We start from the raw sequence: 72,089 nt of genomic DNA, 5'->3' as shown, positions 1-72,089 counted from the left end.
AAAAGTTGGATAGGATAAGAAAGCGGTTTAACTAAAAAGGGGTTCTTTATATAATCTCAATTGAACTCATGAAAGTGGAATTTTTATGTTATCGAAATTGAGAAATGTGTATGGATATAAAGGAGTTATATAAATGACTACAGCTAATTAGAGATTGACGTGTAATCGATTGATTGATCATATCTGTGAAATGGCAATGGGGATTGAGGAGCATTGGAGATTAAAGTTACTGCCTTTTAGCAATTAAACGGGTTCTTCATAGAATCTCAGTTGAACTCATGAAAGTGGAATTTTTACGTTATCGAAATTGAGAAATGTATGGATATGGATGACTCATATAAATGACCCTAGCTAATTAGAGATTGACATGTGATTGATTGATTGATCATAAATGTAAAAGCGCAATAAGGGGAGCGTTGGAGATTAAAGTTGCAGTCTTTTAACTGCTTGATTATGACTGCATCTCCTCCTTTTAGCAATTAAATGGGTTCTTGGTAGAATCTCAGTTGAACTCACGAAAGTGGAATTTTTATGTAATCGGAATGTATGGATATAGATGACTCATATAAATGACCCTAGCTAATTAGAGATTGACATGTGATTGATTGATTGATCATAAATGTAAAAGCGCAATAAGGGGAGCGTTGGAGATTAAAGTTGCAGTCTTTTAACTGCTTGATTATGACTGCATCTCCTCCTTTTAGCAATTAAATGGGTTCTTGGTAGAATCTCAGTTGAACTCACGAAAGTGGAATTTTTATGTAATCGGAATGTATGGATATAGATGATTCATATAAATGACCCCAGCTAATTCGAGATTGACGTGTAGTTGATTGATTGATATATTGATGGATCATACTGTAAAATGGCAATGGGAGTGTTGGAGATTAAAGTTACAGCCTTTTAACTGCTTGATTATGATCATTTCCTCCTTTTAGCAATTAAACGGGTTCTTCATAGAATCTCAGTTGAAATCAGGGAAGTGGAATCTTTATGTTATCGAAATTGAGTAATGTATGGATATAGCGATTCATATAAATGACCCCAGCTAATTAGAGATTCATATATTGATTGATCATAACTGTAAAATCGCAATAAGGGGAGTGTTGTAGATTAAGGTTGCCGTCTTTTAACTGCTTGATTATGATTGCATTTCCTCCTTTAGCAATTGACGGTGTGATCAGACATGAATTCAACAGGTTTTCCATTAAATCTCGACTTCATAAAAGGGCAGTCGGTGCTGCTGCTTCAGCTGCTGGAAGTTCTAGTTCCAGCGACGACTCAAATCCTTATGAGGTAACTTAAGAGTTATCTCATTTAGACACCAGAAATGTTTTAAAAGTTCAGCTCCTAGTGAGGTGTTGTTCCATCGTTGTTGTACAGGTTCTCGGTGTAAGCCCTATTGAGGGCTTTGACATGGTTAAGTCAGCATATGCAAGAAGACGGAAGGATGCTGAGCGGAGGGGTGATGAAGCAGCTCTTGCTCAGGTAATTTATGCTTGGAAATCTCTGTCTAACTCACTTTACTTCTGCTTGCGTATGATTGTTGTTGGGAGTGAATATCCAAGTAAGCTTTGTAAAATTGATTTTTTCAGTTGGAGAAGGCTTATGACAAGATCATGATGTCACAGTTAACGAAAAGGAAGAAGGGTGTGACATTTGGCTCGTTTAAGGTACTTTTTTGTTTTAATGCAAGCTGAAATTTTAGAAGTATGTGGTTCTGGCAATGTTTGGTCACTCTGGCGGTTTGTAAATATTTTGAACTCTCTGTTTATGTAATATAATTTGTGGGGGTAGGGAGATAATGTTTTCTCAGAATTCATGCTTGATTAAAATTCTTAAAGTCATTTCTTCATTTTTCTTTTCTTTTGTCACAACTTCCCCCCACCTTTGACTATATGAAAATAGAATTGCTCTTCTATACCTGGAATAACTGCAAGAGATATTATACAGTTTCATTATGATGTTTTATTTGTCTTAAGATTTAGCTGTTTAGCTTCGTTTAGGTGCAGATACTGATTTCTCTTATAAGTTTGTTATTTTTAATTCAGGTATCTAAAGAGATACGATATGCTGATAAGCAGCCTATTGTGCCGTGGGGTCCACGGTACGGATTTTGCCAATAATGCTTTAATGATAATAGCTCTTCGAAATTAGATATATTTCTCTTGCTTGCAACTATATGTAATTGACATTTTTAAATGATTTAGCAATTAATATAGATTCCACCTGCTGAAGTTGGTTGGCTGTTGTAAAATTAACACATACATGCATTAGTATCTTTATCACACAAATAAGTAAATGGCTTACTGACTCAACTAAAGATATTTGTATGCAAACGTTTCAGAACGTTATTAGTTTCTCTTCTCCTTCCCGTCCTTGTCCCTTGAAACATACATTGCTTCGCATTTACTGGTAGGAGGATATCTTATGCAGCAGATTATGTGATTTATTTACCCTTTTCAGGTATAAACTTTAATTGTTTTGTTTAACTTTTTAATTGTTTTGTTTAACTTTATCATCGCTATGCTTTCAGGTTCACCAAATCTGATGACAAAGATATGAAAATCAACTTGGCAATTTCAGCTGTATTTGTAAGTAGTAAAATATTCCCGCCTCCATTCCAATGTGGTTATCATGTTTGGCTTTGGCTGCTTTTAGGATGCTAGTTTACAAATTGTTATAGTAAAAACGTGGATAAATTCGGTTTACCCTGTGCGGGTTACCTCTCCTGTGTGGTTTGCGAGCTATTGCACAGGAGCTGGGTTTACCCTGTGCACACCCAAAGGGTAGCGGCTGCGGGTTCCCATGTCATCAAAAAAAAAAAAAAAAAGTGGATAAATTCGTATAGAAGTGTACTTTAGAAAATTCAGAAAATTAAGTGAAGAATTCTGAAATTGGAAGTTGTTTCCTTTCAGGATAGAAAAATAGATATGGTTGACTTGAAAGTCTCGATCTTTTGAGACAAGGAGTAGTTAGTTCCATCTTCTACTAGGGCCTTCTTTCGATTTTTTCTACGTTAACGTATCTATGGATCTGTTCTTTATTGGTTTTCTAGGCTCTGTTTCTAAATACGTAATACCACAAAAAGATAGTCTGTATTGCAACGAGTAATGCTTCATAAGTGCTAGATAACAGAAGTAATCTGCCTTGCCAGAAAGAAAAAAAAAAGATAACAAAAATAAGCTGTTAACCACTTTCAGCACACTCTGTTAAATGCAGTTTTTCATTCTTGATTTAATGAAATATTGATCTCCATGCTATGTTTTTCTTATGTATTAACTTTTGCAGATAGCTTGGGTTTTTATAAAGCGTAGTGCTGAGTGGAAGCCTTTACAGTTTTTGGCCTTCGTCTTTGTATATAGGATATTTGAGAAATTAAAAGCATTTGAGCCTCCAACTGCCTCGTTTACAGTAAGTATACATAAATTAGCATTGTTGTCTTTTTCTCTTCTACTACTGATTGCAATTGTATCTCCTAACATCTCCATCATTAATGTGAAGTTAACATGAAAATCAACATTTCTTTCTCATATTTTGCCATATATAACAGAGGCATATTTATTTTTATGGGACTGTACATATTGCTTTTCAAGTGCATTCATCTTTTAGCTGGGTTTCTTCAGGAGGAAGGCGAAGATGAAGGACGGATGATGAGGATGGGAAAAAGGCTGCTTCGTTCTCTTGCATTGGTTTTTGGTTGTATAGCTATTGCATCCTTGGTATGTTTTCTCTCAGAGTAGTACAACCTGACTGTTTAATTATGAATTTCAAAGTTATATTCTTTATAGATGAACTGCTGATAATAGATATTCGCCCTCAGCATATGTATGAAGATGACAGTTCAAATTCAGCTCCACGTTCAGTCTTTTTCCTTGCATGTTTTTTATGGCATCGATATTTTTTTCTTAATGAATTCTTTATGGCATTGATATCATCTTCTATTGGTGTTGTATCTTGTGGAAAAGTTCAGTATTAGGACCTATTTTGACACATCGATTTCCAAGATATCCTAGTGCATGTGACCTTATGTAGCTCACAAACAAACCTTCCTTGTGTGTCCACCCTTATTGTCCCAAGTTATTTTTGCTTTTATATTGCTCCAGACTGCTTTTTTGTTAATCAAGGCTCAGATATATGCAAATAACATTGTTCTTGCTAGTTTCTATAAAATTTCAGTGTGCATACAAATCTCCGTGTTTTTCTAAAACCAAGGAGCTGTTAAACATAATACAGTTTTGTTGCTCCTCTGACTATATCATTTCTTTTCTGATATTAGAAACATTAGATGATTCTTTTTCTTTAATAAAGGAAATCATAAATGATTTTGTGCGCTAAAGAAGTACACAATTTTTTAACACGCCTCAATGTTGAGCTTGTTTCCACTCCAGCGATTTTAGTTCTTCTGAATATTGACAAGCTTAACTTCCACACAATAGATTAGGTCCTAGCTTTTGCATCTTCTAAACTATTAGGTAACGGAGTTGCTATGAGAAGTTTGTCATGGAATGCTCAAAAGGTGTTAGAGAACTAACTAGTAAGTTGCTGAAATAGGAAGTGCAAAACAAAAAAAATTCACGAATGAACATTTTGGTGATAGCTTTGTGGCTAAACCTTCTTCAGTGTGTCCAAGATCCCTGCTCAACTTGTAAATCATGCTTATTAGCAAACACTTTAACTGATTTACGAATGGAAAAATACTGGTGTTGGGTAATATTATGAGTGTCTGTGTGTTGGTCCATCCAAAAAGTCATTTGAAAGAATCTATTTTTTTGCTTTCTGAATCATGTCTCATCTTGGAATGTATCACATATTTGTTGCGTTTTATCAATTTTTCGTCATTCATCTGTACAGGGATATACTGGTCTCCTCAATTTTATCGAGTATGCTGGTGGTTTCATACCTGTCTTTCTGTACAACAATCAGGTAAGAAATATCTTCCCACTGCAACCTTTACAGCTTTACCACCTCTGCACAAATAAAAGGCTTCACAAATGATAGATTTTTATCCATTTTTAGAATCATCTTTTTTCGGCATTAATGAGAGATATATCTCTGATTAGTTATGACTTCTCTTCATCCTATGAATAGCTAAAGAAAGATTGCTTTCAGTTAAGTTACTTTGTCTAAACAAATTCAGGCTAGGTTAAGGGGGAAAAATCAGTTTTCAAATCTCAATGTGGTCAGAGGAGGTTATTTCTTGTGTATCTTGGCGCATGCTTCTATATATGTACTTGTTCTAGTGTTGTAATGTTAAGGGAGGCTTGACCTCCAGGGAGAGGGACCTTTCTTTCTGAGTTGTTCATATAGTTCATAAGGTCCTCTTTTATCTCCACTCTACATTGCTAGGAAAACAAAAAGACAAGCATGCATACATACATACCATGATTATAATCTCAGCTTTATACATTATTTACCACGGTATTGAATTTTCACGCGTGCAGGAATTGCTTGTAACCGGATTCACAGCCGTCATGCTTCACATCATGGCATCTTATTACAGATAGTCTAATTTCTACACTGGTTGAAGAGGAAATGCAGTTGCCTTGAGTTAGCTGTCAAATTTTGTAGTTCTGTTGGTTCCAGAAATTTGCCTTGTTTTGTCTATAGGAGTTTTAATATTTTACATTTGGCACTCATCATTCAAGGGAATCGACCTGTAGTTGTAAGGATACACCTACTGTTTGAGGATGTTGAGACTAAACAAGACCACATTCTTTTCAAAATTGATGGATTTTAAGATGGAAATATAAATGATAATGAGGAAATATGGCTTTTAAACTGGAAACTCCATTCTGTTTATGTGATATCCGTGTGCCGGGCCAGAAACGGATTCAACTTTTGAACTCGTTATATTTTTTAAGTTATGGATTCATAACTACTACTTATTGCAATTTCAGTAAAAAAAAAAATCACGTAAATCTATACTTTGCACCAAAAGTTCTAGATTCTTACGAATGCGGAACCAACAAGCGGCACCCGCACTTGTGACGTACAATTCATGCCATTAATCATAATGGCTGCGATTGATGCCCATAAATCATAGAGTATTCATGTTATTTTTTGTCGGCCAAATACATAGAACAGCCCCCTAAACTTGACAATATTTTCCGTTTGAACCTTTCAATACGCTTTTGATCCTATAAGACACTCCAACATGTACTAAAATGTGCCAAAATGAGCACCTCATGTTGACATGGCACAAAAGGTGACTCACTTCGAGTTAGGCGCGCGAGAAGCTGGAGTTTGATTTTCTCTTTCCTATTTCTTCTTCACTTCGCTCCTGAACGGCGTGAGAGCTCTTGTCCTCATCCCCATCCTCTATAGTATATGTCAAGACAAAATCTGCCTAAAGAACTTCATTATGGAGTGATCTGAGCTGTCTAGAAGGGAAACAAATATCTTGGTGTGTGACAGGGAATTTCAACTGTATTATAGAAGCACAAGAAAAAGGATGAGGTGCCCAAACACGAGCATCAAAAGGCCGCTCTATCTTTCATTAATTGCCCGGTGGACTGTGACCGGATGGATCTAAGACAAATTTACATGGTGTAATGGATAGGGGTCCTGATAGAAGAATTGATAAGAGTTTTGGTGAATCATTTACGGGCCAATAAATACTCTACTTCCTCAGTCACTCATGGGCTGATCAAGAAAGCTTCAAGGAGTTAATTAAGGAGGTCTAGAAGATTAAAGTTAACGCCTATCGGATATTTCATCAGAAAATGAAAAACACGCTGTCAATATGGTCTAGACAGGTTCTAGGAGACATTTTTGCTAATAGAAAAAGGCTGAAACAAGAAGTTGATCAGCTAGAAGAGAATTATATACAGTGAGCAACTATCCCGAACAAAAAGAAGTGTGGACTTACAAGTCTTATAAAGTTCAGTGCCTAGTGGCGGCAAAAGGCTAATCTTCAGTAGGCTAAAGAGGGAGATATGAACACCAACTTCCTCCATGCCTCTGTTACAAGGAAAAGAAGAAGACTGGCCATTCAGAGAAAAAATAAGAATGATCATAATAGTTGGAATAGGAGGATTAGATAGCTAACGAAGCCATCAGAAATTTTGAACACCTATTCAAGTAACCCCTGTACGTAGAACAGAGACTTTAGTAACTTGGACTGCAACAAATTAGTTATAACTTGGATACGACAAAGTTTGAGTCTACATGCATACGACCAAAATAATAAGATTAACTCTTTATATTAACTATATAGTATATACTACCAAAACAGTCACGAAGTTAACAAAATTGGTACAAAGGAGCTTTGATAATATTCACTTTCAGCAATATCACGTAAGACTGTGACTTCCTCTATTGAAGGTTGGTTTTGATTGAGTTAGTTTTGGTTCTATTTTTTTCATTTTTTGTGTATGTGAATTATGAGAGTATTCACTACACTAGGAAGACTCTCATGCTTTCTCTGTTGAATGTGGATTTAAGTATATTAAGTGATATGGACATAAATATGTATGTAATATATTGCTTTGTATAATTTTTACGTGCAGGATTTTAGAAAAAATAAAAATTTGTTGAAAGATAACATGCGGACAAATCAGTATGAGAAAAGCTTGCTCTTTATCTACGGAGATGCAATTTTTTTTTTTTTGTTGTTGTTGTTGTTCTTGTCTTTGATTAGCACTTGGATGGCGAAAAACATAGATACTTTTATGGTATGAAGTTTATCACAATTTTTATGGATGCTTTTTAAATTTTCTGAATATATTGTATTGATATTAAAATGCAAGGATATCCTTTTTTAAATAACTTTTATTTATCTAAAGTGTTGTACATTTTTGTTTCAATAATTTATTGTTGTTGAAAGTGCGAGAGGGGGGGCGTTGGGGGAGGGGGTGAATTGTAATTTTTCACTTAGGCAGTCGACTATCTGAACAAGCTAGTCGAATCTAAAGTAATGCAGAAATTAACTTGTAGTAATTAAATGACACACAATATTTATACTAGTTCAGATTCAATGTGAATCCTAGTCCAGTCCTCTTGGGTTGCAGGGGTGATCTCTGCAGCTCTTTAAAAGTAAGTTTGGTACAATGGTTTGTTTGAATGGAGTTCCTATGTCTACACTTAAACACTCTTTTTCTTTTGATACAGTGTCTCACCAACTATACTATATCTCTTTCTCTCTTTTTTGTTTACACTATAAAACACTCAAAATTACAATGCTTATGAAAAGTAGAGCAGAGAACTTTGAGAAGTTGAGACGAAAGTATGTCTTTCTTCGTCTGTAGAGTCTTGTATTTATATTCCTCAATTTTGTAGCCGTTTGACTCTTCCAGCAGAGAAAGCAAGCCAAGAGAATTGATCCTTGAAAATTAGGAATATTGAGGATACTAATTTCCAAGAATAAAGGAAGAGCTATTAATGTGGTACGACTTCTTTCCTTGTTCTTCATACGGTCAGTATTTGCCTTGTTGGAATGGCTCAACCTTGGTACTTGTTTCCTTGTTGATCCTGATTTGATTGAGCTGGAAATCTTCTTGATTGATACTGATTGATCTCTTGACTGATTCCATTTCCTTTGACATAGCGTAAGATTCTTTACTCTTACTTGCTCCCATAAATAAGTTGATTTGGTACTTGCTCCCATAAATAAGCATGGGCCTATTTTCTTTGCACTTCGTGGTTGTTTCCCTTCATGTAGTCTACTGGGCTTTACCTATCCAATGGGCTTTGTATGTCCAATGGACTTCTTTGGCATCTTCGGGTTCCTTTGAGTATTGTACCTACATAAAAATAGTTTGTCATCATTAAAATCATAGTACTAACAATCTCCCGTTTTTTGATGATGACAACAAAAAAACAATTACCCAAAGCAATGTAGTCAACTTCCCTGTAATTGTACTCCCCCTGAACAGTTGAATGTAGTTCAGTAGTTGACTTTAGTCAGTGATAGCACTCCCCCTTGAATAGTTGACTGCTGTCCAGTAGTTGAGTGATCTCATTTCCGCCTTTGGCATCAATCAAAAAGAAAACAAAGAAAACAAACAACAACAAATAACACATCAGACTAATAGAAATTCCAGGGCTGAAGAAGCAACCACACACAAGTCATAAGGCTGAATAAACAACCACAAAACAAGTCAAGAAGGCTGAATACACAGCCACAAAACAAGTCAATATGGACTTAGATCCAAACAAACACATTGTCTAAAACAACACAGAAAACCAAAGCATTTAATCCTCCTCCCCCTCACGGTGCTGCTCCTGCTGTTCTTGCTACTACTACTGGGAAAATGGTCGAAGAAAGTAGGCTAAGGTGTTAACCATAGCATCCTTCATAGCATCTAAAGTCGCAGTCATTTTTGCAGGAAGACCATTGACACTCCCTTGAAGCTTAGTAGCCAACTTACCTGCTTCTTTTAACCCATTGTCAATTTTAACACTCATGCGAGCAACATCAACACTAGCTTCTTTGGTGATATCTCTTACCTTCTCCATTTGAAAATGAGTAGATACAAGAAGGTCTTTGAAGGTGTTGAGCTTTTCATCAATAGCAGACAGTTTAGCAAGAATGTCACTAAAGTTGTCAAAAGAAGAGGGGTTCGAAGAAGATGGCTTAGATTTATGCGAAGCAGGAGGACGGGGGATTTCAGGATCTTGGTCCACATCTTTCTTGAGAACCCAAACATCATCAGAGGCAAATTCTAGCATATGATTCATGACAAGGGAGGACAAATGGAGCTTGCATTTTTTAACTAAGCAGTAGGTAAGTGGAGTATCTCACTGAGTAAGGGTTGACAGAGAACCTATACGGGGCATAATGGTGGTGGCAATGATATGGGCGAGCACACGAGTTTCAAATGATAGGTTTTTATGTCCTAAATGGGTTGGAAGATTACTAGGAGTGTCAGGGGAGATAAACCATTTTGGTTGTTCGTAGGAAACTTCAAAATCAGGGGGCCAGGAGTTGTGGGGTAAATCAGAAAAACCAGAACTTTGGATATTAAATATTTTGTCAAAACCAGAGCAGTCAAAGAGAATACGAGTTCCAAATACAAGGGTTTCTACCTCATCATCCTTGGTAGCTCTAAGGTTGGCATAAAACATGCGAATGTGGTATTCATAGGCTCGAGTAGGGGGGTAAGAAAAGATATTGACCCAACCTTGAAAGTCAAAGAAGTGTTAGATATGACAGTGCAACGAGGAGATAAATCAAAATCCACAATTCGATCATGGGCAAAATATTTACCTTTAAGAGAATGAAAGAGGTCCAAATTAGGGGTAGTCCAAAAGTTTCGGCGGTCAAGGAAGGCATTCTCATAGTCAAATTTGAACTTCTTAGAGTATTTGCCACAATGTTCATCAACATTGCCTCATTTACTAGAGGATCGAAAGGATAAGGAGTTGATAGATTTTTTAGGAGAGGAATCGACAGAGACATCAGAATCTATCCTAACAGGACATGTAGCTTTTCCTTTGCTCTTGTTTCTAGAGCTTTTGCGGGTAGAGATGGGGGAGGTTTTCTGAGTTTAGGCCATGGCCGAGAAGGAGAGGAGTTTGAGAGGGATTAGAGGAGAATGGTGGAGTTAAGTAGGTGGAAGAGGTCAAGGAAGGTGGAAGGGTTTTATAGGGAAGTGGAGAGGCGTGGTGAGGGAAACGAGAGGATGGTGAAAAGACGTGGGAAAAGTAATTATGACATTTGTGAGAAGTCGTGTAAAGAAGGAAAAATGGAGGTTGGTAATTAAAGAAAACTGAACCAAATCAAAAAGATTTTCTACAAGTTACCGGAAAAAATTATGCAGCTATATAGGTCTAGCAATAATTCCTAAAGATTCTCTGAGCATGCAAAATCTTTCTTCTAGCAAGGGTTTAGTGAAAATATCAGCAAGTTGATTTTCAGTAGAGACAAATTGTAATTCAATAGCTCCCCTAAGAACATGATCTCTAATGAAATGATATTTAATATCTATATGTTTCTCCCTAGAATGATGCACAGAATTTTTAGACAGACATATAACACTAGAATTATCACAGAAAATTTTAACAGGTTTAAACAACAAATCATAATCTCACTTAATTGATGAACCATCCATAGTTGAGCACAGCATTTCCCAATAGCAATATATTCAGCTTCAGTGGTAGAGAGAGATACACATCCTTGTTTTTTCCTATTCTAGGAAATTAACGATTTTCCAAGTAGTTGACAAGAACCACTAGTGCTCTTACGATCATCTTTATCACCTACAAAATCAGCATAGGAAAATCCTTCTAATTTGAAGGTATTAGTTTTGGGATACCATAATCCATAGGAAATTATGCCATGTATATATCTAATTATTTGTTTGACAACACTAAGATGAGATTCTTTAAGAGTTGAGTGAAAACGAGCACATCTGCAAACACTAAACATAATATCCGGTCGACTAGCAGGAAGATAAAGTAAAGAACCAATCATCCGTCTATAAAGTAAAGAACCAATCATCCCTCTATATTTGGTTTCATCAACAGTTTTACCTTCATCATCTTTGTCAATGGAACATGTCGGACTCATCGGAGTTATCATAGCTTTGGCAATCACTTAATCCAAACTTGTGAATGAGTTCTTTTGTATACTTACTTTGACAAATGAAGATTCCATTGTCGGATTGATGAATTTGAAGTCCCAACAAAAAAGTTAATTCTCCCATCATACTCATTTCGAATTCACTTTGCATGAGATAAGAGAATTCCTTACACAAAGAAGAGTTAGAACTTCCAAAAATAATATCATAATTCACTTTGCATGAGATCAGAGAATTCCTTACACAAAGAAGAGTTAGAACTTCCAAAAATAATATTATCTACATAAATTTGTATAATAAGATTTCCAGAGGAAGCTCTTTTGATGAAAAGGGTTGTATCAATTCTTCCTCTAGAAAATCCATGTTCAACCAAGAAAGTGCTTAATCGATCATACCGAGCTCTAGGAGATTGCTTAAGACCATAAAAAACCTTAGTTAGTTTGAACACGTGATAAGGGTATTTGGGATTTTCAAATCCTGGTGGTTGTTTTACAAATACCTCTTCATCAACGAATTCATTTAGAAAAACACTTTTAATATCCATTTGAAATAATTTAAAACCTTTAAAAGCAGCATAAGCAAGTAAAATTCGAATTGATTCTAACCGAGCAACAGGGGCAAATGTTTCATCATAGTCGACTCCTTCCTGTTGCGAGTATCCTTGAGCAACCAGTCGTGCTTTGTTTCTCACAACTTCGCCTGCTTCATTTAGCTTGTTTCTAAAAACACATGTTGTTCCTATCATTGATGCTTTTTCAGGCTTGGGAACTAGATTCCATACTTTGTTTTGTCGAACTGATCTAGTTCTTCTTTCATTGCCTTAATCCAATGATCATCTTTTAGAAATTCATCTACTTTTTTTTTGGCTCAAGTTGAGATATAAGAGCCAAATTTGCATTATTCTTGCAGGATGCTCGTGTCTTCATTCCTTCATTTATTTCTCCAATAACAAATTTCTTGGGATAGTCTGGCTCACTCCTCCATTCATTTAGAATGGGCCCAACTGTAAGATTGGTAGACTCATAAGTTGAAGTAGTCTCTTTTGGAGAGCTGTTTGATCAGTTGAAGGAGTAATCATGGTGACTGGAGGTTGACAGTCTTCTTCATCTGCAATTTTTTCTTTCTCGACCAAGCAAATAGTATTAGAAAAAATAACATGAATTGATTCTTCAATTGACAAAGTATGTTTATTGAAAACTCTATAAGATCTGCTAGTATTTGAATATTCAACAAAAATACCTTCATCGCTTCTAGGGTCGAACTTACCGATTTTGTCTTTTTCATTGTTTTGCACAAAACATTTGCATCCAAATGGATGAAAGTAACCAATATTAGGTCTTTTACCACTCCATAGTTCATAAGGAGTTTTCTTTAGAATAGGTTGAATCGAACACCTGTTTAACAAATGGCATGCTGTGCTTACAACTTCTGTCCAAAAGTGATGTGGTAGGTTGTACTCTACAATCATGGTTCTTGCCATGTCTTGTAGGGTTCTATTCTTTTGTTCAACAACACCATTTTTCTGAGGAGATCTTAGTGAGGAGAAGTTATGTGTATAGCCCTGTTCATTGCAAAAGTCCTCAAATGCTTTATTTACAAACTTTCCTCCATGATCACTTCTTATTGAAGTAATGCAGTATCCTTTATCGCGCTGAACTTTCTCACAAAAAAACTTAAAGTTCTTTAGAGTATCATCTTTATGTGCAAGAAATATAACCCAAGTGAAACGAGAGAAATCATCAACAATGACAAAAGCATGCCTTTTTTCTCCAATGCTAGCAGTTCTAGTAGGACCAACAAGGTCCATGTGTAAAAGCTGCAGGGGTTTAGAAGTAGATACAATATCTTTGGAATTAAAGTAATTTCTAGTTTGCTTACCTCTTTGACATGCATCGCATATATGATCTTTTGTGTAATTTAATTTAGGCAAACCTAAGACCAGATCATGTATAGCCAATTTATCAATTAGTCGCATACTGGCATGCCCAAGTTTCTTGTGCCATATCCAAGGATCTTCTCCCATTGAAACCAAACATATGTGTCAAGCTGGACTCTTGACTGAGTATAGCACATACACATTCTTTTTTCTACTTCCAGGAAGAACTTCCTTTCCAGTTGTATCTTCTATAATGCAACCTGTCTTTCTAAATCTTACCTCAAGATCAGAGTTACATAGTTGACTGATGCTTAGGAGATTGTACTTGAGTCCTTTAACAAGATAAACATTAGTGATATCACAAGAATTGTTGAACTAAATAGTTCCTATACCAATTCTTTGTTCCTGTGGAATTGTCACCAAAGGTTACTAGTTCTCCGTCAAAGTCTGCGACTGATTTGAACAAGCTTTTGTCGCCTGTCATGTGACTGGAACAGACACTATCTAGATACCATTTACCTTTTGATTTCTTCTTGTGGTGTTCCGCAAAAACAAAGTAGTTACTTCTTTTTTACCCAAGCTTCCTTGGGTCCTTGAGGGTTAGCCTTTTGATTATCAATTTTAGGTTTCCATATCCATCCCGGAGAAGATGTGTGACGAAATCGACATTGAAAAAAATTGTGGCCCGTTTTTCCACAACAAAGCATTTTTGGGGAAAGTGTTCTTCGGTGGTTGACTGGTTAGTTGACTTATTAATGGAATAGTTTCTTCTTTGAGACATCCTTTCAGTTGACTTAAATTTTGAATCGACTGATTTGTCTTTACACAATAGGTCGACTTATCCTTAGATTGACCAAAAGCATTTTCATCACTAATATGCTTTTTCCCAATTGACTTGTTGCTACGAGTCGACTGGTTAGACCTAACTGAACTATGACTGGTAGTTTTGCGCAACCCATTTGGTTGCATAATTTGTAAATTTGTTTGAATAATTCATGCAATGCAACAGGAGAAAAAAAGTAATAAAATAGAGTAATCAGCATTAAAGAACTAATCATATCTAAGGAGAATTTTAGGAGAATGAAAGTTGATAGGTGTATAATTTTAAAAGATCATATTTTGAGTCAACGAGTCCGTGTTAAGTACTATTATTATTGGCATAAATAAATTATAAATTGGAATATTTTTCACTCCAAATGAGTGGAAGATAATCAAGGCTGTGCGCTCTTTAAGACTCGGTAAAAGACTTTGAAATAGAAAAGTTTTAATATAATGGATTTTGCCAAAGATAAAGTTATTAAACTTGTTTTTTTCATTGAATATAGAGAAAAAATTGGATCATTTCTCGTTTTGTGTATCCTTATGTATGAGTTATGTTAATCATGTCCGCATCTTTTCAATTTTAACAAATTTCTTCTTAGGGATGTTAAACTTTTTTGTTTTTTTTTTTGTTTTTGTTTTTCATCGGATCTATGGTATCTGCTTTGGAGTCCGGCCAAATCTGGATCGTGCGCACACTGCAGGGCTCATTTCTGGAGGCAGCACTCCCAACAAATTTTTTTCATTCCCAAGGGCCCAAACCCTAGATTTCTGCTTAAGGATGGAGGGGACGTTAAACATGTTACGAATTAAAGAGAACGAATAAAATTTCAACAGAACGTTCTACTTGGTATGGGATCACCCTTTCGTGCCCTTTATGTTTTTGTTTTTAGTAAAACTAAATGATTATCATTTACGCGATCAAATTTTGAAAACATAAGTTATTCCCCCTTCTTCCCCCCCCCCCCCCCCCCCCCCCTCTCCTCCTCTTAATTTGGTTAAGTTTTCGCTAATTTCTTACATTATAGCAGTACAAAGTATTTTATTTGAAGATATTTTGGGTTCTTTTCATCTGATTCATAGTCCGTTTATATATCAAACAAGCAAATTATATCTGAAATTAAAAAAAAACATGAAATTAGGTATGATTCGGTTCTGCAGTTCCACTATTGTTTTTCGACCTTTTTTGTTTTTTTGTTTTTTTGTCTTTTGTAAGTTGGTTGCACTTTGATATGCGACAGCCAAATTGCTGCAATGAGTAAATTGGATAAAGACATATTCCATAAAAGTACAAATAATCTTAAAACTAAGTTCGAGATAGCACTAACTGAATTCTTTTTAAGATTAATGCAACATGGGATTTCACAATTTCTCACTTTCAATCTTGAAAGACATGGGTGAAGATATTTTCTTCCCATAACGCCCAAAATGGAAAGAGATCACAAATTTGACGACAATATAGAATAACAACAACATCTCGATTCCGAGTAAGTTTAGTCGGTTACACGAGTTATCACTATTCATGTCGTTCTATTTAAACCCGTCCAATTCAATTTAATAATTTAACAGATTAATTGCAGGTTATAACACTCTAAAATCCCTTAGCTACTGCCGTTAAGTATACTTTTCGTTAATTAACTAATTAGAAGCTTCAAGAAATAATTTATTTCTTTTTTTATGCAATGAGGAGCTTACTTATTATTAAAATCTATTTTGTCATGCATGTTGTCATCTTTTTTTGTGAAGCAAGAAAAATGCATACCTTTCCTATAGTAAAACAATTTTTTTTTAATATACCCGAAGGGAAGTAAGACTATTAATCATAGTATAGGCGGATTTAAAATTTAAATTAATATAATGCAAGTGTTGTGACATTATATGTGTTTGTGTTTGTGCGCGTGAGTGCACATGGACCCATGTGCTATATATAATATTTTATTATATGTATACATAGTTCAAGTAGAAATAAGATCGTGTTTATTGCACTCACACTAGGTAAGTACCATTATAATATCTTTGTTAATTTTCGTAGTATTTGAGCCAAAGGCACGTAACATGCTATGTTCTTCACTTGTGTCTGGTGGATGCCGTTTTTCAAAGCACATTCACATTGCTATTGGTTTTCTTGTTGTCGAGCTTAAGCGTTTCTTGAATTACGTTAACGTAAATTCCCTTTGGCTTTTGATATTTTTCAATTAATGGTTAAAAAGTTGTTGTTGTGATATTCTTCAATTAACGTCTTGTGTTTTTGTCTTATATATAGCAAATAATGAGATTTCTTTTTCATATATTTCTTGCAAGGCATTCCATTCTAACCAAATCTTGTTATGCGTACCTTTATTCCTTGAAAAAACCAAAAAGAACAAGGAAAATTAATAGAGCAGAAAAGTGTATATTTTTATTGGATTAGCTTACGTAGGAACAACAAAATCAACATGAGTAATGCAATTTCATTTGAGTAAGAAAAACACAAGTACTGCAATTTTATTGGAGTAATTAGAAAGAAATAGCAATGTTACGCACCCATGCATTGAAGAATTAATAAGATTCTCTCTTATTTTTCATGTGATGCCCACGACGGAGTGGGTTACATTAAAAAAAGTTGACAAACTTCTGAAGAAGGGGTGTACATGATGTCTTAGACGAATCCCACGTCATCGGAATGCATGAAAGAGGAATATAAAGAGCTTTATAAGATATAAACACAAGTTACATGATACACATACTTTGGGCTCTATGATAGCATAACTTGGGAACAAATCCGTGAAATTTGTTGAATTATAGTGAACAATATGTGACTTGATCAGCTTGAGCTGCGACAATTTTCTCACAAATGAGAATAATATGAAGGAACATTAAGTGATTTTCTAAGAAAAAAAGTAATTCTTTTTGTTGTGAGGAATGGGTTGTCAAGTAAAGGGAATTATGAATTTTAGCTATCAAGATCATGACCCTCTCAAAATGGAAAACCAACTACTCCAACATATACTATTATTATCAGACAAATATTCTCTTCTCATTTACAAATCCAAATGGAAATGTCACCATCTCCTTTTTGTAACGCCACATTCAAAAAAGAAGACTATATTTTCAATTATTTTCATTCTACTTTTTACCCATTCGAAAATATCCTCTTAATAGTAACTTATTATTTGCCCAATTGCCCCATTGGAGACTGAGTAGACCATGGAGAGCCTTCTTTTTTTCTTTCTATCTTGCTACTAGTTGTTCATTTGTTGGTCGGCCACCGCCTAGACTTATTATAACTATAGAGAGGTAAGAAATTCCGCTAAAATTAATACTTTATATTTCGAACGAAGGTTATTTAACTGATCACCTTTCGTTGATTGTCGCCCTGTCCTCGACTATGAAGTCTAGACACTAACTATGTTTAAAATATTTACAAATTCAAGTTATGACTTAACATATAATTGCATGTAATTGGCATGTAACTTTATTTAATAGTAATATTGATCGATAACTTAGAATAAATGATAAGTAACATGCTACAACAGATGAAATTACATTGATAGCGTAAAAACTTAATTGTTATTTAAGTGTGTATAACTTATCTATTTATAGGTGGAGTGTCATTATTAGTAATCATTACGAAGCTTCGTGGGCTGACTCAACATATATTTCTCATATTTGTACTAACTCAATTCTTAGATATGTTTAATTTAATGCATTGTATGAATAAAAGTGGCTAATTAACCCCTATAGGGTGTGCTCAAATTTCCGTTCATATATAAAATACGGAAACTTTTAGAAGTTAAATGGTAAAATTAGCTCATGAAGATATGATTCGCCTAAGCTTGACTATAATTATAATAGACGAACAGTAATTCTTGACATTCTTGACCAATCTTATCTTGGAAACAAGCTAAGCTTTTTCCAAAACAATAACTAGGAAATTAAAACGGAGGTAAGAGATGGACAAGACAGACTATAATTCATTATTTAGTCATCATACCCAAACCCAACTCAGCCCCAGCAACTTTTGGTCAGGTTGGGGTCATTTGCACGATTGTCCTTCAAAGGCACTGGTCTTTAATTTTTTCCCCTCAAATTGGTGGTCTTTAATTTTTGTCCTTCGCCTAATACCATGAGGTTTGGGGTTCGAATCCTAGCTCAGTAAAAAAAAAAAAATCGCAAGGTAGAGTTTCGTAGCAAAGTTAGGCCTATTCGAGCCAAAGTTAGGCCTTAAGGAAGAGTTTTGCAAAAATTCAACTGAATAAAAAAAAAATTGGCGTTAATGCAAACCTCTACATTAAGATAGAGTTTTGCCTTCAAGTATAGAGTTTTGCCATGCCTGAAGGCAAAACTCCACTTTAAGGCAGAGTTTCAAACTTTGCTTTAAGGCATAATTTGCCTCAAACTCTGCCTGAAGATAGCAAAGCTCTGCATGATTAGGTAGAGTTTGAGGCAAAATTTTGTCTTGCGAATCCATATTCTGCCTTGCGATTTTTTTTTTCTTTTCAATTTTTGATTAAGCGGGGTTTCGAACCCCTACCCAAGGGATTTTTAGCGAGGGATAAAAATTAAAGACCACCAATTTGAGGGACAAAAATTTAAGACTAGTGCCTTTGAAGGGCATTCCGCACAAAAAAATGGTCTGGTTGCTAACCTGTCCATTTATTAATCCGACCCATTTGACCTACCTAAATTTAACCCAATCTCCCTATTTGGTACTCAATTAAACCATATTTGTGACTACAGTATCATGATTGTTGGGAATTATACATATATAGTCAAACTTCTCTGTAACAGTCACCCTCTATAACAACATTTCGCTATAAAAATTATGTATTTTGTAGAATCAATACATTTTCTATAACATCAGCTCATTATAACAGTAAAAAAAAAAAATTTAAAAAATAAACGACGTTGTTACGCAGAAGTTTGACCGTACTATGCACTAGTAATTGTTGAATCCATTGATTTTTCTTCACACTGACCAAGATTAGCTTATTGGTAAAAATATGGAGAGTGGTCAAGGAAAAGAGAAATCCACTAATTAAAGTTCAGAGCTTTCATTTGCGATTTTGCCATCATCAAAATGCTATTACAAGGAAAGCCATCGTATAGCTTTCACTGTATCTAATCGTGTCTCAGTGAGGAACAGGATTTTCTGTTGGCTAAGGTTCCCATAAATGACTTCCAGTTTCTTTTTTTATCACAATATAACTTATTCCTTTCACATCTTCATATATTCATTATTTATATTACCTGATATGGAAATACAGATCATAACGACAAAGTTTATAGGAAATAATTGATTTTTCGGATGGTAACTCTAATTTTTATTTTATTGTAATAAAGTTACCAAGCTATTTTTGTAATGAAAAAGTAATTCAATTTGGGTTTGTTTTCGGTATTAGGGAAATACTTTTCAGAAAAATAAGTGAGTTTCTTATTTATTTTCTTGTGTTTGCGTTGTACGTAAGCAAAATTATATATAATCTAGACAAATATTATGGGAAGTGGGATGGTGGGTAGGGGTGTGAGGTGGTGGGAATGGGGTGAAGATGAGGTATGTTGGAGGTTGGAGATTGGGAAGGACATAATCAATGTGTAACTTGTTTTCCCTAAATCCACTAGGGAAGTCATCTTCCTCATTTTTAAGGAACTTATTTTCAAAATGTTTTCCAAAAATTTAGACCAACCGACCATGAGAAAATTAGAATAACATTTTTCAGAAGATATTTTCCTCCGTACCGAACACACCCTTTATCGAAGTATCACGAGACTCATAATTAAACTATCATTTTAAACCTAAAAGTCACTCAACTTTATCTAATTATCATAGATAATATCTCATTACCTTCTTCATAATGACTTTATGTGATACTTAATAAGTAAATTAAAGCTGAATGACTTTTTTTATGTTAGAAATAGTTTAGTAACTTTCGTTATACTTTATAAGATAAATTAGTTGGATGAATTTTTCGTTGAAAAACTAATTTAGTGACTTAGATATTAAAAAATTTGAGCAATCATTCATGAAATTAGCATATGAGTTTACCTTACAGTTGTGACAATGAAATTCTGATCTATAAGCTTTTACAACATGCATAGAGAAGAAGAACGACCAATATCTACTACTTGTAATAAAAACCATAGCCGTTTTGTTTCTTGCTATAGTTTACTAGCTGGTTACGTACATATACAATCTTTTTGCTTTGTTGGTACCAAAATATAATACTCCCTCCATTCCATCTTTTGTGACCTGATTAGGATTACAAGGGTCATATTAACTAATTTTTGGTGAATTTGGATATAGAATGTTTGATTTTTTGAAATAAAATTTATATATTTAGTATCTACATAAAAAATATGATAAGTCACAATAGTTAATAATTTAAAATTTAAGAAATATTTGAAAAAATCATGATTATAGAAATTAACCTTTGACTCTCCAAATTAAATAATAACTAGGACAGATAAAGTGGAACATAAAAAATATATTATATTCATATTTATGTATCATACCATAGTACAAGATTATCATGGACATGATGTGCCCTCACAAACTAGGGCCATCTGATAACAGTCTAACAAAAGTAGTTCCCAATTTGTCTGCTCTAATAGCTTCTTATTAAGCAAACAAAGGAGGAACTACTAAGTAGTTAAAACAACAAAATTTCTTCTTCCTTGTCGCATCGTTAGCTTGCTAAATCTGCTATTCTATTCTGCTCCCTGCCATTATGTTTGAGCAATGGGCCCCCCTAATTGGTGCATGTATACTCCTACATACAATCTTACATTATGGGAAGTTGGAAACTAGCTAGAAAAGTAGAAAGCTGGTATATGCTAGTGGAGTTCAAGCCTCGGTAGCATTATCTGATGTTTATACTGATACGGACGATAATAAGTACTCGATAGAGTAATCCAAGTATGCACAAACTGACCCGTACACTACTGTTATGCTAGTTAAGTTCAGGTATAATATCAAGGACAGGCTTCCATTCTATACCATTATTTGTACTATCATCAGCAATAGTAGTATTCTTGATATCATCAACTTTGATTAATCCATCTTCACTATTCAACAAAGCTTGCAACTCTTTCTTGGTGATGACAATTTTAATCCTAACAACCTCTGTCTTTTGCTTAACTTCTTCTTCAACTAATTGATCATTTGCAAACTTGACCTTCTTTTTGACTTGATCACTTACAAACTTGACCTTCTTTTTGGCTGATTTTGGAGGAGGCTGCACTGGTAATTGAGGCAAAAGATAATAAATTTGGCCACCTTGCAAGTCATCATCTGGCTGAAGATGTTGATTATCAATGAATTGAAAGGAATTAGATACTACATGGCCAGAAAATTGTGATAACACTTGATGGACTTTGATGGGAGCTTTGTATTCAAGAATTTTCCCATCTTTTTTAATCACTTTTACAATTTTTTCTTGAAGAACTATACAATTCCCCATTTGTTGAGTGCAAAAAAGAAAAGAAGTTGGCCTATTGTGTTTGTTATTTTGGAGCATATAGTTGTGTTGCTTTTATAGGGAAATGAGGTTTGGAAATGCCCCTTGAAATATGGAATATTACAAGGAAAGCCATAGCACTTTTGGATCCCACCTTGTTGATTTTTTTGTTGATGTGTAACTGAGTGATTTTCGTTGATGTGTAATTGGGTACATATAATAGGAATCTTGATCTCTTCATTGAGATGATCATGCTTTATTTGGAACTCTCATCTTTCTCAGTTTTAATTTAGAGTCGAATTCAAAATTTTAATTAATCCGGTATATATATATATATATACTTTATGTTAAAAATATTGAATTCACTGGAATCCGTTGTTTACGTGCTCGTTACAAATTACTCGTGTAAAGATAATAAACATCTTGTCTAGATCAATTCTAATAACATACTCATGAAGTGAGAATTGCTCAAAATCATATAAGGGGACAACAATTCATTCCTCAAGCAATATAAAAGACTCTACGGAAAAGGGCCAAAAATGCCCTTAAATGTATTAAAGATGGCTCAAAAATGTCTTTCTTTCACCTATTGGATCAAAAATGCCTTTCCATCCACCTATTTGGATAAAAAATGCCCTTAACGTTAAATTTAAGTCTCAAATTGCCCCTCCTTTTAACAGAAGATGACGTGGAATATATGAATTTCTTATTAAATATGTGGCATTATTTTTATTGGTCCACAGGTAATTAGACTCAAATTCATTCACAATTCAACTCATTAACCCAAACTCATTTTTAAAAGACCCAACACTTTTTGTCCCTATAATTGTTGTTAAAATTAAACCACTGCAAAATAATCTTATTTGTCTTTCTTGATTTATCGCGTTTTAGTTAGAAGTCATCCCTGTAATTGTTGCCATAAAAAACTTATGCAAAAACGTTGTTGTCTCTGTCCCTTGGGGATAAATTATGTACGACACTTTCCATACAGTGGTTTAATATGTTGGAGGAAGAGGATGAAGTGTTGGGAATTTTAAAAATGGGTTTGGGTTAATGGGTTGGATTGTGAATGAATTTGGGTCTAATGCATGTGGACCAATAGAAATATGCCACATATTTAATTTAAAAATTCATATATTCCACGTCATCTTCTGTTAAAAGGAGGGGCAATTTTAGATTTAAATTTAATGTTAAGGCCCTTTTTTTATCCAAAAATAGATGGATGGAAGGACATTTTTTATCCAATAGGTGGAATGAGGGCTTTTTTGAGCCATTTCTAATAAGTTAAGGGCATTTTTAGCCCTTTTCCGAAGACTCCAATACATCTCTCGCATACCTATGAGTCTATGACTGTATATAGAACGTTGAGAACATTACATGAGGGAATTCAATATTGATAAAACCAAGAATAAACCATGGGTCTACTTAAATTCGAAAATTTAGCTCATGAGGTGAGGACTTGGTACCGCATCTCATTTCCTCAATATACTAACATTTCTCTAACAACTTGTACATGATAAATCATATTTATCATCAAAAACAAAAATAGGATGAATTACATACTTCGACATTGATTTGACCAAGCAAAACTTACTTCCTCGAATGGTCTAAAATAGGAACGCAACACAAGTAGGACCACCAAAATTAACAATCGTAAGTGGTTGACTACAATATGCACCATAAATTGATATAATTGTACTTCATTGACGCCTCCTTCTAGTGGACAACTAACTTTTGGCATAATGTAACTGTTTTTTTCTGCAAAAAGTCTTTGGGCATCCAAAACTATCATTGCTTTAATTTCCTCATTTCATTGGTGACGATCTTGTGCTCTTTAATTTGTTACTCCCTCCGGATAAAAAAAACTGTCCACTTAGCTTTTTTTTTTGGGTAAAAAAAAGTGTCCACTTATTAAATCAAGAAACAATTAACCTTATCTTTTCAGATTTGCCCCTATTAAGTGTTATGTGATCAAATCCCAATGCCTATTTAATTATGAGTAGTTTAGTTAATTTACATATTTTTTTTTCTTGGAGTGAATAGTTTCTTAAAGGGTGTGCAAATGGCTAAGTGAGCTCTTTTTTTGATTCGGAGGGAGTAGTATTTTAGAAATAGTTTATCTTAATTTTTTGTACTTTGGTCTAATATAGGTACATCGTCCCCTGAAATCTTAAGTCACCTAATTCACACGTTGGAGAGAATCATAGATCTCACTGTGGTTAGAATGTTGGCAAAGGAAAAAAAAAAATTCCGATAACACGATTTGGTCTAATGGTAAGAGTGTAGCACCTAATGTGTGAGTTTAACGCATGTTACAAGTTCGAAGTTTGCGGCAAATAGAAATATGATATTTAAGTGAAAAAGAATAAAGGGACGAACCTATTATTCATTGAATTTCAATTCATACGCTTGGAAATTTCTCGATGCATGACCGTTGACTTGAGTTAATCAAGCCTCAAGTTGTGTGGTCCACCTAACTATTCACTATGAACTACTGGCTAAGCCACCTCAACTATTTGCTAGGTTTAACTTATCAACCAGTTAATTACCTCAAACTAAGTGTTAACGAGAAGATTGTAAGGGGCAAAACCATTAATTTAAAGACACTTTTTCAAGCTTGATCCACACGCCCGAAAATGTCACTACAAGAAAGTACATAAATGACAACAACTCTTTGGCAACAAAAAGTAATATTGTTAGTAAAAGTCAATATTTGGCTACAACTTGATTTTATTATTGGCATATATGATGAAACTTTTAAAAATGAACTTTTTTTTGTTGCGATAGTATTGACTATTGTTGCAAAAAGTACTTTTGGCAGTAACAAAAAAGTTGTTACACGTCGTTGCAATAACAGCCGATGAGAAAAGTTTATTAAAAAAAAAAAAAAAATTGTTGCCAAAAGTATTTTTTGCAACAATAATCAATACTATGACAACAAAAATTTTTTTGTTGGCAAATGTCTTCTTTCTTGTAGTGTGTATTTGATGATATGTAAGATGCTACTACATCTCTGTTCATATTATATAGTATCTTTAAGAATTTTGATATATTTCTTAAGAATTTCATAACTCTAATCATAAGAATATTTGTTTAAATTTCTGGAAAATGAAAGTCAGTTTGTCAGTTTAATTAGAAATTTCAGATTGAAGCTCTATTATGAAGGCCTCTTTGGTAGGGAGCATTTACCTCCTAAAGTTGAATTTTCGAGCACAAATTCGTATTAGTGAAGCTTCAAAATGAATACTGAATATTGAATGATTAAAAAAAAGGGAAAAGAACATATATGGCCGGTCGGCCATAAATAATCCCACCTTCTAGCCCAATTTTTCCCAAACCTAAAATGTAGCAATTAAACTAATCCCATCCATTAGCCAAAACTTAAATAAGACAATTTTTAAATAAAAACCCAAACACAAAAATGTTTGAGGCGATTTTTATATATAATATGTGTCATTTTTTGTATAAAATATATATCAGTACCTATTTGTAATGTATAGAAACTGTATAAAATATGAATCACTAAGGTATGTATCGTTTTTGTATATAATATGTATCATTTGTGTATATAATGTGTATCAAGACAACAAGAATCGCTTCGTATAGAATAGAAAATTGTAGTATCATTTTTGTATATAGTATGTATCATTTTTTGTATAGAAAGTGTATATATAATTTCAGCATGTGTATATAAACTGTATCAGTCTTGTATAGAAAGTGTACCATACGTATAAAAAATGTATTATAGGAAATTGTATCATTTTTGTATATAATATGTATTATTTTTTGTATAGAAAGTGTATATATAATTCCAGCATGTGTATATAAACTGTATCAGTATTGTATAGAAAGTGTACCATATGTATAAAAAATATATTATAGAAATCGTATCATTGTGGTATATAATATGTATCACTATTGTATATGTTAAAAATAAATATCATAGCATTGTTGTATAATATGTGTATAATAAATGTATAATTAACGAATAATTTATGTATAATAAATGTATGATTAAGTCCAGCATATGTATATAAACTGTATAAATCTTGTATATAAAGTGTATATATAATTCCAACATATGTTTATATCGTAGAATGTTCTTTTAAGCGACGTAAGTCGCCAAAAAAGTCTTTTTTTAAGCGCACAGGTTGTTGGGCCGGCGACCTTGGCATTATTTTTTGGGCCGACCGGCCATTTTTTGGCATTAATTTGGGCCGGCCGACACTCAGTGGGATTAAGCCTCCAAACAATGGTTAAATGTGGGATTAGTTTGGTACAGGTGGACACGATGTCCTTTTCCCTAAAAAAAAAAAAATGAAAAAAAATATATGAATGAGGTTGAGGCCCACTTGAACATTAAAGAGATAGGCAAATACAAAAAGTAAATGCATAGTAGAGGGTTGTAGAAAATATGTAAACTAGTGCTTGATGATGTTATCAACACGCAAAATGCCTACAATGTAGCTTCCCCCAAACCCCACTTAAAGAGAGAAGCTTTTAGGGGAGGCTGAGTCTAAGAAAAATAAGAAGAAATTTCTACATATATGTATAGCCAAGTGATTGGTCAAATAGTCATTATGTATATGAGGAGTTAACACACATATTTTTCTTGCTGGAGGTAGAAATTGCCTTATAAATCGCATTTACTTAGAAAAAGAAAATCATATTACACACATGCGACTTATGAATTGACTTACAAATCGTATTTCAAACGCGATTTACAAATCACATTTCATAAATGCACTTAGAAAACGTTAATGGCCCGAATGGTCACTCAAATTATAGTAACTGGCCATCAAAGTGACTTATCTTTTTTTTTTTTTTTTTAAAGTCATCTAACTTTGCCTAGTTAATCTCCATGATCATTTTAGCTGGATATAGAACTTCTGATGTTTTTTTAATCATGTGGCAACTTTAAATTTTTAGAAAAATATTTAAAATTAGTACTTGAATTTATTTAGGACTCAACTCACTCTAAACCCGACCTAATCCCTGACCCGGCCCACTTCATATATTTGCTCCTACAGTTGCAAGCCATTCCATTCTATCCATAACACAATCTTGCTTCAGATTATTTTTTTCTTCCTTCAGAAATCAAAAATGAAAAACAAAGAAAGTAGAAAAGTGCAATTTGGTTTGGCATAAGTAGGGAAGAATCAACTCAATGCTCACTTTCATTTGAAACTTTAGTAAAAATGTCTCATGTTGTTTCCTTGTCCCTAATGATGATAATGCTCAAATCAAATTATTCAAATCTAACAAAATCTTGATTTTTTTAATTAGTTAAGTGTTCATTGCACATTGCACGCGCAATGACTTCAATTTATGTAATCTTTTTAATTTTTAAAAAATTTATCAACCCCACACGCCACCCAAGAAATGAAAATCACTTTTAATTGGAAACTAGTATACGTGTGACAACCAATTCAGATAGAATAACATGAGGTCCATCAAGTTGTTAATCAATTTTAATTGTTAATCAATTTTAAATCTAACTCCTTGAAACTGATAAAATATCAATTTTAAATCTAACTTCTTGAAACTGATAAAATATCAATGCACTCAAAACACCTGCTGCTAAACACACATCAAGTTGTTAATCAATTTTAAATCTACCTCCTTAAAACTGATAAAATATCAATGCACTCAAAGTACCTGCTGCTAAACACACATCAAGTCTATCAGACTTTCCTAAAACAGAAACATTCTTTTTTTGTCGTGAAGAATTGGATTGTCCAAGTACATAGCATATACAGATTCAAGACTCTTTCAAAAATGGAAAACAAATTTTGAAGAGATATTTTCAGTATGAATCACACAAACTTTCTGTTCTAATTCCCAAAACCAAAAGGTTATTATTGTCTAATCCTTTTTTCCCCACCCACTCCCTCCACCCCCTCCCCCAACCCCCAATTATAAAAAAGACAGCCATTCCAATTCGTTTGTTTGTAATACCTTTTTAATCTAGCTTTGGACTGAGGGAAGAGTGTATCCGTTAGATCCAATTTGCTCCAATAGACATTTATTTTATATAAGTCAAAGCAATTTCGTCATTTTGGTATACTCATCGGATGGCATCCCTTTTAGGGGTTCCTTAGGAACTAATTCACTTCTTAGGCGTTTGGACATGCGATTTCATTTTATGACTTTATCTCATGAGATGAAGTCAGTGTTTGGATATGCGATTTTGTCTCATGAGATAAAATCCCAAATCATCCAAAAAGGCATGATTTGGGATTCCAAATCATGATTTCAAACTTGTTAAATGTAAAAGTTGACACATAAGTTTATATTTTGTAAAAATAGATCCATAAGTTGGTAGATATATTTACTAATCATGTTTACCAACTATTTATATCAAATATTAAAAGATCTACAAGTTGATAGTGTATTTATCACAAATTTAATCTTACCAACCATATGGGAGGATTATATTAAAGAGTGTTACACTACAACTCATGTTTAATTTTTCATTTTATTGAACCAAAGTTTGATCAATTGATGTTACAATTTTTAGAAAGGCCTTCTAGTAGCGTATTAATTTTGTTATGAACTATGACTTGCTCATTTAGTAAGATTGTATAAGAATTGGGAAAGTTTTGATGGTTTTCACAACTCGTAAGATTGTATAAGAATTGGGAAAGTTTTGATGGTTTCCCTTTCTTGATCTGATATGGCTAACAGGTGATAAAAGGATGACAAATGTTTATTAGGAACGTTTATTAGGAACGTAGCTTAGAAAGAATTCTTCCGCAGCAAAGAAAATTAAATGAGCTATTCAATTATACTTCTACCTATTATCCAAGTTTTATATTGACACGCGTCGTTTAGTTATTGGGTGGACCGCATATAAATGCTTGTAACTATAATGGTCGGCCATCAAAGTGATTATATAGGCTGATTTTTATTTCTTTAAATACGTATTTTAGCTCTTGCTGCATATGTAATTTTTTTTGGGCAGGGAAAGAAAAAATGGGGAGGAGATTACAAGGTGTTGGGCTCAATCAATTGGCAGATATTTTTAACACGCCGTGATATTTTATTTCTTTAAATATGTATTTTAGCTCTTGCTGCATATGTAATTTTTTTTGGGCAGGGAAAGGAAAAATGGGGAGGAGATTACAAGGTGTTGGGCTCAATCAATTGGCAGATATTTTTAACACGCCGTGATATTATTCATTTTGGGCCAAGCCCCCGCTGATTTTCCCAAAAAGCCCACACTAAGGGTGGGCGTAGGGCTGCGTATCGGGTGGTTCGGTTCGGACTTGAAAGTTATCGGTTAAATTTATCGGTTATAGGTTTGTAGAAATGTTAAACCGTTAAAGAACCATTAAGATATCGGTTAATGAGTTATTGGTTAATCGATTTTTGATTGTTATCGGTTCGGTTATCGGTTTAACCGTTAAGATATCACACGAAATTTTTTCAAGAACAAAGAACCCATCTTCAAAGCAGAATCAGAAACGAATTAACGAGATGCAAAATGAATAAAGTAGCTACAAAAGAAAGTGCCTGCAACAATTAGCTATAAATGGAGTTTGAAGCGGAAGTCGGGCTGGCATCTCCAAGACGTTAAAAACTTGAAACCTTTTCTTCATATTTACATGAATCCTAGTTCCCAGACCACTGCTGCCAGCTTTCCAATTTGACAATATTGTCTTTTTTATGCTTCATCCGAGTCCTCAACAACTCTCCTCATTTTTGCTCTCTTTACCCGTTGCATCAGTGGCACAAAATTGTAGAGAGGAGTTGTTAGCTGCCTGCATGTTATTTCCACAAGCATTTGGTACTTGATGCTTGGTAAAGTTTGTTTCACACCTTTGGAAGCAATTAGAAGCTTTGGCATTCGGGCTAAGTTCTTGTAAAACCTTGCCTAACTTCACCGTTGAGAGAAATAAATTGACTTAGACTTTACTAAGTAATTATATATGGAAGGGTAATAATGGAATGAATTCACTGGGCTGGACTCCACAAATTATATATGAAAGGGTATAATTGTAATTAAATAAATGATTATCGGGTTATCGGTTCATCCATTAACAAAAGTGGTGAACCCGAGACTCGAACCGATACCCCAATAACCATAGAACACCACCCGATACTCGAACCATTAACCCACTAACCCAAACCATTAACCCAATGACCCAATTATCGATTCGGGTTATTGATTTAACCGTTAACATGCACAGCCCTAGGTGGGCGTTCGGGCTGTCGGATTGGATATGAAAATTTCGGTTTGAATTTTCGATTTTCAGATTGACCAAATTACAATCCAGATCCAATCCAAATAAGCTCGGATCGGATTGAACTTTTTAAGTTTAGTTTCGGATTAATCGACTTGGATATTTCGATTTTCCGGTTTTGACTTTTGGGCCTTTAAGACATGCTTCTTAGGAACAAAACTCATGTGCCGCAATTACCAAGTTACATATCGTAGCATAATGTGAAATCAAATATGTGGATTCAGCAAAGAGTTGTTCCCACTAAACCAAAAATGTATCAAGTCACATAATTCAGTTCTACATTATTCCCTCTATTTCATTGGAAACTGCATTATTCTTCAAGTAGTGAAGTAAACTCCAGCATTGCAAACTATACTATATTTAATTAAGTAGAAAATTCTATATTGGACTTAATACATAATGGTAGGGTCGTAGGGTACTAATCTGTTAGACTAATTAATATTGGGCACCTATAATATAGATCCAAAACCAAATATCAAAAAATTTGGATTTCGGGTTGGCCCAAACTATACCACCCCTACCTCACACCATTAAGAGAATCATACACCTTATATGTTGGCTCCCAATCTTTTCAGCAACTGATGTAGGACTTTGTTCGCACACCTACCAATCTCCCCCTCGAACTAAGTTTCATGTGGCTTATTACCACAATCCACGAGTCAATTTCCGAGATTCACTGTGTCACCCATATTGTACTCGTCTCACTGAACTTGGGGTCTGATACCATTTGTTGGGCTCAACTAGCTCGTAGATACTCTTAACATGATGTGATATTTCTGTTTTGGGTCAGGCCCGTATGGTTTTCTCTAAAAGGTCTCATACTATTAAGAGATTCCTATATCTTATATGCTGGCTCCCAATCTTTTCAGCTACCGATGTGGTAGATTTAATTAAGTATGAAGTCTTTTTCATTTTAATCCACAATATACCTTAAATTAACAATTTGATAAACAAGGAAGCGTGTGTAAGCATTCCTTTTATAATTTGAAGTTTGATTAGATAAGAAAATAAACTTCTAGTAAAATGTTAAGAGGAAAACGAACAAGAACTTTCGACTAATGATGATTAAATTACTTGCATAAGTTGATCAACATATAGAAAAAGAAAGATACAAATAAAGAAACAACAAATACATAAAAGCCAGCAGATTGTGATTTTCATGAAGAATAACGCAAATCCTTTCTTTCTTAAAAACACATTTTTTATATGCATGTCACGACCCAATTTCACTAAGTTGTGTGGGCACCTACCTTTCCCACCTCGGTAGGCGAACCCTTATCCCAACATTCACAAAAGATAGAAAAATAGCGGAAGAAAGTAAAGTAACGTAAGTCTGACAGATATAATATAAATAAGTGCGGAAGTAAATGAAATCCATTCCAGCATCTGGTCTGGTCATACAAGAGCATCTAACTAAATACTACAAATCTGAATAATAATAATAATACATCAATAGTCTCAAAATCATGTCTTAGAACGGAAAGCAAGACATAATAATAGAAAGAGTCTTCGGACAGCGAACGTCCTCATGCTCACCCTGAAGAGACTCGAATCAGCAATCCTCGAATATCAGCCATGAGGGTTAGAAGTAGATTCATCCAGGTACTCTGCATTCATAAAAGAATGCAGCAAGTGTAGGTCAGTACAAACAACAAGTACTGGAAGGTATCATAGGCCGTCCTCAGTTAGCTGACATATATACAGAAAGTAAATGAAAGATATGCATGCTCACAATCAAGGACAAGTATAATACAGTCTCATCAGTACATGTCGAGTCCTCAAGTATCAACAATTCACATTCGTATTCAAATCATCAGTTATCAACAAGGTTCCATAACCGATCAAGCCTATAGTGAAGTATCTAGACCCGAGTATTAACGCATCTGATCCCAAGTGTTCCAAGTACTCATCATAACCGGTAAAATATTCACTCAAGTATCTGATCAAGTATCCAGAACACAAATACAGTCCAATCACAACGATGACAACAAGTGCAATGCAATGCAATGATATGAATGATACGAATGCAATGGCGATATATCCGTACCATGTACACACATGCCTCGAGCGGAACATCATGCGCACAATCACAATATAGGCCACATCGTCACCCCTTGTCAAATGTGCCTTACATACATATATGCTATCACACATAGGCTACATCGTCACTTCCAGTCAAATGTGCCTTACATACATATAAGCTATCACACATAGGCTACATTGTCACCCCCCACGTGCCTTATATATATATATATATATATATATATATATATATATATATATATATATATATACAAATATATATACACACACATATATATATATGTTATATATATATGTTCAATATATGATGCAAGCATGAAGATGACAATGACAACATCTCAAATCAACTATCAATATGCCGCACATGAACACCTCACAATATCAATCTCATCTCATTCATTCCCAGCAAGAGACCTCGGGCAACGCTCACTCATTTCGCTCCGGTAAATGACCTCGGATCACGGACTCTCGTCTCTCTCTTACGCTCTCCGGCAAAGACCTCGGAGGCTACACTCTCTTACTTATCATCATCAGTACCGTATCCATGCAATATCAATGCTATCATGGAACTGGGTATGAATACGATGCAATGTAATATCAATAAACAATTTAATCCCAAACAGTACCACACATGGCATACAAGTAAAATCAATAATAAGGCTACACAATAAGCCACAATGGAATCATAATTCTCATCTCAAAATCAATCAGGTAAAGTATCATAAAATCATAGCCATGATATATCACTAATCACCAATATCCGATGTCTCAACGTGGCGACGAGCCAATAGATGAATAGAATAAGATAAGCCAACAACGCAACGAGGTGGCTAGCCCCCAAACCACACAACAAGGCCCAACCTAAGACAATATACATCCCAACTTCATACCCGAAGGTTCACATGCTTTCTCCAACACACTAACTATACATATGCTTCGCTAATTGAAGTCTAACCAGGAGGTAAGCCGTAACCTACCTGGAAAGCCGAACAGCAAACTCGAAGTGCCAATCGTGCGCCTTGCCCTTTCGTTGCGCCTCAAGGTAATAAAAGTCTATCCATATCCAAATATGAAGTTAGAATCAAGAAGAATCATCATTCAAACCTTACTTCTATTCAAGACCTAAATTCCCAACCTATGGAATAGGGTTTATGAACTAGAAAGGTGAAATTAGGAATCTAAAGATCTCAATCATGAAATTAAAGCTCTAGGTGATTAGTTCCCATCAATAAAAAGCTAGAAGAACCAACAAATCACTTAAATTTGGGTTCTAGGCAAACTTCCAAATTTGGGTATGAACCCTAACTTCCAATTCCATAATTTAGCTACTATTTAGGAAGGAATCATGCAATGATAGATTCTAATCATCCATTCCATGCTTAATGAAGCTAACCAAATCAACAAATCAAGATTTACTAGCCTAGAATGAAGAACCCACAAAAGCCTCTCTTATTCTTCCAAGTTCTAAAGAATTCTAGCATTTAATGGAGATTAGCTAGGGTAGATCATGAGAATTAAATGAAGTAAAAGGGTGGAATAACTTATCAATGAGAAGAATCTGCCAAGAACCTTGAAAAGCCCTCAAAATATCCTTAGAACTGAGTATGAGGTTATAAGGCAAATAAGGGTTTTAACTTAAAACTTTATACTCAACTCAGCCCGACACCCGCTTCTGCGCCCAAATTTACCGCTTCAGCGGCAGCACTTCTGAGGTCCCGTGACCGCTTCGGCGGTCCTGCCCAATTCCACATGGCCGCTTCAGCGGCAGGGCTACCGGTGGAGCGGTAACGTTGCCGCGGTCCTGGTGCCGCCTTAACGAGTACCAGACACCTGAATCCTCCAAGTTCCACAATCTCAACCCGAAATCCTGACTATCACCAGAGGCCATCTGCTCACATACCATATATGTAGACATGCATAAAAACATGCTACGAACACACTCGTGGCCTCAGAAATCCCAGCGAAGGTCTTGTTGATCGAGTCAACCCCCAATACCACAAAACTAACTTCCTAGCTCAAGTCCCAAAATGCACCCGAGTGCATTGGGAACCATACCGAATACACATACAAATTCTAAATGATCATCCGGACCTCTCGAAATTGACGGATTTTCGATAAAGGTCCGTTTACCCAAAAGTCAAGTTTGAGTCCACCATTTTTCGCTTTTAACCCAAATTTCCCAAAATTTACCCAAATCAACTCCGATGACCTCGGAAAAAGTGCCAACGGTCCCCGTAGGTCAAATATGAGCTAATAAAGCTCGAAAAGGGATCAAAAGGGTCAGAAACGCAATAACGACCAAATGGGTCATTACAATGCATTTATTAAAAAAAAAATTGGCACTATCAGTGTAACTAATTAATAATCCCTCTGTTTCAATTTAAGTGAACATATTTACTTTTTATTAAGTTTAAAAAAAGATTGATCAATCTTTAAATTTGAAAAACAATTTTACTTGTGTGATAATTGACGCACACAAATATTTATGGCTTGTTATAAATCACAAGTTTAAAAATTCTCCATTTATTTTTTAAACTTCGTATCTAATCACATAAATAGAAATTGGAGGAAGTACGTTATAACAAGTTGCAGCCTTGCAGGTCTTATTTTACCGGATAATCACTAATTATGCAGTTTTAGACAACTGCCTTCAATTATACCCCTATGTTTTAGTGAACCTTATAGTATAGGAAATTTTACATGGTTATCATAAAGGAAACTATACTCATAAAACTGATGACCTCGTACATTTGGGACAAGGGGAAATTTAGTCATTTGATTTATTTTCGGAGATAGTAAAACCGACCACCATCTTCTTCTTTTTTCAAAGAGATAACAGAAACTTCAAATAATAACAATAACTTAGAGTAATAAGAATACATGTAATTAGTTGGATTTTTGTGATGACCACGAAGAAACAAAGTTAAAGTAGTTGAAAAATAGCAAACTTCATTTTCAAAAGAAAGTTGTAATCAATACATCAACCTACTGAATATAGACCAATTCTAATTATAACTACCAATAAAATCATTGACTACAAAATTGACCAAGCAAAAAACATAGAAAAAACCTAATACTCCTCAACATCATCATCTTCCCCTCACCAAATTCCCAACCAACTTCCTCATAATCCTTCTCAAGAGCAGCCAAATCTTCCCTAGCTTCAAAAAACCCACCTTCTTCCATACCGGTACACAAAAACTATCTTTGTAGAGGTTGGTTTAAGGAAGAAAAAAAAGTATTACACCACAACCGTGAAAAGTTGGAACAATCATAGGAAAGTGAGAAATTGGAATTGCAGTATCCCTATAAATTGAAGTTGATCTCAGCATTGCTTGGATATACACGCAAAAGTACTCAATTGTTTATCATAGAAATCAAATAGTCCATACTTGAATTGAAAAAGAATGACATTCTCTTTGTCATTTCTAAAATGTTTTCCAAGTTTCATCTATATCCAAGATTTTTGAACGATAATGGTGTCTGTAACATGCATCTTTCCTCATTAAAAGAAAAGAAATGCTCTAAATCCTCAAAGGAAGCAGCTATTGTGGTTCTCTAGTTGGCCTCATGTTGCTGCAACATTCAGTCAGTCAACAAATTTTCCTTAAAGTTGAGACTTGAAGGTGACAAGAAATTAAAAATAACAGTAGAGACTTGAAGTTGGGGTTATCGGTCCAGACTGAGTTTTAGTTAAGGGGCCGAACCGGGTTTTACTTAAGGGGCCTGACCGGGTTATAAATATTTTTTTTAAAAAAAAACTAATACTAAAATTTATTAAATTTGAACTTAAAACATAACTTTTGGTCTTTTTTATAAATAAAGTTTCTAGCATACTAATTTAAAATTTAATATCTCTATGATTTAGGGATCTAGCTGTCTGTAGCCTGATATTTATCTATTTCATTTATTTTCCAAGAAACATTCCATCTCTTTGTTCTCTCTCCTCTTACCATTACGAAAATTTTTGCCATCTTTCATGCTTCTTCCTATTATTTGAGAATGTTTATGAATATAAAAAAGATTAAATAAATTCTATTTTATGTAGCAAAAAAGTAAACTATAAAAATTTTAATATATTTATTACTACTTAATAGAAGGGAGGATAAAAAAAAAAAATTGTCGTCCTCACGGGGTTAAGGTTGGAATTTCATTTTTTTGATTCTTTAGAAGTTGATACACGTTTGACTCACTGTACTTTGTCCTTGCTCTACCCTTTGGACTACTTTTGAAAGACACTTGTGCTTTTTATCTTGTCCTTTGATCTCCATCCCTTGTTGATCTTATCTTTTTACTGAATAATAAGTACTTTAGAAAACAATGAGTCAGTAAAGCGCCACAATGTTCCATTTTTCTCATCAGTTGCAGCTACTTTCATATCTAGCCAAGGTAAATATATTTCTGTGTCCTTTGCTCTTCTATTATTCTTTTTATGGATTTACAAAAGAACCTATGTCATTGGTCTAACTACTGACTTGGGCTGTAATTTCTTATATGTTCTTCATCATTCTCATGAATTAACTTTTGAGTTGAGTTGTGTCCAATTTTTATCTCTTTTATGGTGAAGAAAGATTATTAGAGGATCTAAGATTATAGTTGATGGAAATTATAATCTTGAATCTGAAGAGGAAATTATGTTTTATAGTATGTAGTAATGATGTGATGCTCTCTGGAAAGTGGAAAAAAGTAGTGGCTCTTTTTAAAGATGTTTGCCCAAGTTAAAGTTCTCCTTTAACAATTGAACACTGAATAAAAAAGATTGAAAAGTAGTGTAAAAAATTTCCATAAGAAGCTTTTTGTAATAACTTATTTGGTTCTTTCAGGAAAATATTCTTTTGAAATTTTTTGGGAGCAACTATCAAAGATTTTAAAAATTATAACTTTATAAACATGTTTATTTTGGGTACACTTTTTCTGAAAATACTATTCCAAGAGCTTTTCCAAAATGTTCCCATAAAATATTCATCGGTGGCAGCGTAACTAGAAAATAGGCCTTTTGAAATCTTTTTTCCGTATATGATGGCTCTTCTTATCATTCGCATTAGTTATCAAAACACATTCATAGTTACACCAGTTAGTTAGCCTTCATTCATTTATAATATTTGAATTAAGTAGTTGTGCTATCGACACTGGAAGGAATAAATAAAACTGCGTCCAGCACAACCACCCTTCGAACTAAATGAACCATACTTTGGAGAAGCACCATTTTAGATTAAGTTAGTACTCATTAGCATAAACTTAGAAATTTATACTAAACAAAGCACAAGCATACTTTGAATTGTCTAAACACATGCTTCTTCTTCTTCTATTCCCCCTGTTTCAATGAGATCCCTAAGTATTACACTAGAGTAGTTTGGACGAAAAAGACGAGCTGAGTCTTCTGCCAGTGAAGCAGCTTATAACTGCTTATGATTCGACTCAGCTCAGCTAGCATGCCAAATGTTGCCAACTTGGCAGCAATCGATATAGCCATCACTCATCACAACATAACTTTCCTAGCCCAAGAGTACGAAGGCCATTGAGTTGGCCCTTCAGCTTAATTGAATTAAAGTATTAGCCAGTTTCTTCATTGGAAGATTCATCAGTAGCGGTAACTAGAAAGTAGGCTTTCTGAAATATGTCTTCTGTATATGATGGCTCTTCTTATATTATACTATTTAAAGCTTTAGAAAAGAAAATTGGTAGAAAACAATTTCAACAGAAAGTATATTTGAATCGAGGAGACACTAACAAAAAATGTACAACACAAAAACAGTTTCTGGTAATGATCATTAAATTCCAAGATCATTTTGAGCTAGCCAAACGTAGACAACACAACACATGTTCCTATTATGTATCTTATTCATCTGATTCTGATTACGAAGGGAAGTGGCGTAGAACTGGACACGTTTTTCCTCAAACGCAGATGATTGAATTCTCCCATATATCACTGCTAAGGTGGCTACCAATCCTCCTTGAGATTTCACGTAACCATACCCTTCATTTTTCATGAAATTCCATAAGCTAATACTTTTTAACTTCAGATAATGGCAGGTAAATTGAAACCCAACCACTGTAAGGATCCAAAATCGCTTACAGTGGTCCTTTGCTCGCTTAACCCTATGCTTTTCATTTTCATAATGACAATTGAGTATACTGGAATTTTTTCCTATCTCATTTGTTTTCAAGAGATGCGTTAATATTGAGCGAGCACCATAAATGGTCTGTTAGCTATAAGAGTAGGTTTAAAATAATCCCTTAACTATGCACTTAACGGTTTTGGTCCTTTAAGTTTGCCATAAGTTAACAAAAATGGTCCCTTAAGTACGAGAGCTGGTTAAAAATAGTCCCTTAAGTATGCACTTAACAGTTTTGGTCCTTTAAGTTAGCCAAAAGTTAACACTTTTAGTCTCCGACAAAATATTCATTGACCTCTGTTTGTTAGACTTGACGAGAACTATGAAAAAAAAGGTTAGCGAGAACTCACATTTAGAGATACACATTACTAAAGAAAAAACCAAATACCTCGAGACAAAACCAGTCCGTTATAGGAAAAAAACCAATAGACTTGATAATATCAGAAAATAATGCCTCGGAACAAAAAGACTAACGGACTCTGTCGATTAAAATTGAGGGAGTCCATCGGCTAAGTAAAATACACCAGGCTTTAGAAATAAATTAGAAATAGCAGAAACTACTTTTCACTACTAAAAACAAGCAAAAAAACGATGGACGGAAACCAATGGATAAAATCGGAGACACTATTTTTTTTTATATTTTTTTTATATTGTTTTTTATGAAAACCGATGGACATCCGTCAGTTATTTTCGAGGAAAAATGCGCGGAAACTATTTTTTTTTTTTAAAAAAAGATCACTACAATGGAAGTATTTATTTTTATACCGAATTTTCAGCAAAAACGAGTCTAGTGTATTTTACTTAGCCAATGGACTCCCTCGGTTTTAATCGACAGAGTCCGTGTGTCTTTGTGTTCCGAGACACTATTTTCTGACTTTATCAAGTCTGTGGGTTTTTCCTCGGTTTTTCCCTATTAACCGACTGACGTCCGTCGGTTTTGTATCGAGGTATTTGACATTTCCTTTAATTATGTGTACCTCTAAATGTGAGCTCTTGCTAAATTTTTCCTTTTTTTTCATAGTTCTCGTCAAATCTAACAAACAGAGTTCGATGAATATTTTATCAGAGACTAAAAGTGTTAATTTTTTATGAACTTAACGGACCAAAACTATTAAGTGCATACTTAAGGGACTATTTTTAACCAACCCTCATAGTTAAGGGACCATTTTTATTAAGTCGTGGCAAACTTAAAGGATCAAAACCGTTAAGTGCATAGTTAAGGGACTATTTTGAATCATTGCTAATGCAGAAGAGCAAGGCCACATGGATAAAGCTTGGTGATGACAACACTCAGTATTTCTTCTCAGTAATAAAACATAGGAAATTGATCCAATCAGTCACTCAAATTAATGATGAACACAACCAAACTCAGCATGATCCAAAAAGAATAGCAGATGTGTTTGTAAGGTACTATGAGCAAATGTTGGGGGAAAGGGGTGAGAATAGAAGAAGTGCATCCCCTGAATTCTTAAAACAAGGACCTGTGTTATCCACAGAACAGCAGTGCCACATACTAAGGAGATTCACAACAGCAGAGGTCAAAAAGGCAATGTTTAGCATTAACATAACCAAGAGCCCTGGGCCAGATGGGTTTGGAGCTTGGTTTTATAGAGATGTTTGGGATATAATTGGAAGTGATGTTACTGAAGTAGTACTAGAGTTTCTGAACAATGGGTAGATCTTTGAAACAACTCAATGCAACACTAATTACCCTGATTCCTAAGGTATCTAATCCAGTATCTGCAAGTCAATTTAGACCTATATCTTGCTGCAATGTGTTATACAAGTGCATATCAAAAGTGTTATGTAGTAGATTAGCTGAGGTGCTGCCATACATAGTGAGTAATACTCAGGCTGCCTTTGTTAAAGGGAGATTACTAGTGCATAATGTGCTCATATGTCAGAATTTGCTAAGACATTATGGTAGAAAAACTACAACAAGATGTTTAATGAAAATAGACCTGAAAAAGGCTCATGATATGGTGGAATGGGGATTTATTGAAGAAATGTTGAAAGGTCATGGATTCCCTGATAAATTGACAAAACTGATCATGGCTTATGTTATAACAACCAGATTTTCTGTGAAGGTTAATGGAGAGGGATGGGGATATTTTGAAGGAAGAAAGGGGTCGAGACAAGGGGATCCACTCTAGCCACTGCTATTTGTTATGGTGATGGAATATTTGACTAGGTTGTTACATAAAATAGAAGAGTTACCTGACTTCACATATCACCCAATGTGCAAAATGCAGAAACTAACACACCTTACATTTGCAGATGACCTCATGTTATTTTGTAAAAGGAATGAGACTTCAATGAGAAGATTAATGGAAGCAATACACCATTTTTCACATGTGATAGGTCTTGTAGCAAATACAGACAAGTCTAACATATTCATAGCAGGAGTGGAGGATGAAGTAAGAGATAAATTACTGGAGATAACAGGATTTAGTATTGGGAAATTTCCTATGAGATATTTGGGGCTGCCATTATCACTAAAGAAATGGATTAAGTTAGATTGTGAAAAATACTTAAAAGATAAGAGCAGTATTGTTACACCCCGTATCTTAGAACTAAGGTTAGACTCATATCATTAGAGTTTTAGTGGAAAAAATTGAAGGTTTGAACGTTTTGCGAAAATGGTTGATAGGCCTACTTCGGGCAGTACCCTCAACAAAAGTTGTAGTACGTAAAAATAGCTATCTAACGATATAAGGACCAGGCCAATCAGAGATCGGAGCAAGGAGATATGATTGTCTCAATATGGCTAATAGTAAGGCGTTTAAAAGTCTATAGAATCGGCTAAGTTTTGATACGTCTGCCTTCCAGTCGAATTTTGTGAAAATCCGTTGGGAATTTGAGGAAACTTAAAACATGAAAGTTGTAGCCCTTTGAAATATATTTCCAACGGTATATTATGGGCCTTGAACAGAGTTATGTACAAGAAGTTATGCCTATTTTACCGAACACTATGCAGAACCGATATGTGTCGCGCGTGTGGGCGCGTGCAGGCGCGTGCGATGGCTCCGCATCGTGGGGCGATCACACAATCTGAGTATTGACCTGTAGGATGTCGCGCGATGCCCGTGCATCGCGGACCCATCGCCCAAAAGGTCGGGTTTCGGGTCAAAAGTCGGGATTTCACGTTTTAAGTTATATTTAAGCTTGGGGTTTATTTGCCTAACATCCCTAGTCTCGAAAAATCACCCTAAAGTCAGAGGGAACAAGTACCAAACCTCAAGAACCTTCCAAGGTAAGTCTTATCATGATTCTAGGTTGAATTCAAGTCCCTAATCCCTTTCTAACTTGCGTAAACCCTTTTAATCCATAGAGTTGTGATTGGAACATTATTGTTGGATGTGGAAGCCCTAAAACCCAAATTCAAGAGGATTGAACGTCAAAAAGGTAATGCTTCTACACTCTAATCATTCATAATAGTGAATTGATGATTTCTTGGGAGGATAGTAAATGGGTTTAGTAAAGAGAATTACACGAACTATAGTAGGGGTTTTGGATTGTTGACTTGAGATTGTTATAATCATATGGGTGATGGAGAATGATGTTAATTACACCTAATTGAGATTGTAGAATCGGTTAGAAGTAATAGAATGGGGATTGGGTGAAGAAAACACCATTAATGAAGGTTGTGGAGCTTCATGCCCACCAAGTGTTTGATAAAATGCTTAGATGACCAAAGCATGAATATTATTGCTAATATAGAATCCCTTTGACTTGTATTGATATAGATCAAAGTTGAAAGGGGTGACGAACATTGTATTATGCTCAAAGGCTGGAATTAAGGTATGTGAGGCTAACTATCTACGTTAGGGAATGTTCATGATTCTCCCTATGCCTTATTCTTCATACTTGTCAGTAATTTGACTCAGAATACAGTTTAGCCCTAGTTTTATGATATGTTGTAGAATCGTTATCTTCTAGGGTTGCGATTATCGGTCGTTCATGGTTGTCAATTTGAATATCATGAACTCGCACGTAATCTTTATAGACTTATGTATTGTTACCACATGAGTCTCGTCTAGAAATTCGATGCTCGAAACGGTCGGTGTTTTCGATTCGAGTCAGTATGTCTATTTCGATTAGCATTGTTCATTGTTATTATGGTCTCGGTCCTTATTAATTAACCATAATTAAACATATGTGATTTTGCCCAAGGGCGCGCGTGCCTCTTGTGTATACGTATACATGGCCGAGGCCATTGGTCGACGCACTACTAGGCCGAGGCCATAGCGTGTATTTATTATTGGCCGAGGCCCCACATATACAAACACGGATGCATACGGGTGATTCGGATACGGAAGCGAGGAGTATTCATATCTCTCTTCCTTGCTATTACGATTCTGATTACGGTTATCGGTTTCGGTTTCGGTATTTTATTGCTTCGGTGGCTTTACATACCAAGACAATTCAAATGTCTTTTGATGTCCTTTTATTCTTTGGGACTGCATCTCGCGATGCGATCAACGATATACGGAGTTGACGACTCGGCTATTTAGGAGTGCACGTATCATCGGTGAGCCCCAAATTCCTTCGGGCGTTGTCGGCTATCTAGTTATTTCGGCTTATAAATGACTATTATTCGGTATTCTTAGAGGCTTCATAGACACAGTTCAGACAGTCAAATATTTATTATGTTAGCCTTGTTGGCAGTTATTCAGTTATTTTGGTTTAAGCCATGTTGGCTACGTTCAGATATTTTAGATTGTCTAAGTATTTCCGCATTATGATTTTAGTCAGACCTTTAGTATATCAGCATGTGTTTTGTTGTTTCCACATTCAGTTATGTTTTGATATCACATGTTGATTCAGCCAGCCAATTGGTTCGCTCGGTCACACGCAGTCAGGCACCGGGTGCCGTATTACGTCCAGGCCCAGGTTCGGGGCGTGACAAGTATCCACTCGACACTTATCATATGCAGGTGATAAACTCTGTATTGTTTTCAGTACACAATTTTTAGGGGCTGTTTTTATACTTCCTCAAAGTGTCCTCAAAGAAGTAGACAGGAAGTGCAGAGAGTTTCTATGGGGGAGTTCTAATGACCAAAAGAAAACATCACTGGTAGCCTGGTCTACTGTTTGCAAGTCAAAGAAGCATGGGGGATTGAGTATTAAGAACTGTCAAATATGGAATATAGTTGTTGTGGGCAAACTAATTTGGATGCTGATACATAAGAAGGAAATGTTGTGGGTAAAGTGGTTACATGACATCTATATGAAAGCAAACACTGATTTTTGGTCACATGTGCCATCCCAGGATAGTAGTTGGTACTGGAGAAAATTACATGGGATTAAAGTTGAAATGCAAGACTGGTATCAGAATGGAAGATATTGTCTCACCCTACAGGAACATACTCTATCTCAAAGGGGTATGAGATCTTAATGGGGGCAGGACAAAGATATGATTCTGCTGGACTGATGTGGAATAAGATTATGCAACCAAAACACAGATTTATGGTGTGGCTAGCTGACAAAGGGAGGCTGCTTACAAAAGAGAGTCTTATGTGAGCTGGATACTATAGAGAATATGCAACACTTGTTCTGGGATTGTCCATGGGCTGCCGAATTATGGAAAGAGATACAGGGATGGACATGAATGTAGTTTTCTCAAAGAAGTGTCAAATTGACTCTGAAGAAAATCAAACAGAGCCACTGGTGCAGATTCAAGAAGGAACTGGTGACTGCAATATTTGGAGCAGGACTCTACTATATCTGGTAAACTAGGAATGGGAGAATTTTCAAAGGGACAAATGTAAATATTAGTTTTGTTAAACAACAGATTAAGAGTATAGTGATTGAGAGAATTAACATGTGTAAAGGAGATAAATGGGCTAGGAAGTGCAGTGGTCTGATTGAACACCTATGTAACTAGTGATTGAGACCTGATATCCCCAGCAATCTTCCTAGAAGTAGTTGGGAAACTAGGCGCTCTTTAGGTGTATGATCATTGCTTGATTGGTATGATAATATTTACAGTTTGTTACCAAAAAAAAAAAAAATGGAGGCAAGACCTAACTTCTTAAAAAATGATAATTTGCCTAGCATTTGCTGGAATCTTGAAGTGTGTTTTATTCCAAAGCTAATTTCAACTTGAGAAATTAAAATAACTATTTTTGCATTAGCAATTTACCAATTACTTTACTTATTCATGCTCAATATTTTATTTAGCACAGCAAACGAAAACTATGTATTATTACTACTATTCATTGATTGTTTGTTTTAATATACATCGGAGGTTGAAGGATTGTTTTGTCCATATTTCTACAATAATTAACACAATACAGAAATTGTTTGTCTGCAAAGAAAAGTTTCTTTCAATTAGTCTCATCTTCATTTATTTTTATTTTTTTGCTAACAAAGATTGGAATCTCTCTTTATTTTTATAACTATATATAGGGGAAAGGGGAAAAGGAAATGGGTGAGGAAATTATAAAGGGAATGAATCTTCACCAACAAGAAAAAAATTCAGGTAGCCAACAATTAGTCCATTAATATTTTCGTCAAAAATTGGAATTTCACTCTAAGTTATGCATCTATTTAAGTTTTTCATCTTCTTATTTTTTTTTAATGTAGAAGACTAATAAATCTTAAGTGACGAAAATTTATATAAGTTAAGTGTTAATAATATAATTGGTTAAAACTTGAAATATTTAAAAAGAAATTTAATATCGAAAGTCTAATCCGCTTGAAGCGCGGATAGATTCACTAGTATGTCTATATATATATATATATATATAAGTCTATTGCACACATGCATATAAAATGTATTAGCACTATATGTTAGGTACAATATACATATATAAACAGGATATGCACATATATTGTTTGTATATGTATAAAATATTTTTTTATATGGAAGCTCCATTTTGTCGATTAGTCCTACAATTGACTAACTGCAATTCACTAAAAGAAGTATGTAAGAGTAAATCGACATGGTAAGTGCTAAAACTATCTCTAATAGGTGATTTATGTAAGAGTAAATGTATGAACATATCATACCAAACAAGAACTACCCTAAATAATAGACTAGTCATTAGATGTCGGGCCTCCTGTCCCTCGTGTGCCACCCATAAATGATGTTTGTCCCAAAACTACCCATATAATTGTATGCTCTGTGTCAGAAGCTCAGCATCATCAACAACATCAATGGCCCCAGGGGCAATGGTAAAGGCATGGTCCAACTGTAATAACGCGTGGTAGTGAGAGGAGAAGGCAAGTGTGAGCCCCAATTTGGTTGGATGATGTGGAGCAACACTACTAGGAAAATAGCTTTTACCAATAATTAATTAATGGCTATTAGGTAATTGCCGGTAATGTAGTCTCAAAATCAAAATGTTAGCGGCAAACATATATTTGCCAGGAAAATGTACCTCTTAGGTGGCAATTAAAAGAATTGGTCAGTAAAGGAGGGATCTTTATTTCTATTAGTCCCTCCAGCAAAACCTATAATTTTCATTTCCATCTCACTTCTCTAGATCCTCCCGCCCCTAATCCTTCCGTTGATATATTCCTCTTCTTTTCTCTAATATTTATCGTCTCAAAATTACTTTGATACTTTGGCAACACTGGACGACGAAGAAAATCATCAACCAAGAGGGAATAAACCGACATTACAGCACCGACGAAGCCCAAATAACCACTTATTAATCGGAACCCTCTGCCTTACCTCTATCACTACATCGTCATCACTGTCGGGTTACCTCTCTAGTACTTCAAAATTTTCTGCTATTCAAATTCTCATTTAGATTTAATTTTTGTTGATTATCTTTTGTCTTCCATTTTTGTTATGAATATAACCTGGGAAAAGGGGCTATCAATGGTATGAGGAGGTTTCCTTGGGCTCATGAGTGTGACAATAGGAGTCGTTTTTTCTTCTGATTCATTTATTCTACTACAGTGCCTTTGATTAATTTTTATAGTATTACTTTCGATGTTTGATTCTAGTGGACAAATTAAGATGCCTATTTAGTATTTGATAAAATGTCAATTAGAGATCTTGTCACTTGGATTATAATAATTTAATTGTTTTCCATGTTTTAAAAATTGTTGAAAGATGAGATATTTATTTGAGACATTTGTGGGTTGAGAAGTTATAATTTCTTTGATAATGAGTTAGATTAGACTCGTGTCCGCATATTAAATCCTAAAGAACAGTAAGAAGTACCTCTAATTAAGCTAGTGAGGCTACTAAGCTCTAATTTATTAAGCTAATGAATGAGCAGTAAGGTCAATAGTTCCAATTAGTCGAGGGGCTGTGTTTTCTTGTTGGCCTTCGGTGGTAAGAAATGGTGTGTTGACAAGCTAATTAGCTAGTTATTGTATCCATTATTTATTCTTTTTGCTTAATTTACAATCAGCTCTCGATGTTTCCTAACTATCTGAACACTCCAAATTTAAAGTCAAATAGTTAACAAAACTTAAAAATCATATAAAGCCATGATTTAAACTACAAAGCAGTAAGACATGTAACACAAATTGGAGACATCGTGAACTGTTTGGTAAATTTTAGTTGTGAAAATTGGAGAAAATGAGAAGATAAGAAACTGATTGGAGCAATAGATATGCAGACAGTGTCTTTATATTGTACTTTCTTATGAAGTTTCCTATTTCTCCTGGTGGATGAGAGTGACCTTAAATGACTCCATATTTTCATGATGAATAAGAGATCTTTGCGAGACATATTGTGGTTAGTGGTTAAAATAGGTGCAAATTAGCTTTCTATGGTGAAATCTTGTTGAGGGTTTGTGAGTTTCTTTATCTAGCATTTCCTAGAATAAATTTGCAAGGACAGACATGGATGAACATAGTTTATATGCTGCAAAGTCATCAACCACAGAAAATTATTCTGAAGATATTATATGGTGTCCTCTACCTATTGATTTAGTGAAGTTGAACTCGGACAGTGCTTCTCTTGGGAGCCCAGGTGTGTCTAGGGGAAGGGATATTGTTTGAAGTGAAAATGAAGAAATCGACCTTTTGCTTTCAGAAACATTTATTTAGTTAATTAGAAATATTTTGGTACAATAGTGACATGGAAACAGAGGCATTAGCTTTACTGTATGGAATGAAGTCATATTTTCAAGCTGTGCTAGTTCCTGTGATGTTCATTTAAGCTTTGACCTAAGTAGTTTGGTTAATATGGTTTGAGTTTTTTCCTTCAACAGTAACTATTTGATGTGTAGTAAGACTTAAGTCTAAGAGTTGTTATAATGTAGGAAAAGTGCATGTTTATGTGACTATGATATAAGAAATGGCATCTCTAAAGATTAACATCTTTACAGTGACTACAATTAGATGACTTTTTTTTTTTTGGATCAAGAGCAATTAGATGACTTCTATCTAACTATAATTTGAATTTGCTTCAAGAAAAATAAAATGAAAAGAATTGCTTAGGTTGCTCAAAAAACAAATTAATCATATTGTAAGGTGATGGATATATATAAACCTGAAGAAGTTGGAACTACTGATCTATTGGTAGTCTTAAAATATTGTTAGAGTTCATGTTATATACACTATTAGCATAAGAGATTTGTAACTCATATTATTATTATATGCAACAATAGTAGATTTAGACTAGACCAGGCGGAAGTTCAACTAGTCTAGTGTATGTGTGTATATATATATTCAAGCTTTGAGACACAAAAATATACAGGAGTAGTACAATATATTTTACTTACTATGTACATAGAAAAAGCTAAATTTAATGAGTGAGGGTGAGACAATAGAATAGGCCTTTCGAGTAGTCAATCATTACTAACAATTAGACATGAGTCTCACATCCCCATAGTTAAATGTTCATACAAAGTGGACTCTTTTGAAAGTTTGTATTATCTTAAGGTCAATACAATGCGGATATCCCAAATCCTAGCATTTTAAGACGACTTAAAAACTAGTTTCAATTCTATCTTATAATGGGTGAAATGGCGATTTGTTAACAGTCACTCTTTAGACGAAAAAATGTCTTTCTATTGTTTTTTTCTCCCAAGTCTCTACAACATAAAAATTTATGTATGTAGTTACAGAAAATGAATGTTATGTTAAACGCATTTTGCAGAGGTCAATGATTTGTGGATATTTCAATTAATAGTATTTAAAGATGAATTAAATACTAACAAAATTTTAATTTCAAAAAATAAAAGAAAAAGCCATAAAGATACAATTCTTAGTTAAGTAAGTAGCTACAGATAACGATGGCTAGCTTTTGATTATGGCAAGTTAATCTGTCATCAATAGAACTTTGTCTATTTGGCTGATTGCTAACTCATCGAAGAATCAGCTTTGCTTTTCTAGTGGTTTAATTGCAGCTGATAATCTTATTGTTTAAAGTGATATCTCATTGAGCAAGTAAAGTATAAGGAGAAATTACATTAATTCAAGTTAGACGTATTCCTTTCTAGTTGTAAATTTCGATATCTCCATGGTTGTCCATATTAAAGACGTGAGCCAAATATCTGCCATGGTCTTTATTTGTTTGGAACTTTAACAACTCTGAAAGTGGGTATGAAGTCAACATATTAGTTTGCAGCCTCTGAAACTTTTGAAAGATTTTGGCAAATTTCATTTCTTGGTATAGATCCTTCCAGTTTGTTTATAAGAAATGATGGTATCTTGAATTCTTGTCAGATGTTTATTTCTTTTCCACAGTTTTATAGCTATTGTATTCTAATACTACAAGTTTCATTTGCCGCATTACATTTCATCTTTTGGCACATTTATTTATTGTTTCAGGTCATGTTCGAAATATTCGCATTTGAAAGATTTCAATATGTTGAAGAGTTGCAAACGAATTTTGAAGACATTATTCTATAGCAGTGGTTATATTAGTTCAAACAATATATGTTCATTATTTAAGTTGTGACATTAATATTTAGTACTTCCCTTTGTTTATTTAGATTTAATGGAATATATTTCGTTTTATGAATCAATAGTAATATGTTTTTTAGCATTTGCCAAACTTTGTTGCCTCTAAGAGGCTTTCTTTTACTAGCAATTTTGTTGGATTTTCTAGTTACAAAAATTATCACTAGAAGTGCAAACTAGATCATTATTAATGGCGGCAAAACAATTGCCACTAAATCTTGTGACGTTTATCGTAAATTTAATTGAATTTACTCGCCATTAAAATGGATGCTAAAAGGGCAAGCTAAAATGCTTTAAGAAGGGATATTGTATCCATTAGAATTGCCACAAAACAAATGTTGTTAAAACTATAGATGTTTAGCGGCAATTTAATTGAATTTATCGGCTATAAAAATGAACGCTAAAAGAGAGCATAGTTAACCGTTATGGATTGGATTTAGCAGCCAAAACAATTGCCGCTAACAATTTCCATTAAAACTACGGGGATTTAGCGGCAATAAATTATGCCCTTTACCAGCTTTTGTGAGAATGGCTGCCAAAGGCTTTGCCAACCCCCGATTCACCGACCAAAGATTATTAGCCGGTAAAGGATATAGCGGCGATTCTTATTGCTGCTAATGCCAATTTTTATTGCCGCTAAAGTCCTTTTTTGTAGTAGTGATGCAAGCCCACAAGCATGATCCCCGGTGTTCTCGAAACAAACGACTGCAACAGCAGGCGTTGTTGTAGCAGTGGCCTTAGATATCTCGATAAGGACATCGTTGATAGCTCGAAGCTCGATTTCCATCTGTTGATCTTGCCAATCGTTCTAGTGATATTATATGTCACATAACACCTAGACTCTTCAATAAGGGACCATATGAGTTCATCTCTTCTCGGAGCTTTAGGAGTATCGTTACTCAAAAGAAGACTGCAAAACTGGTTGCGGCCGATGTGATTCTTGAGAGCATTATATTCATCTTAGGGCATGTCCTTGAATGGACAGGGTTGCCTGCATTTGAGGTTGCTACCTATGGATGTTCACGGTTTGGTTAAAAAATCGATCCAAACCGATTAAATAAACCGTTAGTTGTTCGGTTTTGAATTTTAAAAAACCGATAATATTTGATTTGGTTTGATTTTATTAAAACAAACCGAAGAAAAAACTTAACCAAACTGACTAAATAATATACACAACTTTTATAATTACTAACAAGTGATATCGATGATAAAAATAGTAGACCACATGAGGAACATTGATTTTAAAGCATTTTTGTGATTTTTCTTGAGGTGAGATATATGATGGTATGTCTTCATTAGATACATAATTTAGAATGTTTCGTTTTTCTGATTTTTTTGTCTATATATATTATTGTTTTATTAAAATACAAAATGTTAGATAAATAAAATTAAAATTAAATAGATCAATGAAAGAAGAATTGAAAAAGAATTAACTGTGATGGATCTTATACCTGTATTAATTTACTATATATGTCCTGGTCTAATAAAAAAGTTCATGCAATTTCTAGAGTATATGACGATAATAGTAGAGCAGAAAACCATAACTTAAATAACAATATATTAATCTTGACAAATAACTTTAAGTACTTTGTTTATTTTTTCATCAATTTTTTAAATCTCTATTAGGCTAATGAACTTTACACCTTAAGCCCGTTTCTTAAAAGAAATTCATAAATCCAAACTCATTTATTCAAAGAAACAACATAACTATGAGATTTACCTACTCATCTTTGCTAACCCAGCTACTACACGAGTACTCAGATCATCTACTCGTTCGAACATCCCTGCTACAATAGTTGATCCACCTGCATCCTCTACCTCTACTCGGATACCTACCAAGAGGCGCTGGCCCAAAGCACGAGCAACACCACCAGTTCGATGCTCCACTCAATGTGTGTGCGTTGTTGTTGGTTGCCCGTGCTCTGAAAACGATTTTACTTATGAGATAATTGCAAACACAAATATTTATGGCTTGATATAATTTACAAGTTTCAAAATTCTTCATTTCTCTTTATAAACTTTGTATCAAATCACATAAATAGGAATTGGAGAAGTACTTTATAATAAGTTGCAAGTCTTATTTTACCGGATAATTACTAAAAATGCAGTTTTAGACAACTACCTTCAATTATACTCCTATATTTTAGTGGACCTTAGAGTATAGAAATTTTTACACGGTTATCATAAAGGAAATTACACTTGTAAAACTGATGACCACGTACATTTGAGACAAGGGGGAATTTAATCATTTGATTTATTTTTTCAAAGAGATAACAAAAACTTGGAATAAGAATAATAGCTTAGAGTAACAAGAATAGTAGAATTAGTTGGATTTCTATGATGACCACGAAGAAACAAAGTTAAAGTAGCTGAAAAATAGCAAACTACATTTCCAAAAGAAAGTTGTAATCTATACACACAAAAGTACTCAATTATTTATCATAGAAATCAAATAGTCCATACTTGAATTGAAGAAGAATGTCATTCTCTTTGTCATTTCTAAAATGTTTTCCAAGTGTCATCTACATCCAATGTTTTTGAACGATAATGGTGTAAGTAACATGAAATTATCTTGCTCATCAAAAGAAAGAAAATGCTCAAAATTCTTAATGGAAACAGCTATTGTGGTTCTCTAGTTGGCCTTATGTTGTTGCAACGTTTAGCAAGTCAGCAAATTTGCTTAAAGTTGAGAGTTACAGGTGACAAGCAATTAAAAATAGAATGCATAAAACTAACCAATCGAAACAAGGGAGGATATTTCCAAAGATACTCCCCAACCTTGAAAATAAAATAGTAGGTTTATACAAGTCAAATTACTAAAGCAAACATAGACCAAATGTGACTACCAACCAACGAAAATAAGTTTATAGGAGAATCATACGTTGTATATAGCGTTGTAGCTGTCCCCAATCTCTCTACAATCTTTTCATACTTGAACTTTTTCATGACTAAGTCCGCTTAAACGCTTGAGATAAGTTGAGAGAATACACCCTCCAGCTCATCTAACACCATAGTGCGAAGTAATCTAGAGTGTTGTTTGAAGTTTCTGCCATAAATTACGACTTTATGTGAACGGCCATAAACTAGGTTATATGTGCACCTCGGGTTTGATGGATAGTATAAGACACTCTGGAACGCCTCTAGCTAGGATGGAAGTCAGGTATACCAACCGTAACAAAATGATCAAGAAGATTGAAATTTTTACAAGCATTTGTGTCTTTTAGCAAAACATCATACATGTAAATGTGAGCCACACCGAGGCCAAGCCATAGTTAAGGGGTCGAGCTTGGGGAGGGGAAAGGATGTCTGGCCGAGCCCCTACCAAAGTAGGGGTACATCATGGGCTTACCAGGTTGGACCAGAGTTTAGTTAAGGGGTCAAGCTGAATTTTAGTTAAGGGGTCGGGCCGGGTTTTAATTACTTTTAAAAAATTCTAATACTATCAATTTATTAAATTTGAACTTTGAACTTAAAACATAACTTTTGGTCTTTTTAAAAAATAGCATTTTAAATAACATTTCTAGCATACTAATTTAAAATGTTATATCCCTATGATTTAGGGGTTTAGCTGACCCATAGCGTGATCTTTATCTATTTCATTTATTTTCCAAGTAACATTCTATCTCTCTGTTCTCTCTTATTGTTGCCATCTTTCATGCTTCATATTTTTTTAGAACGTTTATGGATGTAAAAAAATAGAAATAATTTCTATTTTATGAAACAAAAAGCGAAAGAATATTTAATAGAAATTAGAAGCTTGATTTGGGTATTTATTTGATATAAAATACATATACATTATATATATTAGTATTCGTACCCGTGCGATTGTTAAAAAAATAGTTATGTAAAATTATTATCTTGTTTGTCTGTTTGTTTGAGCACATTAAATTTAACTTTTTCTAATAAATTGTAACTAATGATTTTGTCTCCTATGAAATTTACCCTAAAATAAAATATGTATGAAATCGAAGATAGTAAAAACTTGTCATGTTTACACCAAACTACTGAATACATTACACGTGTCTTCATATACATTCTTATCGCTAAACATTAATTATACATAATGTTGGAATTATACATAGGGCTAAAACAAGAAGAACTTTCCTGAATAAGTTATAAATTGATTCATGTCTTGACGGAGATTAGGTACTTAGAATCCTCAGAGCTCTGAAAATTGTAAAGATGGACACTTCCGTCTATACTATACAAAATTTCCTGAGCCATGTTCGCATGATGGATATTGAGAGAATGGATACAAGAGAGATCATGGAGAATCTGCCTACAAAGGTCAAAATAAAAAAAAATGCCAAGACAACCAAACTTTAAACATATATTTACAAAGAAAAAAATACTTGTACTTACTGATATTTTTTTCTGTAAAAATTTAAAAATCCGATAACTTTATTCTTTAAATTCTTCCACATTTTGCCCTTGGGTGGATGTCCATACAATTGGTCCACAAATAGCATGCCCTTATTGGTTTCTTGACATAGGGTGGCCAAAAGTGGTTTTGCCACGTGAGTACCCTTGGAAATATTTCCACATCGTACCAACTGGTCCCTATGATGTTCAGCAGTTGCAAAGTCCTTATACACCAGTACACTCGCTCTAACTCCTGAGGGTCGTTCATCATAGTACAGGGTTGTGTCCAGACAATTGGGCCTAATTATAAGTTTCTCAATCTCGTAATGATTTTTATCCCGAACCTCAACATCCAAGCTCATCTGAACTGCAAAAAAGAATATTTTAAAACCAGAATTGTTTGGAAAGTGATCAATAAACATGATCAGTTCTACATGATCACATATTAATAGCCATGCAGAACTTAATAAGCTGAACAACATAAAAGTAGGGAAACTGAATAACATTCCAAACATGAAAGTAGAGCCAATTGACTCTACTCTAAGTGCTTATTTAAGTTGATCTGAAAGAAGAAATTGCAAGACAGAAAGCTAATTACAAGAACACGAAACAGTAATGTGAACTTAGATATGAATATACTTTTGAGACAAATAATTTCGGGAACATAGTTTTTCTACCAAAATTATGATGGCTTCTCTTGATAAGCCCAAAAATTTTCATGGATACAACCCCTAAGCTTGTCATATAAAAATAAAGGTAACAGTTTGCAATACTATAATTGATGACGGAGGCCATTTATCCTTAAAACACCTTCTCCTTTTAACTTACACTTGGAGTTCTCTATCACACGCAAAACCATATTACTCCATCTATCCTGATTTACTCAATTCTATCAGTTTTAGGAAACCCGACTATGTCTCAAAAAAATTTCTAGATAATATTTTATACCCGTAATAGCGAACTTGCAAAATGAATTTGTTTATCATAAAGAGATTCGTCGTTCCTGACCCTGCTTCACCTTAATTGTTATTTGAACAAGTAAAAGTTCTGTCTTGGTCCAAGTGGGGATATCATTTCTCTTCTGCAAGTCCATGTATAAAATTGAATTCTCTCAAAAGTTCATTTCTTTCAACAAAAATGTAATGCTTCGTCCAGCATAGAAACTTAAAGTTTAATACAAATTCCTACTTTTACTAAATTAACACTCAAATTAACCAAAAAAAAAAAAAACAAATTATTTATCTCAGTAGAGCAGATGGCAAAAATTTGAGCCAATTTTAAAGCCAAAAAAAGAGAGGAAAAAAGATACAACCAAAAGTTTCTATTTTCTACTAAATATAGCCTGACTTCTTGGATTTTCAATTCACAACCTTTTGATGTCTATGTAAAACAACTAAATATTGGTCAAATACCAAATAAATACTCTAATCTAAATTCTAATCAAAACCCATTTAATTTTTTATATAACTCAATCTCCACAAAAGTTTAAACATCAGTCATTAAAACAAAATTGTTTCTTACCATCAAAACATCAGTCATTAAAACACCACATCATAAAGCAACAAATTTAAGTTAACAAATTATGAACCTATTATGTTAGAAATTTTAAAATAAATAAGAAAACAATTACCTTTCTTTTCGGGAGGCATAATGGTGGACGAATCTACAATGGAGTCCTTGCAAACAATACCACAGTAAACCCTTTCTCACACTATCTCACAGGTTTGGACTGTTTCAACTCATGTTTAACTCGTTTTAGGAGCAAGTTTTGGAAGGAATTAGCTCAAGATCAGCGAACACTGGCTTCACAAGTTCATGTCGGTAACATTTTAATCCTTTTTAATCGGAGGAGTGGAGAAGTACTTGGTTTTAGATGTGAGTTTTGGTTGTTTTTAGGATTTATTTGGTTAATTGGATTTAGTGTTTGTACTAGAAGTCAAAATTAGGGCTTTTAAATCGGATAAGTATTTTGGTTTTTTCATTATATTGGACTCGAGTTAGGTGTTCAAAGTCAAATTAGGGCTTATTTAAATGGAGATGTGGAGATGTGCTTGAGTTTATTGTTTTGAGGTTGAATTTATTGTTTTGAGCTAGGCTTTGTTGAGTATTATGGTCAGTCTAGTGTTTATTCACCTGATTGAGCTAAATGTTTTCAAAACAGTTCTGAAAAACCATTTTTTCTTGAGCCGTGGGTCTATTGGAAACAGTTTCTCTCTGCCACAAAGGTAGGAGTAAGGTCTGTGTGCACCCCTCCCTCTCCAGACTTCACTTGTGGGATCTAATTGAGTATGTTGTTGTTGTATTTATATTATTAAGGATTAATTCAAGTTAATAAGATATTTGTCATGTGTTTGTAATACAATTTGTTGGATGTCATTATATAAAATTTTATTTACTAATATGAAGATGTGAGTATTTTGATTAATAGTTCTAAAATATTGCTACTATAAGAAGTAGGCAATTTTTTTTTTTTTGATATAATGGTCAAAAACACACCTTAAATATCATTTCTTTTGTGAGTTTTCTACCTGAACTATGAGGTGTTTGCATTTCCTACCTGAATTATCACCAACTATTTATCAAAACACACCTCGACTAGTATCTGACAGTCTTTGCAAACTCTCAAAAAAAATGATACATCAAATGTGTTTTTGACCATTATCTCTTAATTTTTTTTCCAATTAATTCCTTTAATTATCCGCGTGGAGTGCCATTTGGCACCATTTTTAAACACAAAAAAGAGACTATGGACTACACACCATCACATACTAGTCGAGGTGTGTTACGATAAATAATTGGTGATAGTTTAGGTAGGAAACGCAAACACCTAACATTTCAGGTAGGAAACTCACAAAAAATGATACTTGAGCTGTGTTTTTTTTACCACTATCTCATTTTCTTTCTTCCTTTTTTTTTTTTTTTTTTTTTTTACTTTTTTCTTTTACCTTACAAACTTCAATATTCTCTAAAAGAAAATAAAATTATAAAATTCACTATTAATTAAAATGGAATGAGCCTCAAATTTTTGGGGGCCTCAAGCAAAGGCATGCCCCTTGAGCCACCCCCTGGATGGAGGGCGCGGAGGCAGAGCAATTGCAAGAGGGGAAGCGATTGCAGGGATGACAGTTTTGTTTCCTTGTGCCATTCTTAACGAATCGTCTGGTGAGAGTGTTTGTGCTCAGTTTCAGTTCTCATTAGGGGATTATTCTTCTTTTCCTAGGCTCTCTTTCTTTATTTTTATTTTTGTCTTTAATCTTTCGTGATTGTTAGGATAATTGACATGATAATTTTTTTGCCCATACTTATTAATTTCTCATAGGATATTAATGTTTGCAGATAAAATTAATATGGTGAGAATGCAGGAACTTTAATTATGGATGGTAAAATGAAAAATCTCAAATATGTCATCGAACTATCGGAAATGGCTCTTTTATGTCACTCGTCAATAGTTTAGCTCATTTATACTATCGAACCATTGGAAATGGCTCATTTATCCTACTCATCAATAGTTTGGCTCATTTATGCCATCGTCCGTTACCAAAATGACTCATTCATACCATTTTCATTAACGCCGGTTTTATAATACTAGATATGACACGTGGACTCCAACCTTGAGGTAATCGAGTTATTAAGAAAGAAAAGGCACACAATTTCTTAGAAGGAGAAAAGAAGAGCATGGTTACAACAAAACACCTTACGACTATCCGATAATAAAAAGAATCATAATTTGAACTTTAATACAACGTGTTCAAATTTCGGTGAACAATGTTACTATTTTATTTTTTTCATGCGATGCATGACGCCTAGGCAAACGTGTCCCCGGCCTAATGGCTTTTGGCGCAATTTGCGTTCAAAGACTCGATGGTTGAGGGGATTCTGCAATTCACACCAAGTATCGCATTTCGCTACGTTCTTCATCGATGCGAAAACCGAGATGTTACTATTCTTTTTGATAACTAGATAAAATAAAAAAATCGTATATGATGCTTGGAGAAATTCTTCAGATTCTTGAATATACGTAGCATACATGTAAAATTGTAAATTGAGTGGGTTTTACACATTTGTGAAACATTGCATATATCATCAACTCCACAAAGGTCTATCAGCAGGCCCATAGTTCTATGATTCTATCACAGAGAAGTTTCCAAACCCTATGAATTGACTATCTTTAGAACTATATATTGCCAAAATTAATATCTACAAAGTTGATTCGATTAGTCATACGATGAGATAACGATAACTAACTTCAATATAAACCACTTTCATCACTTAAGTAAAACTAATTTGGTCAGGGCATTAAAGTTAAGTACGGTGACAATTGCTATTTCCTTTATCTGAAATTGTCTAGGCTTCTTCTTAAGGGTAAAGGTATATGGATAATTTAACCATATATTTTTTTTGCTTTTTATCAAATTAGACTACTCTTATGAAGATTATAAGCTCTCTCTTATGATTGTAATGAAAGATTTTTATCACGTGGACTAATAATATTTACCAACTAAAACACAATTTGTTTTGAATTACTAATTAATATTCACTATACAGTGAAAATAGCAGATCCACTATACAAGACTTGGTTTTACCAAGATCAAAATGTACCACTTCTCGAACTCATCTTTGTTTTTGCTTATTAACTTTTTGAAGGTCAAATTATATTTTGGTCCACAATCTGTGATTTAGTACCAATATGAAGTTCTTTGGAGGGGAAGAGGTAGCTGGAAGTTGAACCAACAGAATTTATGGCTAGACTCCCTTTTTTCGTCTATTTTGGCTAACAACTCATAAGTCAAGTTTCATTCAAATTGGTTAAAGTTAATAATTTAATCGTTTTGATTGACTGTTTTTACGCAAATGATAAGTAGAAACGCGGTAGGAATTAACTAGAATAAATAGTGCTTACACTTATTTTGATCACAATTGAACATATGTATTTATTGAGACATCCAATATACCATCTTAGTATTTCTATTTCTAGTATATTAAAGTGTTCTTTTTCTAATATAAGCAATTGTTGTAAAACAAGCTCAAAGTAACAATATAAAATATTAGAACAAGAGAACAATATGCAATAAAACAATGTAAAGATGACTTTCTTCTTTTCTTTCAAGTGTGTAGTACATCACATATCATATCTCTATTTATACTACTCCATAGATAGGGAGTTACAAGATTGTCTTGAATATGGCATTAACCCCTTGAGAAGGTGGGAAGAATATGTGGTTGTGGGCGATGAATGAGGGAGTAGTGGAGGTGTGGTATAACTACATATAATAGTGCACATAATGGTGAATTAATTCCTAGAAGTTATGGACATCCATATTATCATATTTACAACACTCCCCCTTGGATGTCCGATAATGTGTCTCGTTACGCCTTATTTGCTGCCTCATTAAAAACCTTGTCAGGAAAACCCAATGGGACAAAACCTTGACCAAGGAGACGACGCATTCCAATCTTGTATATCAGCTTCTCAAATGTCGAGGTTGGTAATGCTTTAGTGAACAGATCCGCCATATTATCAATCGAGCGAATTTGTTGAACATCTATCTCACCTTTCTTTTCAAGATCATGAGTAAAAAAAAACTTTGGTGAAATGTGTTTTGTTCTGTCTCCTTTAATGTATCCTCCCTTCGCCGAGCAATACATGCGACGATTATCTTCGTACAATATAGTTGGAATATCCATTTTCAAAAGAAAACCACACATTTCGAATATGTCGAGTCATTGATCTCAACCAAACACACTCCCGACTAGCTTCATGAATGGCTATTATCTCCGCATGATTTGAAGAAGTGGCGCCTATTGTTTGCTTCATTGAACGCCATGATATAGCCGTACCTCCATATGTAAATAAATAGCCCGTTTGAGATCTAAGTTTTTATGGGTCGACAAATATCCTGCATCTGCATACCCGATCATATCTGACTTGGATTCATAAGAATAAAATAATCCCATATCAGTTGTTCCCTGAAGATATCTGAATATATGCTTAACACCATTCCAATGTCTTCTTGTTGGGGAGGAGCTGAATCTTGCCAATAAACTCACTGCAAAACATATATCTGGTCGGGGTATTATTGGTAGATACATCAGTGCCCCAATTGCACTGAGATATGGAGTTTCATCACCAATGAGCTCTTCATCATTTTCTTGAGGTCGAAATGGATCTTTATTTATGTCAAGCGATCTCACAACCATCGGGGTGCTCAACGGATGTGATTTATCCATGTAAAAACGCTTTAAAACCTTTTCAGTGTATGTTGATTGATGGACAAATATTCCATTTGTCAAATGCTCAATTTGTAGGCCAAGACAAAATTTTGTCTTACCTAGATCTTTCATTTCAAATTCTTTTCTTCAAACACTCTACGGCTTAGAAGCTCTTTAGGAGTGCCAATGATATTCAAGTCATCAACATACACAGCTATTATGACAAATTCAGACCCAGACCTTCTTATAAAAACACAAGGACAAATAGCATCATTTTATATCCTTCATTTAGCAAATATTCACTGAGATGATTATACCACATCCGCCCTGATTGTTTCAATCCATATAAAGATTTTTGAAGCTTTATTGAACAAGTTTCCCGCGAACTTTGTATCTTTGTGCACATTAAATCCTTGTGGATTTTCATAAAAACATTGTGGTCCAATGAGCCATATAAATAAGGTGTGACAACATCCATCATCGTATATCAAGCTTTTCACGAACGCCGTATTTATTAGATACTCGAAGGTAATTGCATCCACCACGGGAGAATATGTCTCCACATAATCAATGCCAGGCCTTTGCGAAAATCCTTGTGCCACAAGTCATGCTTTATATCTTACGACTTCACCTTTTTCATTTCGTTTTCGCACAAACACCCATTTGTACCCCTCGGTTTTGACATCTTGGGTGTTCGGACTATTGGTCCGAAAACTTCACGTTTTTCAAGTGAAGCTAATTCTGCTTGAATTGCGTCCTTCCATTTTGGCCAATCATTTCTCTGTCTACATTCATCGATAGATTTTGGCTCAAGATCCTCACCTTGTTGCATTATTTCAACAGCAACATTATATGCAAAAATATTGTCGACCACAATATCATTTCGGTTCCACCTTTTCCCCGTCGAGACATAACTTATCGAGATCTCTTCACTATCATTATTTTGAAGTATCTGGACCTCTCTATGGGTTTATCATTTATTATGTCTCGGGGCTCTTCTTGAGCAATTTCTCACATTATGATCATCTTGATCATTAATTTCTTTTCTTTTGAGGATTTTTATCCTTGGAACCGATTGGTCTACCACGTTTCGTACGTGACACGGACTCATTTGCATTAACCGTTTGTCCTGTCCCTGGGACATCAACTCGAACCGGGGCATTTGCAGCCGGAATATGAGATTTAGTAACTCTTGGAAGGTTAGTAAATGCATACAGCTGATTGATTTGCGACATTTTGCAAATAAATCATCTTTTGAACCTCTTGCTCACATTGATTTGTTCGAGGATCTAAATGAGATAGTGATAATGCACAATCTATCTCCTTTTCCAACCGCTTATGTTCTCCCTAATGTTGAATCGATTCATCAAATGACAATCGACAAATCTTTGTCGTAAATAAATCTCCGGTCATCGGTTCTAAATATTTTAAAATTGAAGGAGATTCATACTAAAATATATATCCCCAACCTTCTTTTGGGACCCATCTTTGTGCGTTGTGGTGGAGCAATTGGAACATATACCGCACATCCAAAAATTTGAAGATGAGAAATATTTGGCTCCTGACCAAAAGCCAATTGTAATGGGGAGAATTCATGATAACTGGTTGGCCTTATGCGCACAAGTGCTGCTGCATGCAAAATAGCATGTCCCCATATCGAAACAGGAAGTTTTGTCCTCATTAGCAATGGTCTAGCTATCAATTGTAGGCGTTTAATCATTGATTCTGCTAGACCATTTTGAGTATGAACATGAGCAACCGGATGTTCAACTGTTATTCCAAGCCGGCATACAATAATCATTAAAGGCGAGATGTAAACTCACCAAACATTATCAAGACGAATTTTCTTTATCGCATTATCTGGAAATTGTGCTCTTAACCTTATTATTTGAGCCAACAATCTCGCAAAAGTCATATTGCGAGTTGATAATAAGCACACATGTGACCATCTTGTAGATGCATCAATCAAGACCATATAATATTTAAATGGTCCACATGGAGGGTGAATTGGCCCACATATATCACCCTGTATACCTTCCAGAAATGCAGGGGATTCAATCCCAACCTTAGTTTCGATGGTTTAATAACCAATTTTCCTTGAGAACAAGCAGCACAAGAGAATTCCTTAAATTGAAGAATCTTTTGGTTCTTCAAAGTATGCCCATGTGAATTTTTAATTATTAATCGCATCATATTAGAACCGGGATGGCCCAACCGGTCATGCCAAATGATAAAATCGTTAGAACCATTAAATCTTTTGTTTACCACATGTGTTTCAACCGCACCAATACTTGTATGGTACAACCCAGAAGAAAGTGCGGGTAATTTTTCATGCACAAACTTTTCCCCCGCTTTCATTGTAATAATATAAAGGTACTCAACCTATCCTTCATTGGCAGTCTCAACATGATAGCCATTTTGGCGAATAACCTTGAAACTTAATAAGTTTCTTCGAGACTTGCTACAATACAGTGCATTATTAATGGCCAATATTGTTCCTCCAGGTAGCAATAAGGTCGCTTTTCCAGAACCCTCAATTAATTTTGTACTACCAGATATTGTATTAACATAGGCCTTTTTCATAACCAAATGAGAGAAATATTTCTTTTCTCTTAATATAGTGTGAGTTGTAACACTATCCAAAAGGCACATATCTCCATTACTCATCTTGGATCCAATTGAAAGGTGGGAATTTTATTTATCTTCATAAAAATAAAAATACATCGTAAGAAATACGGAAACTAACAACAGAAAACTTAAGTACTAATCCTTGAAAATAAAACAACATAGAGAACTTAAGTACTACTCGAAAATAAAACAACATAAGGAAAATTTAAAACACATAAAAAAAAAATAACAACATAACACATTCCCCAGTGAAATGATCAAATCTCAATTTTGATCTCCAAAGAGGTCTTCAACTTCCAAATGAGTAATATCATCAAGCCCATCAAAATCATCATCTTTCAAAGCCAAATTAGCTTCAACATTATCATCATATTTTTGAAGGCCATGCCCCGCTCATCATTCTTTAAAGTCATGTGTGACTCCACGGGCATTAGAAGAAGGCGGCACCACTCTGTTCGCCTTTCTTTTGAAGGAATTTTGATAAAGCACGGCAAAATGTTCGAGCGCCGGCATTCATTTTCCCGGTGACCTTGCAAACCACAACGATGACAATTGCTCCTTGAAGGATTGCCTTGATAACCCATATTGTTCTCCCTTTTATGGTGACCACCATCACGACGATTATATCGTCCGCTTGCCACACTCCTACGCTCATTATTATAGCCTCGATTATTTTGTCTTTTCGAAATTTGGGCCATGTGCTTTCTAACACATTGGCTTCGGGGAATGGGAGCGATTCGATGGGACGAGCTTCATGATTTTTCAATAAAAGGGTATTATCTTGCTCAACCACGAAGACATGAGATCAAATCGGCCACGCTTTTGAAACCCCTCTCACTCGCTATCGCCGTTGTAATACCAAATTGGAGGCATGAAAAGTCGTAGAGTCTTTTCCAACATATCTCGTCGGTTATATTATCCCCGCATAACTTGATTGAAGTAATTCTATAAACAACGAGTTATAATCATACGGTTTAAAATCTTGTAACCGTAAGTGAATCCACTCATAACGAGCCCTGGGCAATACCGTTACCTTAATGTGGTCATACCTTTCCTTCAAACCAGTCCACAATTCAAGTGGATCTTTCACTGTCAGGTATTCAACCTTCAATCCTTCATCCAGATGATGACGAAGGAAAATCATTGCCTTCGCTTTGTCCTGACTCGATCTTTGTATTATCACGAGTAATAGTGGCACCAAGACCTTTGGTGTCTAGGTGAATTTCGATGTCGAGTACCCATGATAGGTAATTCTTTCCGAGATATCAAGTGCCACAAACTCAAGCTTCGACAAATTCGACATGATGATCAAAACTATCATAAAAATATTTGAGTTAGATACAATTAAACAACATAATCTCAAAAACAGCAACTTTAATTTCCAAAAAAACAATACCTTTTCACAAACACAGTACCCTTTTTTTTTTCACAAAAACATTACTTTTTTTTCAAGCGATGCGTTTTTTTCTCCATAACAACTTTGTTTCTTTGAAACTATAGGCGGATAAAAAGCACAAATTTTCTCAACACGGCGTTAATTATGCCGATAAAAAGTAACCATATTTTACCACAATTACCCAACAAAGACACATAGGTTCAGCTCCACCATGAAAATGAGAACAAAGAGTAAACAACCAACAAATAAGATTACAAAAGCGTAATCCTTATGTACTCCACTCAAGTAAATTACCATTCTTAGGAAAACCCACTGCGGATGTTACATAAGTATCCCTCAGTATCACCCAAAATGGGTTACCGACAAGCCAAACTAAATCTATAAACATTTCCACCAAGATAGCCAAATATTTGACTCAAAAATAAAGGTGATGAGCAGGTTAAGACACTACACAAGTACATATCTAAATACATCTTAGGTAATACCGACACTACAAGGTCGACCATGCTTTGACTTCTAAAGGCAGAGCAGGTAAGATTCACACAGTTTTTTTTTTTTTTTTTTTTGCTCTCAAAACAAATTCCTCATATATTGACTATAAAATATACAAGAATCACTTACTGGTGGCCCATGCAGGTCTCTCAAACTTGTAGTCAATAGAATCCAATCGAATTAAAAGAATATAAAATCATGGTCTTATTAAATGTTGGACTTATTCAGACTAGCCCAGATTAGTCTTAGTCCACTTGGGCCATTTCATTTATTTGTACCGGGTCGGCCCAATCCAGTCAGGCCCAGTTGTATTATTATGTATGTTGATATATGCACTGTACAGCAGACTGATTATTCAGATTTTTCATTTCAATCTAATATACATTCTCTCTCTTCTTTATCTCTCTAAACTTTGAACTCGTTCATCAATTTCTTCAGATTGTAAGTTTCTTTCCGCTGCTAACATGGTATCAGAGCGAGGTTTACCTTTGTATATTTTTGTGATTTACGGTGTAGACGTGATGGTTTTTTTTCCTTCGTCAAAGGTTCGTCGGCGATCGGTTTTTCCGCGAAGTTTGTGGTTCTCGCTAATCTTCCGTGGAATATTGTATGTCAAGGCCGTACCTCTTTCGGTTGCAAAGAGGAGTGGTATTCTTTCATTCTTAACATTCATTCCCCAATTCGATCAAGTAAGGGTTTCTGATATCAAGTTAGGGTTTCTGATTTGTTTTCCCTCAAAATCGATCGAATTAGGATTTCTAGGGTTTCTTTTATTTGCAATTTGTCGATATTGTTCTCGTATTATTGGTGCGTTGTATCTCGTGGTTGTTATTTTGCCATTGAGTGTTGTTTGTTGATTAATCGATGACGAACACCGACAATTCTCAAATTCCTACAGTAATGGTAACTGGCTGCTGTATCCCTTAATAGCAATGACGGTACAACCCCTATTTCGCATGTACCATTTCATCCAGATGACTATACACACCCCTGTCACCCTTTGTATGTTCACCCATCTGATTTGCTAGCTTCGTCTTTAGTTTCTGAATTGTTTGATGGAACTTGCTATGGTAGTTGGCGTAGGTCAATTTTGATTGCTTTATCTGTTAGAAATAAGCTTGATTTCATCCATGGCACTACTGAGAAACCTCCTGAAGGATCTCCCCTCCTTCGACAATGGCAGCGTTGCAATGACCTAGTTGTTGCTTGGCTGGCCAACTCTGTCACTAAGGAAATACATAGGTCTGTTGTATACTCTGAGTTTGCTAAGGACATTTGGAAGGAATTAGAAGCTAGGTATGGTAAGGCTGATGGTGCTAGGGTATTTGAATTAAAAAAGGCCTTGGCTCACATTTCCCAAGGTTCTCTTGACATTGCTTCTTATTTTACCAAGATAAAACAATTGTGGGATGAGTTAGCTTCAATCTCTATTCATTCGAGAATAGGTGTAATTGTATTGGGGTGCTAAATGCGAGGAGGAACAAAAGGTCTATCAGTTTCTCATGGGTTTAAATGAGGTTTATGTCCAAGTGAGGAGTAACATTCTTATGACTAAGCCTCTTCCTTCCATGGACACTACTTATAGCATCCTTCTCAGTGATGAAAAGCAAAGACAAGTCTCTCGCTAATCTTTTGTTTTTCCCTACGAATACGACCTCCTTCCATGCCTCTTTTAACCCGGTGGATCTAAGTTTGCTCCCCAAAGTACGATCGATCCTCGAAGGCATCTCTATATTGCAAATCGCAAGAGGAATTCGGGCATGTCATTGAGAAATGTCACGAGCTTCATGGTTACCCTTCAAAATTTAAATTCACTAAGGGTTCGTCCCACTGATGGTCCTAGAAAGGTTCTCGCTAAAGGCACTTGTGAAGTTATCCTACTGATTCATCCACCAGCTTTGTTCCTTTCAATGAGAGTACTCGAATGATTTGTTCTGCGATCGGACTTATGAGGATCGGGTTTAACCAAAGATGAGCACTCTCATTTGCGGTTCCTACACAAAACTCACGTATCACCTGGATCATCTCATTACTCTCAAATACGTCTCGGCTTTGCAGTAGAGTTGCTACTCATAGTGTTTTGCTCAAACCTTGTCTATTTTCAAAGGTTGATAGTTCGGTATGGATCATAGACTCGGGGCATCGATCATATGACCTCAAATTGTCTCTCCTATTTAACATTAGACCCTTTCTATCCTGCCTTGTTTCTTTACCTAATGGCTATAAGGTCGAGGTAACTAATCTTTGGATCTTTAAATCTGTTTCCAAATTTTACTCTACATAATGTGTTATATGTTCCTACTTTCCAATACAATCTCATCTCTGTATATCAATTAGCTTCCCAGTTTGATGGTGTTGCCCATTTTACCAAGAATCTGTGCTTTTTTCAGGACCATTCTCAGAGGAAGCCCTTTGGTTCTTGGTAGGTTGGACAATGGCTTATACAAGCTGACTATTCCTCACCGTTGTCTCCTGCTGCTGCTGCCACCTGCGTCATCCTAGTCATCTCTATTTCATTAGCTTTGCCGTTTGTAATATTCCGTTTATATCTTTGTTTTGGCTGATGATTTTACCTCTAATGTTTCCTCTAAAGCATCCGTATGTTCTTACTCGTGAATATTAATAAAATGGATGTTATGTGGCATTTCGAGCTTGGCCATATCCATTTTCTAGAATGAAAACCATTCTTTATTAAGTCATCTTTATATTTCTACTCAATCTTTTCCTTGTTCTATATGTCCTTTAGTTAGACAAACTAGGCTTCCCTTCCGCTTCTAGTGACATCCGTTCTACGCCATTTCCAATTAATACATGTAGATACCAGGGTCCTTATCACACATCCTTATATCTAATGCTAGATACTTTTTAACTATTGTTGATGACTACTCTAGATGTACTTGGACCCGGATGGGGGCTAAAACCCAATCTTTTGATTTGCTCAAAGCCTTCGTTGCCATGGTTGACACTCGATTCCACACTAAGGTGCAAGCGTGAGAAGTGACAATGCCTTGGAGTTGGGTTCTAGTTATCTTTGGTTCTTCATTCTTCTTTGAAAAGGCATCACCCACGTCGGACTTAACGTCCTTTGCTGACAAAATGGGGTGGTGGAAAGAAACGGACTGTTCTCTTAGAAAGCTGCTGGGGCCTTCTTTTCGATCCTAAATTGCCCATTCTTTTGGGGTATTTGTCTTCTCATGGCTCCACGTATCTCGTTAACGGGTTTCCTTATACGTCCTTAATAATAAAGTCCTTTTGAGATATTATATGGCATTATCACACTTATGCTGTTTAAGGACCTTTGGATGCTTATGCTATACTACCACACCCAAAGTCAATAGACACAAGTTTGATCCTAAGTCCATTCCTTGTATTTTCTTGGGTCTCTTTTTGCTAAAAAGGGGCACAAATTATACAATCTAGTTTCTAAGTCTGTTTTAATCTCAAGGGATGTAGTCTTCCTTGAACATAACTTTCCTTTTTCTACACCACCTGAAGACTCACCTTCTACTTGCCCTTTGTCTTGATACACGATGATTGTTCCTTTTCACTTCTCTTTCCCTTCTATCCACGTTGATCCGATCCCGTTCCCATCTAATTTGCTCTCGCTACATCGGATCGCATCTTCTTCTCTCCTTTCTACATCTTCTTCCTCTTTTTCCCTCTCCTCACCTTGCTCACTAACTTCTTCGTTGATCCACCATTCTCTTTGTTAGGCGGTCTTCTAGATCTCATCATCCTCTTGCTTATCTCAAAGACTATCATTGTGACCTTCCTCCCTCTGTCTCTTCATCTGCTGTTTCCTTAGCTACTTCATATACGAAAATCATGTGTGTTTGAGCCTAATACTTATTCTCAGGCAGCCTCCATTCCTGAGTGGCAAGATGCAATGAGTAAAGAATTTCAGGCCTTGGAGGCTAATCATACATGGGCCATAGTTGATCTTCCCTCTGGTAAGAAACCCATAGGGTGTAAATGGGTTTTTAAGGTAAAGTACAAGGCAGATGGTCACATTGAAATATACAAAGCTAGGCTAGTTGTTAGGGGGGACACACAGGTTGAAGGGATAGACTTTCATGAAACTTTTTCTCCTGTGGTTAAGATGTCTACTGTTAAGACCCTGGTTGTTGTTGCTATCAAGAAACAGTGGCCTATGTTTCAGTTAGATGTCAACAATGCCTTCTTACATGGAGATTTGGATGAAGAGGTTTTCATGAAGTTGCCACCTGGATATATACCTCCTTCCTCCCCTTCCTATGCTCATCCTGTTTGCAAACTTCAAAAATCACTTTATGGCTTAAGACAAGCCTCTAGGCAATGGTATGCCAAACTTTCTCAAGCCCTTTCTACCAGAGGTTACTCTCATTCCATGAATGATTATTCTCTTTTTACAAAGCTTTCTGGGGATTCAGTTGTGATATTAGCTGTCTATGTTGATGATATTATATTGACTGGTACTGATGTTGATGAGATTTTCTCTCTTAAAGCTTTCCTTCATGAGCAATTCAAAATCAAAGATTTGGGGCACGTGAATTATTTTTTAGGCATTAAGGTCCTTTCTTCCAGTTCTGGTGTACTACTCCATCAGAAGACGTTTGTCCAGGATTTGTTACATGAGTTTCATTGCCCCAATGCCTTTTCTGTTCTCTGCCCTCTTGAATTGAATGTCAAACTTAAAGCTCATGAAGGTGATCCTCTTCCAAAGCCTGAGGTTTATAGGTCCTTAGTTGGAAAGTTGAATTTTTTAACTCACACCAGACCAGACATTTGCTTTCTTTGTTCGAGATCTCGGTCGGTTGTGCAAGCCCCTTGTCTTCCACACATGACTGCTGCCCTTCATCTTTTGAGGTATTTGAAAGGCACTTCTGAGCATGGCATTTTCTTCAACAATGGTCCAGACTTGTCTCTTACTGCTTATTGTGATAGTGATTGGGCCTCATGCCCTGATTCCAGGAGGTCCGTTTGGTTCTTCGTGTTCTTCGGGGCGACCTTATTTGTTGGAAGGCCAAGAAGTAGCAGATTGTTTCAATGTCTTCTGCTGAAGCTGAGTACAGGGCTATGAGCAAAGCTGTAGCTGATCTTGTTTGGCTTTCTCGACTACTCACTGATTTTGGTTTGTGCTCTTCATCTCCAATTCCCTTGCTCTGTGATAATCAGGCAGCCATTCACATAGCCAAGAATCCTGTATTTCATGAGAGGACCAAGCACATAGAATTGGACTGCCATCTGGTTTGGGCCAAGCTTCAGGAGGGTCTCATTCATCTTTCACATACATCTTCTGCTACTCAGCTAGCTGATTTGTTCACTAAGGTTCTTCCTGGTGCTGTTCATCATGGTCTTTTACCCAAGTTGGCGATGTTAGCACCCTCCAACTTGACGGGGGGTGTTGGACTTATTCAGACTAGCCCAGATTAGTCTTAGTCCACTTGGGCCTTTTCATTTATTTGTCTTAGGGTCGGCCCAATGTGGTCAGGCCCAGTTGTATTATTGTTTTGTTATCTTTGATATATGTACTGAATAGAAGACGATTTATTCATTCAAGATAATACATTCTCTCTCTTCTTTCTCTCTCTAAACTTTGACCTCGTTCATCAACTTCTTCATTTTGTAAGTTTTTCCGCTGTTAACATAAAAAGATAGAGCAAGTAGAATATGTGTTTCTATCAAAAATATTTTATAAACATATACTTCAAAAATTGTCAACAAATTAGGAGATATTAACTCTCGGGAGAGTTGCATGAAAATAGTTTTTTTTTTTTTATCCCACCCGGTGCCCAATTATATTCGGATTCGAACCACGTAGGACTCATTTCTGGGGGGAACGCTTACTACCAAGGATTTTTTCAAACCTAGAGCTCAAACACGAGACCTCTTATTAAGGGAGAAAAACCTCATCTACTGCACCACGTCCTTTGGTGCCAGAGTGAAAATGGTTTGAATTGAAATAACAATCTTTTAATTAGTTGGATGGGGCAGTTGGTTTCGCCAATTAAGATAAATTTATTTTATTATCTCAAAAGGCCCACAGGGAATGGAGACATAAAAGTGGAACTGATAGCGTTAGTTGGGGCAGGATGGTGAATGGATAAAAGTCAGGTCCCCTGCAAAGATAAAATAAATGGGCATTTCAGAATAGCTATGTAGGAAAAAGCAACAAATTATTGTATAGTTTTAATGGACCTTACAGATATTTGTAAAGAATATTTCGATATTTTCAGTCAGTAGATCAGAGTTTGAATATGTATCCATCTTACTTGTTGCTCAATCGTCTCTTGATATAGTACAACCTAAAATTCATATCCATGTCAAGTAATTAACAGGAAATTGTTTTTAGTTTAATTACTTCTCTAAGACTTCTTCTATCATCTCATCTGCCTCTCTATCTTCTTCTTTTTTTTTTTTTTTTCCTCTCGATTTTATTTTAGCGGTTGAGGAAGTTTAGGCAGCTAGGGATAACAAGGAAATATAAAGACCCAGTTACTTAAAAGTTGTCGTTTTAATTTTCATAGGAATAGTGTAATTTATCTTTTTGGCAGTTTATGTTCAGCATGTCAGAACTGTCCATCTAACCATGAGCTATTTTTTGGTGAAGTATTGGATATATATACAATCTATATATACTACTATAAAGCTAGGCATATACAAGATACCTCTCTATGGCCACTATTCTTATTTATCTTTTTTCTCCTTTTTTTCTATTTTCCCCCCTTCATGTGTTATGATAACAAGACTCAAAAAATACTCTTTTAATTCTCTTAATTGTAATAAATGTGTTATGCTAAAAAAAAAAAAAAATCTGAAAAAGAATGTCTTTTAACTCTTTCAATTATGCTGCCATTTCAACCGTTTCCTAAATCGATCCTATGTATTCCAAAAACTGGGGTCCTGAACCAAAATGCCCTAAAAAAAAATAGTTTCGACCAAAATACCCCAACAAAAAAAAATGTTACGAAGCGCTATTTTTTTAGCGCAGAAATATCTTTGCGCGCTAAAGTGTTAACGAGACGGCTCTCGTTAACTCTATAGCGCAAGAATTTACTGCGCTATAGTGTTTTTTTCTTTTAATTTCTTTGCTCTTTTGGTTAACCCTTCTTTCGTTACACTTTTTAACGTACTTTGACCATAGATTAATCATGCTTCGGGACCCCGAAATTTCAATATTTTATATAGAACCCTACTTATTTTTGTGCGTTTAATTAGGTAGGATCAACACATCAAGGATACACAAAAGTTCGGATGACCGTTTTAGAGGTTGAAAAGTGCTCGAACGCCATTTTCGTTCAAGGATCGGTGACATTAGCTTGAAGTTCTTTACGAATACTTAAATTTGTTCATTAATAATTAATCAAAAGTTAGTCAAAATGGCAGCGTTCATGCAAAAAAAAAAAAAAACTTAATTAAATTGCATCATTCATAACCTTGAGTAGATGAAAATACTTAACACACTAATTCATTCATTAATAAGAAACCCATGATATATTAAAAATACAACCACAACATTCTTGAAAAAAACTTAATACTTAATTTAATACCTCAATTAATGCTCTTGAGTTGATCTTCCGCCACCACCGCGAGATGTGCCACCACCACTAGAGGTACTTCCACCACTAAAGTTTCCTACACCCCGAGGTACTTCCACCGCGAGATGTAGTTTGACCACTATGCCGTAAGGGACACTTGCGCTTATCATGACCAACATAATTGCAAAATGAGCATTTTCGAGTGTATCTCCCCGGTGGAACATCCATTTCATTATGAATACGTGAGTATGCATTCTTTCCGAATTCTGAGATAAATGCTTTATTTGCAACCATTGAAAATGGATGCGGTGGCCAATAATTCTCACTACCAAGTGGATAGAACCTTCCGGCATACGTTTTGCATAATTTTCAACCGTATACTCCTCCCATGTAAGAGGAGGCGTTCTTTCCATTGTGATAAAACACTTGAAGGCGTGAGAACATGGCATGTGATATGATTGCCACTTGCCGCATGTGCACGTTCTTGGAATCTCACAAATTGTGTGAACGTTACCTCATTTACCTTGGTGCACACTTATTGTGAGTTCAAA

General features: G+C 35.0%; 3 protein-coding genes, 1 long non-coding RNA gene and 1 other non-coding gene across 6 annotated transcripts in view; 2 read left to right on the top strand and 3 right to left on the bottom strand.

Annotated features, from left to right (window-relative positions):
- Positions 1 to 5,788, top strand: part of LOC132060187 (protein CHLOROPLAST J-LIKE DOMAIN 1, chloroplastic) — a 6,312-nt gene extending 524 nt beyond the window's left edge. Inside the window, exons 2-10 of one of the 2 annotated variants that reach the window (XM_059453092.1) lie at positions 1,200 to 1,296; positions 1,384 to 1,488; positions 1,596 to 1,673; positions 2,052 to 2,107; positions 2,537 to 2,594; positions 3,292 to 3,414; positions 3,627 to 3,722; positions 4,855 to 4,926; positions 5,445 to 5,788. In XM_059453092.1, coding sequence (XP_059309075.1) covers positions 1,200 to 1,296; positions 1,384 to 1,488; positions 1,596 to 1,673; positions 2,052 to 2,107; positions 2,537 to 2,594; positions 3,292 to 3,414; positions 3,627 to 3,722; positions 4,855 to 4,926; positions 5,445 to 5,507 — 748 coding nt within the window. In that variant the 3' untranslated portion in view covers positions 5,508 to 5,788. Of the gene's footprint in view, positions 1 to 1,184; positions 1,297 to 1,383; positions 1,489 to 1,595; positions 1,674 to 2,051; positions 2,108 to 2,536; positions 2,595 to 3,291; positions 3,415 to 3,626; positions 3,723 to 4,854; positions 4,927 to 5,444 lie in introns of both variants that reach the window. The other variant, XM_059453091.1, reaches the window with a different exon arrangement.
- Positions 5,789 to 20,666: 14,878 nt separating this feature from the next.
- On the bottom strand, positions 20,667 to 21,712 carry LOC132060959 (uncharacterized). The gene is made up of 2 exons (XM_059453851.1): positions 21,405 to 21,712; positions 20,667 to 21,371 (listed from the first exon to the last, which is right to left on the bottom strand). The coding sequence occupies exons 1-2, from the start codon at positions 21,654 to 21,656 to the stop codon at positions 21,147 to 21,149; spliced, it is 477 nt and encodes a 158-aa protein (XP_059309834.1). The 5' UTR covers positions 21,657 to 21,712; the 3' UTR covers positions 20,667 to 21,146.
- Positions 21,713 to 34,937: 13,225 nt separating this feature from the next.
- On the top strand, positions 34,938 to 49,021 carry LOC132060186 (uncharacterized). Its single transcript, XR_009415893.1, has 2 exons — positions 34,938 to 36,331; positions 48,802 to 49,021. It is a non-coding gene; the product is annotated as an uncharacterized LOC132060186 (long non-coding RNA).
- Positions 49,022 to 52,916: 3,895 nt separating this feature from the next.
- LOC132060958 (uncharacterized) lies at positions 52,917 to 55,348 on the bottom strand. The gene is made up of 3 exons (XM_059453850.1): positions 54,926 to 55,348; positions 53,296 to 53,662; positions 52,917 to 53,212 (listed from the first exon to the last, which is right to left on the bottom strand). The coding sequence occupies exons 1-3, from the start codon at positions 54,942 to 54,944 to the stop codon at positions 53,059 to 53,061; spliced, it is 540 nt and encodes a 179-aa protein (XP_059309833.1). The 5' UTR covers positions 54,945 to 55,348; the 3' UTR covers positions 52,917 to 53,058.
- Positions 55,349 to 57,092: 1,744 nt separating this feature from the next.
- LOC132061657 (5.8S ribosomal RNA) lies at positions 57,093 to 57,244 on the bottom strand. The gene has a single exon (XR_009416090.1). It is a non-coding gene; the product is annotated as a 5.8S ribosomal RNA (ribosomal RNA).
- Positions 57,245 to 72,089: the final 14,845 nt, after the last annotated feature.

Source organism: Lycium ferocissimum, chromosome 6, assembly GCF_029784015.1.
Source record: "Lycium ferocissimum isolate CSIRO_LF1 chromosome 6, AGI_CSIRO_Lferr_CH_V1, whole genome shotgun sequence".
NCBI classification, from domain to species: Eukaryota; Viridiplantae; Streptophyta; class Magnoliopsida; order Solanales; family Solanaceae; genus Lycium; species Lycium ferocissimum.
Note: the sequence above shows the minus strand (reverse complement) of the source record. Positions and strands in the feature narration are given on the sequence as shown.

Coding starts and splice junctions, on each gene's coding strand:
- LOC132060959 (XM_059453851.1), bottom strand. CDS start 21,656: ATGGGGAATTGTATAGTTCTTCAAGAAAAAATTGTAAAAGTGATTAAA. Junction 21,372..21,404: donor CAAAATCAGCCAAAAAGAAG/GTCAAGTTTGTA, acceptor GTCAAAAAGAAG/GTCAAGTTTGCAAATGATCA.
- LOC132060958 (XM_059453850.1), bottom strand. Junction 53,213..53,295: donor TTTTACAGAAAAAAATATCA/GTAAGTACAAGT, acceptor TGACCTTTGTAG/GCAGATTCTCCATGATCTCT.